The 71448-nt window shown below is 37.1% G+C and overlaps 5 protein-coding genes, 2 long non-coding RNA genes, 1 other non-coding gene and 1 pseudogene across 9 annotated transcripts; 6 read left to right on the top strand and 3 right to left on the bottom strand.

Moving 5' to 3' along the window:
* Window positions 1–6554: 6554 nt before the first annotated feature.
* Window positions 6555–12442, top strand: LOC113740224 (uncharacterized WD repeat-containing protein C17D11.16-like). Of its 2 annotated transcripts, none has more exons than XM_027267765.2 (17): window positions 6555–7040; window positions 7353–7487; window positions 7939–8135; window positions 8452–8531; window positions 8634–8729; window positions 8833–8956; window positions 9917–9975; window positions 10053–10121; window positions 10430–10500; window positions 10597–10693; window positions 10968–11042; window positions 11163–11261; window positions 11358–11501; window positions 11578–11607; window positions 11714–11776; window positions 11884–11961; window positions 12061–12442. In XM_027267765.2, the coding sequence occupies exons 2-17, from the start codon at window positions 7369–7371 to the stop codon at window positions 12139–12141; spliced, it is 1482 nt and encodes a 493-aa protein (XP_027123566.2). In that variant the 5' UTR covers window positions 6555–7040; window positions 7353–7368; the 3' UTR covers window positions 12142–12442. The 2 variants fall into 2 exon arrangements, with proteins under 2 accessions (XP_027123566.2, XP_027123567.2); XM_027267766.2 differs by having other exon boundaries at window positions 7939–8163.
* LOC113739230 (ylmG homolog protein 1-2, chloroplastic-like) lies at window positions 12269–13584 on the top strand (annotated as a pseudogene).
* An 8648-nt stretch (window positions 13585–22232) lies between these two features.
* On the bottom strand, window positions 22233–30391 carry LOC113739423 (flavin-containing monooxygenase FMO GS-OX-like 8). The gene is made up of 7 exons (XM_027266634.2): window positions 29805–30391; window positions 29510–29580; window positions 28415–28573; window positions 28004–28086; window positions 26703–26838; window positions 24960–25133; window positions 22233–22479 (listed from the first exon to the last, which is right to left on the bottom strand). The coding sequence occupies exons 1-7, from the start codon at window positions 30382–30384 to the stop codon at window positions 22279–22281; spliced, it is 1404 nt and encodes a 467-aa protein (XP_027122435.1). The 5' UTR covers window positions 30385–30391; the 3' UTR covers window positions 22233–22278.
* On the top strand, window positions 22246–23522 carry LOC140005364 (uncharacterized). Its single transcript, XR_011813196.1, has 2 exons — window positions 22246–22371; window positions 22632–23522. It is a non-coding gene; the product is annotated as an uncharacterized lncRNA (long non-coding RNA).
* Window positions 30392–37468: 7077 nt separating the features above from the next.
* On the bottom strand, window positions 37469–38191 carry LOC113739229 (germin-like protein 1-1). Its single transcript, XM_027266462.2, has one exon. It carries the CDS (start codon window positions 38189–38191, stop codon window positions 37469–37471), a length of 723 nt encoding a protein of 240 aa, XP_027122263.2.
* Window positions 38192–39224: 1033 nt separating this feature from the next.
* LOC140004995 (uncharacterized) lies at window positions 39225–40843 on the top strand. The gene is made up of 2 exons (XR_011812816.1): window positions 39225–39535; window positions 40470–40843. It is a non-coding gene; the product is annotated as an uncharacterized lncRNA (long non-coding RNA).
* A 1661-nt stretch (window positions 40844–42504) lies between these two features.
* On the bottom strand, window positions 42505–42611 carry LOC113740503 (small nucleolar RNA R71). Its single transcript, XR_003460498.1, has one exon. It is a non-coding gene; the product is annotated as a small nucleolar RNA R71 (small nucleolar RNA).
* A 756-nt stretch (window positions 42612–43367) lies between these two features.
* Window positions 43368–44594, top strand: LOC113739228 (uncharacterized). The gene has a single exon (XM_027266461.1). It carries the CDS (start codon window positions 43368–43370, stop codon window positions 44592–44594), a length of 1227 nt encoding a protein of 408 aa, XP_027122262.1.
* Window positions 44595–66131: 21537 nt separating this feature from the next.
* Window positions 66132–66572, top strand: LOC113739226 (uncharacterized). The gene has a single exon (XM_027266460.1). The coding sequence runs from the start codon at window positions 66132–66134 to the stop codon at window positions 66570–66572; it is 441 nt and encodes a 146-aa protein (XP_027122261.1).
* The last annotated feature ends 4876 nt before the right edge of the window (window positions 66573–71448 follow it).

Raw genomic sequence — 71448 nt, 5'->3', positions numbered from 1 at the left:
AAGAAAATCTGAATTTTAGAATTATTTGGGGGTCAAGTTGGCTGTGGTTTTTCTTCTTGTTTTGGATTGAAATCCTGGTTGAATTGTGATTGAAAGTAATTGTTTGATGTCAAGAGCTAATGATTGATGAAGCTCTTGGCCATTTGAGTAAATTTTTGCAAGAGTTTAATTTTGGTGAATTTGTTCAAATGGTTGGCTGAAATGTATTTGGAAGGTCCATGGTTTGTGATTTGGGATTGTTTCAATAACTTGAACTTCCTTTGTTGAATTTTGTCTGGAACTGAATCTATTGAGACCTAGGGCTAATGATTGATGAAGCCTAGTGAAATTTATATTCGAATTGTGTTTCAGCTATTATGGCAATTTGGAAGACAATGTGCCAATGAATTGGAATCGTGAAGTCTGTTTTAGTCTTTTGAATTCAAGTAACTTTAAATCAAGCCTTGTGGTAATATTTTGCCTTAATATCAAGTTGTATATATATTGAGTGTAGTACGTTAATATTAAAATTTAGATATCGGGACTTTTAAAATCTTGCCGACTAGTTAATGCTTTTTTTTGCTCAAATCAGTTTTATTACCTTTAGGGAATAATTGCATTAACTCCCAAACTTTAAGTTTTTCATAAAATTATCCTTGACTAGTTGTTTTAGAGGAAATTTGTTAAAAACACTAGATTTGAATAATTTCAAATAAAAGACATAGAAAACTTGTTCGGCAAGAAAACTTGTTTGAATTTATTTGGTCCTAGTTTGCCCCTCTAGAAGGGAAATACCTTTAAAGAAACCATACGAAATATTTTGTCACTTTTACTAGTTTTGGTTCTAAGAAACTTATTAATTTATTCAGAGAAAATAAACTAGTTTTATACTAGATAATCTTTTATATATATATATATATATATATATATATATAAGCCAAGAGTTTGTTTAGTAAAACTTATAGTTTTTAAAACTTGGATTTCTAGGGTTTAGCGAGGACGTGGACTTTGATTTCCAGATTGACTTTTGAGCTCCACTCTTGGTGAGTGTCCGTGCTTGTTCTATGACTAAAGTGTTAAAGTACTTTCTTGACTCGTTATGTGATAATTGGAAAGTGATTTTCCTGAACCATCGAAGTGGCAGTGTGTACTTTATCGTACTAGCCTTTCGAGTGGTGACTTGCTTGAAATGTTTTCTCGAATATTTTGCAATTGTTGACTGGAGCGTGGACTCGTCAACTAATTTACCAGGCAGGGGAATGTACCACACCTTAGGGTGGGAGGGCCTCTTATCCTGACTTGGTAAGAACGTGTTGTGACGTCGTTGGGTGAATCCCTCGACTAGTTTATAATGTGACGTCGTTGGGTGAATCCCTCGACTAGTTTACAAAAGGTATACTCGAGTAATACCAAACTCTCTCGTGCGGTGTGCGGGCCCGGTAGGGGGAGCAAGTTGGTTGGAGCGTGTTAAGGAAAAAAAAAAGGAATCTACATGGACTTTAGATAGTGAAAGTTGACGGAGGGTCAACTGCGGTTAATTTTGATCAAGCTCGTGGAAAATGGCTCCTGAGAGCCCTGTATCCTACCCAGTGCTGTTATACGCTTTCCTACTTGTTGTATTCTAGCTTGAAGTGATTATTTGCTATTTGTTTGATATGATTGCATGTTTGGGGCACCACTCATCTTTAGCTCACCCCACGATATTTGTTTTCCTTAACAGGTTTTGGCATTTGGAAGAGCTGAAGTCTGCTTTTAGCTTTTGTAAATGTTGTTTCGAATCGTCTATGTATCTTTTGTTTTGGGTTACCACTTGAAGCTGGAAAAGTGCAAACCCTAAAATTTGGCTTGTATGAATGAATTTGTATTTTTCGGATTTCACTTTGTGGTTTGTACTGTATAAGTGTAGTTATGTGTTAAGCTAGTTGGAGATGTATTAAGGGTGATCATGCAGATGTCCAATGGCAATGTTATCTCTGAAGTTAATGTGCGCCTAGTTTTCTGGACGTTCAAAGGTTTGGATTGTTCGGGTGACGAATTTTGTTTTGGTTTAAGTTATTCGTGGAAAGGGTTTAGTCGTTTTCCTTACGTGAGTCCTGGCGAGAGTTGGGCAGGCGACCCGCCAACCCTCTGGTTCGCCTTAGGGAGAAGTGGGGCCGTCACACTTTTGAATCGATCCTTGGCTCATCTGGCTCTTTCCTCCGTGCTTTCTTAGACCTACTAGGAAGTTTGAATTTCTTTGGTGCACTTAAAGGGGTTTTGTTAGACTTTTTCCAATTGTTAGATCCATTGATTGGACCAATATCTAGCTCATAGGCCATCAGATATGCAGCTCTTGTGTAACATGGATATATAAAGGAATGCAACATAAAGCATGTGAACATGGTATGCTAGTAAGTTCCCATCTCCTACAAGTGCATGTCTGTCTTTTTAAATTTACAACAAAGGTACCTCCATACATGTGTATAACCTCAAATTTATCATCATCAGACCATCTTGCAATATTTGTTCTTACATCATTTTTTGCTTTTTCAAGGTTTTTTAGCACAAGTCCAAAACATGCCCTTTAATGTGTCATCTAGATGCAGTTTCTTGAAGTTATTGTAGAGGTACCTAACACAGTGCCTATGCTCCACACCTGGCAGAATTTCTTGGATTGTTGAACCCAATCCCTGTCACACAATATAAATAAAACTATTGAAACACCTGTGATTTCTAATGAAAATTAAAGAAAGACATATGATGTACCTTTTGCCGGTCACTGATAAATGTCCAGTTTTTTTGTTCATAGATGCTGAGATTGTATTTCAAAAAGTCAATAAACCACTTCTAGGAGCTCTTGTTCTCCACCTCAACCACTGCATAGGCAATGAGATAAATGCAGTTATTTGCATCTATCCCTATAGCTGTCAGAAGTACTCTAGGATGTGGTCCTTTTAGGTGGCAACCATTAACACCAAGTACTGTTCTACACCCAATCTTGAAACCTTTTTTCAAGGCTGCAAAGCAAATATAAAACATTTGAAATCTTTCCTTCCCACTTATCTCATCATCCTCTACATCCATATGAACTGGATTTAATCTCAATAATTCATCATAACAGTCCCACAGTCTTGTATATTGCTGCTTGTAGTTGCCTTGAATAAAAAACTTGGCTTTCCCAAATGTCTTGTATGCTTGCTCCTTAGTAATATGCACATTTAGCTCCTGATGAACCTTTTCCTTAAATGCAGACCATGTAACGTTCCTACTCAATCTCAAAAACTCCATAAAACATCTATCTAAGAATCTTGAGTTAGCATTCTTGTGATAAAAAGCCCGACCACATGCATGTTTTGGGCCCATGGTCCTGATTACAAAAACTTCACAATCCGACTCCTTAGTTGCATAAGTAACCATGTACACTTTTCATTCTTATTTTATTCTTGTCATTTTGGGTCCACTTATGCTCCTTGCCTCACTTAACAGAATAATATTCCGCTGCTGTCTAGAATAGTTTCTTAGTATCAAAAAGTAGACCCACAAAAAATTTTGGATCTTTCATGTCCCTTTCTGGTCTAAAACTTACATACTGTGGTTTCTTTACTAAAGTATCTTCATAATAGTTGCCATTGAACTTTTTTGTGTTCACGGAATCTGACTTTTTGTTGATAGGCATTTGTTCTCTAGCATAAATGTTGAAATCAGTATAAACACTATCTTGAATACCAATCTTTTCACTTGCCCTTTTGCCTTCAATACCAACTGCATTCTTACCCTTCACATCAGCTACCATTTTACGCTTCTTATCAGCTGTATTTTTACTTGCCCCTTCAACTTCACTAGTAGCTTGTAGATTGCTAATTTGCTGCTCCAATGCCCTGTCAACAGTAGGAATACAGTTCTTGTATATTGTATCATCATCATCTTTGCTAAAATCATAGTCGTTGTTATGAAAACTTTCACAATCCTTAATTGTGTCTAACCGTGCATAATTTTTACCCTCCCCTTCCTCATCTTCTTCAAACGCAGTAGCTTTTCGCTTAACGTTTTCCATGTCTTTCATATCATATCTTCTTTTTTAGTTGCATGAATTGGCACTTCTACATTCCTACATAAGAAGTCATCAAATGTGATATCCACATACAACAAATCATCATTTCCTTTTGCAAATTCATTGTCAACCCCAGAGCACTATTCACTATCATCAACAAATCTAATATTGAAGTCATGAACCACGTATACTTCTACATACCCATTTTGTTTCCCTATACAACTATATCTATGACATCATCCTCAACCTCTAGTTGCGTAAATCTTAAATTGCTATCTCCAGTAGGAATTCTGTACATGTATTTTGCATTTTTATGGCACCCAAGAAATTCACAAAATGACATCACAGCGGCTATATTCACTCTCATGGCTAGAACCCCCTCAAAAATCTCCATACTGCCTCCCAAATATTTTTCTTCTGGTTCTTTGACATATGACCCACCATAGTAAATATGTAGATTGACTGCATCCAAGTCCTCACTTGTTTATTTTTTCATAAAATAACACCAGTCACTATTTAATTTATGCAACACATGGAATCTGAATTGTCATTGTCTACCTTTCAGAAGCATGAATGCAACAACCCCAATTTATTTTAGATCCAGCTTAAAAAAACAAACAACCAGAATAGTGGTCCAATGGTCCTTACCCTCACAAAAAAATTTGACTCCATCCTATTGCTTCATTGTAATACGTCCATTTAGAAGTAAGACATTTTCACAAACTCTCTACTAACCTGATTAAGTTTAAACTATTGATTCATACAAAAAATTTTCATATTTAAGCGATTTCACTTACCACACTTGCTAGATGCCCCTTCTTCAACATTGTGTTGCTTGTGCATTTTTTGGCCTATTTCTTTCATCATTTACGTCTCAACACCATCTACTGCTTTATTTTTCATCTCACTACAAATCATTTGCCCAAAATTTGATGCGTTTAAAAACCCTTGCTTTTTTCTTTTGTAGGTTTGATTTTTTTTTTTTTTACTTTGTTTTGTCTGAAGAATTCTGGTGTGTAATTTATCGAATTACACATTTAATTACCAACCCGTCAGTGATGTTCCAAAAATACCCCTCTTTTGTCGGTCAATAGGGGGTCAGGTTCGATTTTCTTGGTGGCACCGCCGCAGCGCTCCTTAATTGGAAGTGAAAAATAAATTTAGGTATTCAATTGGACAAAATTAAAAGATAGGGACCGAATTGACACTAGTAAAAAAGGTTAGGAACTAAATTGGCTATTTTTCCTTTTGAAAAGTTCTTATTCTTCTGACTTTGCTACTATGCTCCTGGCTCTTCTTCTTTGATCATTGGTGGATTGGTCAAGCACACTATAGTGCACACATATATGGTACGTTTTAAAGTAATAAATGAAGAAGAAAAAACGGAAATGAGTAAAAGAGATAGAAAGGAAAGAAATGCTAAACCATCAACGTGTGCTTTCCATGGCTAGCGATGGAGTTGCCATGGCCAAGGGTGTTTACATCCTAGTTGCAATAGACATCTCATTTAGTAATTTCAAAGTTAAAGTACGTAAGACCTTTAATCAAACATGAGATAGGTAGAAAGAAATATAGCCCTTTTTTTTTGTCAAATTATAACACCATCGAACCTAAATTATCCCCAATCAAAGTAATTCTGCCTCAATTACGTTTGTTACAACCAATTTGACAAAAAAATTAGCTAAAATCACAACAAAACATCCAAATTTCAAGTTTAATTTGTCCAAGCAAAAATGCTTGGAATGATTTGACGGTGAAGATGGCAACTTTGAATGATTTCTTCCTCCTCTCCTATAGAGGGCTAGCGGGAGTGGTGGCACCCATAATGGAAATATCCCCTAGAATCTCTAATGTAAGAGAGAAATACTAGTTTTTATCTTTTCTATGTCGTAGCCTCTAAAACTTTTTTAGAGGTAATTAATAAGAAAAAAATTGATGGAAAAAGATAGAATAGGCAGAGAGAGATGAAGTGACCAAATATGACAGCTGGTGAGTTTGAAGAGAGAAGGAGTGTGTCAGAGGGAAGCTCGTGGCTGTATAATATTGTTGAATGAGCAGTAACATAAAATTCATTAAAAAAAAGTATGAATGACGCAGTCAAATAATTGAAGAAAAAGAAATATTATTGAGACTATGATTGAAGAAAATTTTTGTTTGGGGTAATTTTCGAGTTGTGATATTGAATAAATAAACTAATTTTGAACACAGTAATAGAAAACCTCGTTGTAGAAGATGATAAAATTTTCAAAATTGCAACATTGTCCCTATTAATAGAAAAGCTTTTATTTTGCTTTAAGAATGACTTTGACTTGTAATTCCTATGTTGCCCCTAACTTAGTGGTCATCTTTGTGCCGAAATTAAACAAATTGGTGGCGTCATCGTCATCGTAAAAGGATGAAATTTAGCTACTAAATTTAAGTTAAGGGACTAAAAGCATCCAACTAAAAGATTGAGGATAAAATTGACTTAAGGAAAAAAGTTGAAAGGACTGAATTAGCCATTTTCCCTACTTCTTTTTCTTTTTCCTTTTTGTTTTAATTTTTTTTCCTAATTTTGGGTGACAGTGGTGAAACCGTGAAATCTCTTTGCTTTTGCAGTGTCCTAAAACCCTACCTGAATTTATTTGGCGCCTCCGGCTCAGTCTTTCCCCACCACCATCTACCGCCGAAATCGCTTCCGGCTCAGAGCAGGTTTCTGAAATTATCAGACCAGATTGGGAATATCCGCTCAAAGCAACCAAAGGACCGGGTAGCTTTGACAGTTTGACCACCGTAACCATCTCCTCCCTCGAGTCTGCCTTCCATTCTTCTTCCCTCCCTCTCCAATTTTGATGACCACCACCCACCCGTGCATATGATACTGAAAGCCTTCTCGTCTTCTTCGCGCTTTTATTTTTCCTTCTCCTTCTCTTGAATATCTGCCGCCCACTTGCTGCTGTTTAGTGAAGAGTCTTCAAAGAGAGAATTTCGGATTAAAGATTGATTTGTTTATTGCTGTCTTTCTGTGCAATTTCTCGTAAATTGGATAGGGGTAAGTGTTTTTTTTTTTGTTTAGTTTGTTTATACCTTAAAAGTCTCTTGAAAGTCATGGTGAAAGCCTCTGTGCATGGATATATGATGAGTCATTACGGGTTGACTCGGTAGACTCGGCCGCTCTTTTGAGTCCCGGAGTTCGTCTCCAGGACATGGCCGACAGGTCGCGGAATGGAAGCTGAAGCTCCGGTGACGACTCGAACTCAGACTCAAGACTCGGCCGAGTTTTTGAACCACGAATTTATGTGGCCTTTTATACACACTTATTTTTGGTAGGACTAATTTGGTTTTGGTCCTTATTTGTTGATAGGACACAAGTATAAAGAATGATATCAGCTATTTCATGGGTTCCGAAAGGTGCCTCAAAGCCAGTACCTGTTGCTGCTGAGCCGCCTTCAAAAGAAGAGATTGAGGAGATTTTGAAGAACGATCTTCTCGACAATCGGTGAGTTCTTTTCTTTCTTTTTTTTTTGGGTGCTAAATACCTTTTTGTTCGTCTCGCTACGGGATTCATTGCTTAAATAAGATTTTCCTTGGTGAGATTGTGGATAGAATAGTTGAAGTGGTAGCCAGTTATGGAAGTTTAGTGGCTATATATAACATTTCCACTGTCTGAGTTGCTAATTCCTTGATTCACCTAATAACAAAACACAACTCTGTTACCTTTTCCTTTTGCTCTAACAATGCGGGTTTCATCTGCATTTTCATTACTGATACAGCTATACAAGAAAGCTATGGTAAAATGTCAAACCTCATGCATTTGCGTTTAGATCCATACAGTCTATAGTTAGGTAATAGAGAGATTAAAATCACATTTTATAACCAAAATTTTTTTTCAACAGTATAGTTCGGTTGAGCTTTCCGTCCTCTTTGGTGTTTCATTCTTTTGTTTTCAGAGAAGAGGTTGGAGATGATAATGATTATGACGAGGGTATGGATCTTGATCAATCCAAGCAAGACGCTGAAGTTGCGCAAGCACTTGCTGCTGCCGATGCGTTAGGCAAAGGTTCAAAGGGCACACATCCAGAAACTGACAGCATAGCAGATGCCCTGAAGGAATTAGACATGGATAATTATGATGAAGAAGATGATGGTAACTCCATACTGGAGAATTGTCTCAAGTACTGTTTTCTGTTTGTCATCTTTTCATATTTTCCGCATCTCCAAATGAGTTTGATCTACATACATCTTACAATATTACTTTCATTTATCTGCTTCATATATAAGCTACTATAGGCATGGCGATATAACTTTTGGCCTTTATCTGCTGCCAAACTTGCTTATTTGTGGTGGCAAGTGGCAGCCTTATTTGCCATGCATAGAATATGTTATTGATAGACACAGTTCCCATTCAACATTTGTCTTCTTATTTGACCATCACGTGAATCTGTTTTATTTCTTTTAACTAGGGGTTGAGCTGTTTGGTGAGGGACTTCGGACTTTATATTACCCAAGTAATGAGATGGACCCTTATCTGAAAGACAAGGATGTATGTTTTCTTATGATAGTGTTCACTTTTTATTATTTCATTGCTGTTAATGGTAGGTGGCTGTTATATATCTTATTTGTTTGCTTATATGCTTGTTATAAGGATGAGGATTCTGTAGATCTTGACGATACGACCATTAGTCCAGAGGATTCTGTCATAATTTGTGCACGGAATGAGGATGATGTCAGCCATCTGGAGGCACGTAATAGTTAGCTTGATAAGGCTCCAAAAAAAAAAAATAAAGGAAAAGAGTAGGGTGGGAAAGCCTCTGAGTTGAGGTTAATATATTTTTTTTGGCCAGGTATGGATATTGGAGGGCTCAGAAGAAGGTGATTCAAACATGTATGTTCACCATGATATTGTTATTCCTGCATTTCCCCTCTGTTTGGCATGGCTTGATTGCCCTCTCAAGGAAGGAGAAAAAGGTATGATTTTATTAAGTGTAGAATGTGCATATCATTCTTATGGCTTCTTTTCTTTTTCTTTTTTAGGGGGTGGGAATCACAGAAGTGGTGAGGATGTTTATGCTCTTCAGTTCATTCTTTTGGGTCAGAGGTTACTGTGTCTCAATTAAAACTACTCATGGGAAAGATTATGCTACTGGTTCCATGAGGGTTGCAGATTTTGATCATTGTACTTGCTTATTGACTTCTTTAGCTTTTATATCTTAATGTCTGAGACCATTTGAATGCCATGAAATTTCCATCATTTTAAAATAATAAGGGAACATGTAGTTATGAATCTCAGAGCTTGGTCTTATTCTGATTTAAGCTTTTCTATTGCTGTTGTTCTGTGGTCTGATTTTTCCCTGATGCTACTGTTTGTAGTAATTCTTCTATGTTAGTGTTGCTGCTTTGTCTACTTTGTTGGGAGTTTCTGTAATTGTTTCTTTTAAGGATGCATCAGCTTTTTCAGTTTACTTGCTGATTGTCATTAAAATTGGGGTAACATGCTCTGTATTGCATTTGGATATCAAGTTTGCCTGTGTTGAGGATTTAGATCTTGCGTCTCCTATTCTGATCACTTGGGCTTTCTTTGAGTGCTTCTACTGAATGACAACAATCTTTGGTTTGGTAGCACCAGTAAGAGAAACAATGCCTTTAGCTTATTATTTGATGGAATCTTTTTTCTTTCGTTTGGGAGGGGAATTTTTTGGGTTTTTTTTTGGGGGGGGGGGGGGATAATGTGTTATTTGCGGCCACTGAAATCCTACTTGGTCAGTCTTTCATGATGAGATATGAGTTCTTATTTTGGAGGAAGAATATTGAAGTGATCCTTGTTTTTTGCTTGATTTTAATTTATTTTTTATTTTTACATTTAAGTTCTTTCTTTTCTTGAAGTTGGAACAAAGTTGATTTCTCTCTGATCACTACTCTTGTTGATAGGGAACTTCGTAGCTGTGGGCTCAATGGAGCCAGCCATCGAAATATGGGACCTTGATGTTGTATGTGCATTATAGTCTTCAATTTTAAGTTTTTACTCTTATTATGAAGATGTGTTCTGACCCTAGCTTATGGTCAGATGGATGAAGTCCAACCATCTGCAGTATTAGGGGGAGTTGTTGAAAAGAAAAAGAAGAAGGGAAAGAAGGTGAATTTGCGAACTTTTATCTTACCCTTTTGATGACAAGTAACACTCTCTAGCCAAAGTTCTAGTCCTAAAAAGGAAATGGAAAAGGAAAAAAGAGAATGGGAGGCAGGGGAAAGAATTTGATCTAACACTTACAAAATGTTTCTATCCAATTATTGTAGTATTTTTCCTGAAAAATGGTGGAAGTCTCTTTCAACAGCACTCCCCTGATATGTTGATAGTTCTGTAGTATTTATTCTTTACCAGTGATAATCTGACTAAACTGTGTTTATATTCATCTTACCTACTCTGTCTGTTTTTTCTTCTAGAAATCTGTGAAATACAAAGATGATAGTCATACTGATTCAGTACTAGGACTTGCTTGGAACAAGGAATACAGGTCTTAAAGTTCTTTACTAGTTGTACTTGTTTGTAGTTGTTGTGTATCCTTATATTTTAGTGTTGTCTAATCCTACTCCTGCAAATCAATATCCAGGAATGTACTTGCAAGTGCTAGCGCTGACAAGATGGTAAAGATTTGGGATGTTGCAACTGGAAAGTGCAGTGACACCATGGAGCACCACTCAGACAAGGCAAGAACTAAATTCTATTCCAGTAAATTCTTTCTGAAATCTGAGAAAATGATGCATTTAGATTTACCCTGTTTCTCCTTATAACACATTCTGTCTTTTAGTTTCTAGACAAAGGGCAGATTCCTTCTAACTTAGACCAATTTTTTTTCTTGACCATGTGTCTAATTTCTATTAATCTTGATAGTCGTCTGACTTTTTTTTCTTTTAAATTCTTATCCATGTAATTGTATACGGTTAGGAACTTTTATGTTTCTGAAATGTCATGTGTCATCAGGTTCAAGCAGTTGCATGGAATCATTTTGTGCCACAAGTTCTCCTCAGCGGTTCTTTTGATCATTCAGTAGTCATGGTACACGATTTATCTGTCTGTTATTTGGTCATCTTTTGAAAAGGTTATGAATCTATGATGTCTCTTTACTCCTTGGATATTTGCTAAAAGATCTAAACTCAAATTTATAATGTCCTGTAGAAGGATGCAAGGATATCCTCGCATACTGGTTTTAAATGGTCAGTTGCTGCTGATGTTGAAAGTTTGGCATGGGATCCACATGCTGAGCACTCGTTTGTGGTCTGTGCTTTTCTCAATTCCTGTTTGATTCAATCCAAAGAATTGTCCCCCATATTTGTTAGACTGTCTTATATCTCTGTTTGTCTTTATATTCAGGTCAGTCTTGAGAATGGAATGGTTTCTGGTTTTGATATTCGTGCTTCTAGTTCAAAGCTCTCTTCCGATCCAAAGCCAAGCTTCACCCTTCATGCACATGACAAGGCAGTGTGCTCTATTACGTACAATCGCTTGGTTCCAAATGTACTTATCATTCTTCCCTTGCTGGATTTCCAACTTCCACAATAACATACTGACTTTGCTCTGTCCAAATTTGTAGCTTCTTGCAACTGGTTCCATGGATAAAACGGTAAATTACTCAATACTTCTGCTCATCTTTTGCGTGCATACGATTGTTGACTTTTTATCTTCAGGCTCGAATGGATGCTCAAAATCCTTGTGATGTTTTCTGGCAGGTAAAACTCTGGGATTTGTCCAACAATCAACCTTCGTGTGTGGCCTCGAAAAATCCAAAAGCTGTATGTGGTTTTCTCACTTTAGTTTCTGTTGTATTGTTTGTACCGATGAGAATTTGCTCATCACATCTGGAATTTAGTATACTTAACTTCCTTTGGAATTGTGTCAGGGAGCTGTCTTTTCTGTTTCATTCTCCGATGAATGCCCCTTTCTGCTAGCCATTGGTGGATCTAAGGGAAAATTGGAAGTGAGTGGCAAAGTTCAGTGTTTTGTGCCTATTGTTATTTCCTTTTCTCGTCTTTAAATTAATTGAATGACTATAACATTATTTACTAAATATTTGCAGTTATGGGAGACTCTATCGGATGCTGCAGTTTCTACTAAATATGGAAAATACACCAATCAGAATAGATCAGCCCAGTCGTGACTCGAGGATTGTGGATTTGATATTTCGGGCACAAGAGTTGTGGCATATATTTGCTGATTACGGCAGTTCTATTTCATGATCCAATTGGAATACCACTGTAACTATCTCTTCTTGTCTAGGAGGAATGATGAGTGGAATTCATCACGTATGCAGATAGGTAGGGGTGTGCAAAGTCGAAAAATTCCGATTTCGAATTGAATTCGGAATTTCGGTAATTTGGAATTGAATTCAGTAATTTTGATTTCGACCAAAATATATTTTTTGAAATCGGAATTACCGATTTCAAAGTAGGAATTCGAAATCGGAACTGTAATTTCGATTTTGTTTAATAATATTTATATATATAATATAATATTTTTTAACAATAAAGTACTAATATTGGAATAAAACAAGAATAGATAAGGCTTGCAAAAGTTACTTCAAGCCCAATTGAAGGAAGATAGCTTGGGCAAATCTAGAATCAACTCCACAGTCCTCAGAATTCGGAGATTTTGTTCGAGCCAAAACCAGAGGGCTTCTTCCTTGATAGCCTCTCAGACCTTAATCCTCTGAAAACCTACCATTATTTCTCCAAACAACCTCGCTGCTGCAATTATCCTCTGTGGCTTTCCTTCTCCTTGGCAAAACCTAGAAGGCCGGCAATAATTACTGCTTCCTCGTCGACCCTCCTCAATAACTCAGCTGCCAAAATGTCTGGTTACTAGAACTCCGCTCTATCTTTGCTCATTGGTTCAACTAGGACGGTGACTACGATGTTGGCTCTCGCTCTTACGGCCTCCAAGGTTCTCAATTTGGGCTTGCAATTGAAAGGCTTTCATGGCTTGCCGGAGCCTTTAGTCCACTCCGCCACCCTGGCTTTTTTCGCTGCAATTCGGGATGCTTCCACTGGAACTTTGAACACGCCGTTCACCGTGGTTGCAGCTAGGATGGCAAAATGGTTGGATATATACAGTGGGGTTTTGATGGTTAGGGTTTTGTTGAGTTGGTTCCCCAATATATCTTGGGAAAACATGTTTTTGAATTCGGTATCGAATTCAAAATCGAAATTGGCCATTTTGAAATCGAATTCGGTCGAAAAAATTCAAGTCAAATTTTTGAAAACTTCCGATTTACCACTTTTGATTTCGATGCACAGCCCTACAGATAGGTAAACAAGAGAGTTATGGGTCTTTCATCTGGTGATTGCTGACACCTAGAAAACCGTAATCGTGTGATGAGGCATTAACAAAGCCTGTCCTGTCGTTGTTCTTAAAGGTGGTATACGGTTGGAGAAATTTTCGAGGCACTATCCTGTCCCCTATGTGTTTTAGGTTTAGAGAAGTTAGCAAATGTTGTACTTCTTGTTTCGGTTTTCCTTGCATGTAGATGATGGATGCAATTTTGTATGGATATGACCATTCAAGTAGAGGGAATGCCACTTGTGGGTGCGCTAAGAACCTTTAATTATCAAATAGCATATAGCATATTTCGAAAGTTAATGCAGAAATTGGCAGCTGAGTAAAGAGGAACACGAAAATGGGTATGAAGGACTGAAGGCATACGACTGGACAAGATAAGGTGGTTTTGCTTTGTTATTTAATTGTTTGTCAAGCGATATTGATTCAAGCAGTGTAAAATTGTGATCATCCGATATAATTGGCCTGTTTCCTTGTATCACATTTGTTGGGAAAAAGGTACCAGTAGAGGCACACAATATCAGAGTTAGTTCAGGATAAATTTCTCTTTCCCAAAGTACCAGTTAAAATAGGAATAAACCAAATCACCAAGTAATAATACCAATAGTGATAATAAAATGCAAGGGAAAATAAAGGCACAAGACACCAAGATAAAACCACGGGACCTAGTCCAGTCAAAAAATCTCCACTATCACAATAATGGGAATACACAGGTCTATCCGAAATATTCGGATAACAATAATAGCACCAATATCAACCAAGCAAGTCTGTTATAAAATCACCCCCCAAAACTACAACTGTCAAAGAAGTAGGTTTGGAAAGGTGTTACCAAACGAAGAGAAAATCTGAAATCTGAACTGGCAGATAAGTAGAACTTAACGAGAGGATCGCGTGTGTAAAATTTTATCTCAATCGGGTTTCGAATCACCCTCCAATCAAGACCTTAAAGTTTCTCTCTCTAGCTTTTTCTCTCTCTTCATTTTTCTCTCAAAGTGGCTGCTGTCACTTTTTCTCACACAAAGACCGAAATTTGAATTTTCTCGTGCGGCTGCTCACTTAGTATTTAAGCTTGAGGGTTTCTCAAGCATTTGCATAAGTGGGTTAGCCCACAAATGGGCTGGCCCACACCCAACAATCTCACCCTCCAACTCATTTGAGGGGCTCCACCAAACCTGCTTCTTGTCTGCAAAACAAGAGTTTCTCCTTAGGCAATGCTTTGGTAAATATGTCAGCACCATTATCATCTGTATGCACTTTCTCAAGTGTCAATAACTTGGAATCCAATACTTCCCGAATCCAATGATACCTCATATCAATGTGTTTGGATCGAGAGTGAAATGTAGAGTTTTTACACAAATGAATAGCACTCTGACTGCCACAATGAAGACTATACTTCTCTTGTTTCATACCCAACTCCTGAAGGAATTTCTGCAGCCAAAGAGTCTTCTTGCATGCTTCAGTGGTTACAATATACTCTGCCTCCGTACTAGAAAAGGCGATACACTTCTGTAACTTAATTTGCCATAACACTGTTCCCCCTACAAAAATCATCAAGTGCTCAGATGTGGACTTCCTATTATCAAGATCACCTGCCATATCTGCATCAGTGTAGCCATCTAGCATAGTTTTACCATTGCCGAAACAGATATACAATCTAGGAGTTCCTTTGAGATACCTGAGAATCCATTTGACAGCATTCCAATGTTCCTTACCAGGATTAGAGAGATACCGACTGACCACTCCAACTGCATGAGCAATATCTGACCTGGTGAAAACCATAGCGTACATCAAGCTACCAACGGCTGAAGCATAAGGAACCTTCTTCATGTCTTCTTTATCTTTCTCACTTGTAGGACACTACTTGATATTCAGTTTAAAGTGGCCTGCAAGTGGAGTTGAGACTTCCTTAGCCTTACTCATGTTAAACCTGTTGAGTACTTTCTCAATATATTTTTCTCGAGACAACCAAAGCTTCCCATTTTGCCTGTCACGTGAGATTTTCATCTCCAATATCTGTCTAGCCGGATCAAAATCCTTCATTGTAAAGGATTTACTTAACTTCTTTTTCAACCTGTCAATTTTCATAGTATCACGACCAACAATCAACATGTTATCAACATATAGTAAGAGAATAACAAAATCACCATCTGAAAAGTTTTTCACATAAACACAGTGATCAGATGTAGTCTTGTGGTACCCATGGTTTGTCATAAAGGAGTCAAACTTCTTATGCCATTGTCTCGGTACCTGTTTCAACCCATACAAGCTCTTCTTGAGACGGCATACAAGATTTTCCTTACCACTTTCTTTGAACCCCTCAGGTTGCTCCATGTAGATTTTCTCTTCCAAGTCGTCATGCAGGAAGGCTGTCTTCACATCAAGTTGTTCGATCTCCAAATTCAAACTGGCTGTAATACCAAGAACAATTCAAATTGATGACATTTTTACTACAGGAGAGAAGATTTCTTCAAAATTTATACCTTTCTTTTGACTGAATCCCTTCACAACCAATCTTGCTTTATACTTTGGTTGTGAGGTGTGCTTCTGGTTTTCAACCTGTAAACCCATTTGTTCTTCAGAACTCCCTTACCCTTAGGCAGTTTCACTAAGTCATAAGTATGATTCTCATGCAGGGACACCATCTCCTCTTGCATGGCTCGTAACCAGTCTTCTTTATTCTTATGCTCTAGAGCCTCACCGTAGGACTCGGGCTCTCCTCCATCTATCAACAACACATATTCATGAGGGTTATATCTGCTAGAAAGTCTCTTCTCTCTAGTAGATATTCTAAGCTCTTCTTGTAGTGACGGTGGTGGTATAGGTAGCGCCTCATGCTCAGGTTCATTAGCAGTAGGATTATCATCATCATTAACATCCTCTCTCTACTCCGTCTCAACTCCCCCTTGATTAAAATCAACAGGTATTGGAATTAGATCTGGATCTGAATTTGAGCTAGCAGGAATGTCATCTGAGGATTTTGAGTTATGACCTTTATCAATGTCTTCAATGGTTTGATCTTCAAAGAAGACACCATCTCTGCTTCTGATCACCTTTTTATCAATAGGATCATATAACCTATAACCAAAATCTTCATATCCATAACCCAAGAAAATGCATTATTTTGATTTTACCTCAAGTTTTGACCTCTCATCTTTGGGAATATGAACAAATGCTCGACAACCAAAAACTCTCAAGTGCTTAAAGGACACATCTTTTCCCGTCCATACCCTCTCTGGGATATCACCATCTAGAGGAACTGATGGAGAAAGATTTATCAAATCAACTGCAGTCCTCATTGCCTCACCATAAAAGGATTTTGGTAGTTTAGCATTAGAGAGCATACATCTGACCCTTTTAGTGATGGATCTGTTCATCCTCTCTGCTACTCCATTCTTTTGAGGAGTTTTTGGCACAATCTTCTCCAATCTGATCCCATGGAACTTGCAATAGATTTCAAATGGTCCTCTGTACTCACCACTATTATCAGCACGTACACACTTTAACTGCTTATCAGTTTCTCTTTCAACTTTGCTATGAAAGTCTTTAAACTCATCCAAAATCTGATCTTTGGATTTCGAAGCAAAACACCAAACCTTTCTAGCAAAGTCATCAATAAAAGTTACAAAATAAATAGCACCACCAAGAGACTTATCTTTCATATAGCAAACATCAATGTGTACCAATTCTAACGGATTCAATTTTCGAGATGGAGAAAAATTTTGAAATGCAACTCTGTGTTGTTTCCCATAAATGCAGTCAACACAAGATTTAAGTGCATTACCTTTAACTTCAGGTAGGAGTTGTTTACGAACAAGTGTCTGAATCCTTTTTTCACCCATATGCTCAAGTCGCCTATGCCAAAGGTCAATTGATGAATCAGGAACTGCATTAACTTCTCCCTTCCCCAACTTGGCTTGCATCAAATAGAGGGTACTCTGCTTCTTTCCTCTAGCTACAACGAGATTTCCTTTGCTGAGCTTCCATTTGCCTCCACCTTGCAAGCTATGGTAACCTTCATCATCAAGTTTTCCTGTAGAAATAAGATTAAGGCGAATATCAGAAACATGTCGAGCATTTCTTAATACCAGCTGGCACCCGGTATCTGTATCCAAATATATGTCTCCCATGCCAACAACTTTGCATGAGACCTCATTTCCCATCATAACATATCCAAAATCTCCTTTGGTGTAAGTTTAGAAGAAATGCCTGTGAGGAGTAACATGGTAGGATGCACCCAAATCAACTACCCAATCACTGTTATAATGAATAATATTCACTTGACCTTCATCACAAAACACAAACATGTCATTATGGGCTGTCACAATTGTTGTAGTGTCCTCATCATCTTTTTCCTTCGCCTTAGCCTTTTTCTCAGCCTGATCCCGTTTTAGGATTCTGCACTCCTTTATATAATGCCCATTCTTTTTACAATAATAGCATGCAATATTTTTTCGCGACTCAGACTTGCCTCTGGATTTGTCATTCCTGTTGTAGGGTTCTCTACTTTTGCTTCTCCCTCTTCTTTCTTTCTTTTCTGTCACTAGGGCCTGGGACTCATAGACAATTCCTTGTTTCTTTCTTCTGAACTCTTCATTCATCACGGCCTCTTTTGCAATAGCCATGGTCAACACACATTCGAACCTGAATTACTGATGGAGACCACCATGGTTTCCCAACTATCCGGTAGTGAACTGAATAATAATAAAACATGCACTTCATCATCCAGATTCAAATTTAATGTAGTTGCTTGGTTTATCAATTCCTGAAAATTACTCAAGTGTTCAGTCATATTTTCCCCATCCTTATATCTCATTCGAGTAATCTGCTTCAGACAACTAGCCTTGTTCAAACCTGTCTTTCTTTCATACATACTCTCAAGTTTTTTCCATAATATATCAGCTTTGGTGTCATTAGCAAAATGTTGAAAAATACTTTGATCAATCCATTTTCTAATATTACCAACAGTTTTTTAGTGCATATTAGCCCATTTTTTATCACTCATATCACTTGGTCTACATTTATCCCCTAGAACAGGTTCAAACAAATCTCTACAATACAGGTAGTCTTCCATTCTAGGCTTCCAAATCGAATAATTAGTAGCATTCAATTTTATCATGCAACCACTATCCGAATCATCCATTTTTAACAGGTACAATTGAGCAGCCCAACCTGACTGCTCTGATACCACTTGCTGGGAAAGGGGTACTAGTACAGGCACACAATATCAGAATTAGATCAGGATAAATTTCTCTTTTCCCAAGTACCAGTTAAAATAGGAATAAACAAATTATCAAGTAATAATACCAATAGTGATAATAAAATGCAAGGAAAAATAAAGACACAGGACATCAAGATTTTTACGTGGAAAACCCAAATTGGAAAAAATCACGGGACCTAGTCCAGTCAAAAAATCTCCACTATCACAATAATGGAAATACACAGGTCTATCCGAAATATTCGGATGACAATAATAGCACCAATATCAACCAAGCAAGTCTGCTATAAAATCACCTCCCAAAACTACAACTGTCAAAGAAGTAGGTTTGGAAAGGTGCTACCAAACGAAGAGAAAATCTGAAATCTGAACCGGCAGATGAGTAGAACTTGACGAGAGGATCGCGTGTGTAAAATTTCATTTCAATCGGGTTTCGAATCACCTTCCAATCAAGACCTTAAAGTTTCTCTCTCTCTAACTCTTTCTCTCTCTTCGTTTTTCTCTCAAAGTGGCGGCTGTCACTTTTTCTCACACAAAGACCGAAGCTTGAATTTTCTTGTGCAGCTGCTCACTTAGTATTTAAGCTTGAGGGTTTCTCAAGCATTTGCATAAGTGGGTTGGCCCACAAATGAGCTGGCCCACACCCAACAACATTTCATTGAAAATGTCGAGTGTCCGGAGATTATCATTTTTTACACAATATCTGTGTCCCCTTTTTGGCAATTTGAGAAATAAAATTCACAACCATATGAGGGCTAGGATGATTTGCACAACCCATTTTGGTGTTTTCTTGGTGAAGAATCCGGGGAAGATATCAATGTTCAGAGTAGCGGTAAAAGTATATGGATATACAACCCTTGTTTTCTAGCTGGAAAGTTTCCAAGCACTGTTGTTGCTGTCAATGAAACCTTTGACAATCTTTGCATTCGGAGGAGATCAAACCTTTTCAACAACTCTGAAGTTTCCTTACACTTTATTGTGACCATGTATTGAGGTCACAGCTTGTGTAAAGCTGTGTACAAAATTTATGAATTTAATTAAAACATACTCAGATATGGCAAGATGGTAAAAGGTTGGTTCAAGTAATGAAAACTGGCCTGCCTTGGACAATTTGATGGATTTTGACCCTTGTAGGTGGGCATTGTGGAAAACAATTTTTTCCTTATTAAGCCTCTTTAAACCTGAGGTTTTTAGAAACTAATAAATCCTTTTGGTACTATAGCGATACTTATTATAAGTTTCTGCAGGTGTAGCTTGTGTAAAGAGGAGTAAAACAGGGGAAACTCCTTTTCTGTCTGGATGTATGCAGGTATCTTTGTTGTTTGTGGACGTTTTGCTGCAGGAAATTTGCCAATTTGATTCTTAAATTTTTTTTTTTACTAAAATCAATTTCGTCCTTAATGATTTTTTTGTCCTATTTTGTCCTCGAATTATACTTTTCATTCCTATATACAATGGTGCCATCATATTTTATCTTTTTTTTTCATGATTAATCAAGGGTATTTTGGTTAAGAAAAAGTAAGATTCTGCAATATGAAATATACAAGTCAACTCCTGTATAAAAATGAAGAAAAGCAAAATCAACTGCATTGACAGAAATTCCTAGAAACTTGGTTTACTCAACCAGCATTAACATTTTCTTAACTGCATACCAAATGTAACAAAACAAATTGGAAATTTAGATATTTGTAAATCCTCAACTGAAAATCTAATCCGAAACCAGACTATATCATTGGTCGATATGTGCGAACAAGATCTAGAAGGGTCAAGCAGTGGGGATTGGAAAATGACTACTTGATAAGTAAGAAAACTCCACAATTAAAGTATAGATTAATCTTTCCTACATTAACAACGTGTATACTCTCTATATTAGATAAATGACAACTATACAAAATTTAAATTTTATTCTGATGGCGATATATGCAAGACAAGGTCTTGAGAACCAGGGACTAGTAAGTGGAAAATGACTAGTTGATAGCAAAGAAAACTTCACAAATTATTCTAATAGCTGTATGCGCAAACAGGACTTTCGAAGTAAAGGAAAAATAAAAAGACCTTTTATCTATGTTAAATTAACATGATTTCCTAAAAGAAAAAAAAACCTGATTTCCTGTGAGTGATAGGTTGCAATTTTATCATTTATTTTATTATTAATTTTCCCTATTATCTGACCTTATGTGGATTAATTGCTAGATTCTACTCACTTTTCGTAATTTATATTTATTTCAGGGAGTAGAACAAAAATATCACAATAAAAGCCAATTTGATAGTTATCGGGGAAGAGTTCACATAGCAGGCAATCGAGGACATTTTTGGAATAAGGAGATACAAGATCTTTTTGGTAATTCGCAGAGGGCAGCATTAAAAGGAGGAACGCAGGGCTGAAGTGGGGGGTCTTCTTCCTCCTGGGGGGAGCCGCCGCGCAGAGGCCAGAGGGGCTATCTGGCTTCCTTAGTTTTTCGTCCTTTAGCTTAGCTTGTTTTTCACTTTTTCTTCTTAGCTTTTGGGTAGTTATTCTCCACAGATGCCAGGAGGAATTGGAGCTTCTCCTTTGACTTTTCCGCATGGTCCTTGAATAGTTTCTCCCTTCTTCGTATGTCAGACGCATTGAAACAATCTATTGCCTCTTGTAATTTGCTTTTCGCCTTGAATAGAACGAATTGAGTTCTCCTAATTCTTGGGCACAATGGCCGCAGCTTTTGCTTTAATTTGGTGTGGATTTAGTTCATAAAATATGAACTAATTCCCTCACTCTAGTCAAGGGACAACGGATGCTTTGGGTCATCTAAAATTGTGAGATCGATTTAATTTTATCTTTTTCTCTTATTTATTGGTGTTTGCATATTCCCTGATTGCAGTGCTTATGGTTGTTTAATTAATTGATTGTTTTGGATCCGGATAATTAGTTAATTTAATAATCTATTGTCAATTGAGGTGTTAAATCCGTAATTGTTTAATTGTCTCAAAATAGTGATAACTGGCATGATTGGGTTTGTGTCAGGGGAATACGCGGGCTAATCTAAAATAACCCTGGTAGTGCGTTATTTGGTTAGAATAGGGCTCCTCTAATACATAAGGCAATTGTGGAATTAAATTCTATGGGCGTACCTAAGATTATTTCTCAATTAGAGCAGTGATTAACGGGCGTACCTTAATCATCGACACAGTAAGGAGGGGTTGACTGTCATCACTTGTTTGGCAGTTATAACCTATTTATTAGTAAATAATTAGAATTGCCTTTGCTTATCGATGATCAATTAGGTGAACCATTGCTGAAGTTATTCCTTGACTAGATCCTTAATTATTATTCATTTGATTTTAGTAACTTGTTATTTAATTTTAGTAGTTTCTTAGATTTTATTTGAATTTCTTTTATTGTCACCTTCTGCATAAAAACACCCCTTTGTTACTGTGAACTTGAAAAGAAACAATTACTCCCAGTCCCTGTGGATTCGACCCTGCTTACCACTATCTATAGAAATTATTTTTTGTTTGAGCAGGTATTTATTATTGCACAGGCTGACGACCTGTCAGTGAGTAAGCCTCCTTTGCTTCAATAGCATATTCAGAAATCATGGCATCAAACTTTTGCACCGTCGCATATTCATCATTTACTTTTTTAACTGTTTTCCAAGAAGAACAAATAGGGGAAAAATAAAGAGCAAAGAAAAGAATTGAATAATATTATAACAAATGGTCCAATTCTTAAGTGACAATAATGTTCTTAAAGTAAAAATATGTGTGTCTTTAGAGAGTTATGGCATGATCTCCAAGTTGGGTGAAGTGAGGGCTTTGATGAGCCACTTGAAGCATCTCATAATCATCAGAATATGAATCACGGTAAGTTTCCAAGTTGGCATATGAATTTTTCACAGCAGACAGGCATAACACTTTTCTCCACTCTTCTAGATGTGGAAATTCCATGTAATCTGCATACCGATCACAATACTGCAAAGAAAAATTCATATATGAATTCATGTATTCCAAAAGTTAGTGCCTTAAGGGTCTGTTTGTTTGGATGGAAAATGTTTTCCAGAAAACATTTTCCACATTTTCTGTTGTTTGGCTGTCAATTAATTTGGGAAAATAATTTCTGACAGAAAATAAGTTACACCAAGCGGAGGAAAATCCATCGTTGTGAAGTTATTTTCCTTCCGTAAAATCAGTCTTCTTTTCACAAGCTCCAGCGGTGAACCATCGACAAAAGACCAGTCCCTTCTTCGGCAGCGATAAAAGACCATCTCCGGCAACAGCTCATCGGCAAACCAATTCCTTCTTCGCCAGCGGCATCTCCAGCTCCGGCGAAGACCCACTTTCAGAGGTAAGCAACTCTTCCAATTAGGTGAGGGTCTAAGGCCAGAGTATATACAGTCCTGATGCACTATCTTTCGCTTATAAACTTGACAAGAGACTCAAGGAGATTAGTAAGAAATTAGAAGGTGGGGAAGGCAGTGAAAGAGGAGCAGGGTCTGCTGCTGCTGCTGCTGCTACAACTGGACAGGATGCTGCAGACGCGAGTTTAATAGAGAATTTGGATACATATCGGTGGAGCTCGCGAACGGTGGATCCAAGCAAGGTCCATGGATTCGAGGACAAAGAGAGATTCTTGGAGAGGCTGCTTCTCAGGAAAGAGGGTAAAAATGGATTCAAGGCATTTGCAATAGTTGGAATGACCGGGGTCGGGAAAACGACCCTGTGTCAGCTAATCTTCGACAATAAGAAGGTGAGGGATCATTTCCTCCCCAGGATTTGGGTGTGTCTGTCAAAGCAGGCTGACGATGATGAGGACAACAGAAAGGAGACCGTTAAGAGGATGCTAATATGCTTGGGAGTGGATCTTATCATCCAAGAAGCCGGTAAAGATCCAAATCTTGGTCTTCAGAAACTGATGTTTGCTCTTCGCTTACATGAAGAGACTCTCGGCCCTTAATGATTTTTTTTTTTTAGAAGGAAAGTAAAAAGCCAATTCATTAGTATCATTCATAATTCCATTCATGAGTTCATGGTGTAATATGAATAAATATTTTATAAAAATGAGAATATGATTATAATTAATAAAAACTAAAATTAACCTGTAATAAAATGAATGTTTTGAGAGTAGAAAAATATTTACAACATATTAATAAATATATCAGAAAATATTTTCATTGACAAATCAAACACCGGAAAATTATGAAAAAAGAAATTTGAAAAATATTTTCACTTAATAACCAAACATTGGAAAATTATGGGGAAGAAAGTGATTTTCCAGGAAAATGACTTCGATGGAAAATGTTTTCCCTAGGAAAATATTTTCAGTCCAACCAAACGGACCCTAAATGAAAAAATCAAAAGTGTTTCAAGAAAGTTAGTGCCTTAAATCTTGAAATTGCAAATGAACTCTGAGTTCGGGCCATAAAAACCTAGTGCTTGGCATGTTAGGTACTAGACGGAAGGATGTTAATAACTAGAAGGGAAAGGGAACACAAGGGAGAGAAGTGCAACTGGTATGCAATGAAAGTTTTGGACAAAAGTGCCAAGGACTAAGGAAAATTCTAGAACTCATACTTGTTTTTTTTTTTTTTTTGGGTAGGTGGGGGGGGGGGGGGGGATCTTCTTTGCTTTGTTAGTTTTTTTAATTTAAGCAATTTCGAGTTTAGAGATTTTGAGTTCAAAGTATTTGTGTGGATCACTGTCAGAAGCCGAATATTTGAACGGGTTCAAGTGATCTTCTTAATTAGGTAATTAGCGTTTAATATTGGCTCCAGTTCTAGAAGTCTCTGTTAGATTTGATTCCATGTGTATAGACTACTATAACTTGATGTATGTAGCGATTACTTTGATGTAAAGCTTTCTTGCATATCAATGAAATGGATTATTTTGCTACTAAAGAGAAAGACAATGTTTTCCTTTTCAATTTTGGTCATTGTACTCTATGAATATATAAATTGTCTACAATAAGACCCTTTTCCCCAAGAAGAGAAGAACTTCAATCACAGTGTGTTTGGATTGTAAAAAATTACACTTTATTTACATCTTATTTACATACACTGATTTGCTTGCATCATCAACACATCACCTTTTTATCTCACATATATCATATAAAAAAAGTGCTACAGTACTTTTTTCACATAATTATCTCAAATAATTTACAATCCAAACACACATGGTCCAATAAATAATGCAATAAAAGAGGAGAAAAGCATAAGGACTAAATTTCACCGAATTGGTGTTCACTTTTAAGGTCAAATTTGCTATGATTTATATTAATCATTTCACAGTGCAAATTAAGTTTTAGCCATCAGTACCTGTGCAAGATATTTACACAACAAATATATATATATATATATATATATATATATTCATATAACCCAAGATTTTGCCCTTTCCACATCAAATGTTTACTCACAGAAACAATAAGGATTGCATACAAAAATTAGTCAAATTACCTCAAACTCGCCTATTTCATGAGTATAGTGCTTGGGAATACCAGCAACATCCCTTGAATTGTAGAAGTCTTTAATGGATTTCGTCATCTCTTCCTCTGATGGCAATTTTCTTTTCCCTGAAAGAAGTTGAGCTACCCATTTTGCTTGTGACTCAAAGAAGGGGAACCCTATGATCTAATATAAAAAGTTGAGCCCAAAAATTAATAATAAATTTCTAAAACAATGAAAAATGAGATGATGATTATATATCTGTAGGACATGGTAATTCAAATTACACATGTTTACAGATGCAATCGAGAATATTTGAGCAATTGTTAACATATATGAAGCCGACCACATATGCTTTACTAGTCTACTCACTAATTCCAATTACTTTTGTCATATTCAGTTATTGTGCTTAAGAATTTGAACCTCGAAACGTTCACTTGAAAGATTGATTATTCACCTAAGAAATTGGATTATACCACATGTGCAAGAATTACAGTTTAAATTCAAATTAGGATTATATGAGATGTATGTATATTCGTTGTGTATACATTGATGGCATCTGCAAGATTAACCTTCAAAAGTAATTGCAAAAAAAAGGTCTGTAACTCTCAAAGACAGCATTATATTCATAATATTGAAGCTTCAATGATGTTAATTAAGGTATATACTTAATACGGATGGCTGTGCTAAAGGTAATCCAGGAGTGGGTGGAGGTGGTGGGGTTCTTCGGGATTCAACTGGCTTACCACTGATTGCCTTCTCGGCCTACTTGGGAGAAACTACAAGTCTCCGCGCAGAGGCTCGAGCTCTTCTAATTGGCCTTCAAACGTGTATACAAAAGGGCTTCGAAGACATATGTGTACAATCAGATTCATTAGTTTTGATTGGGATCATTCAGCGTCGTACTCAGTATCCGTGGCAAATTCGAAGAGAAGTTAACCAGATTTGGAAGCTAGTAGAAGATCCTGCTAGATTCTCACATTGCTATCGGGAAGCTAATACAGTTGCTGATGCTTTGTCTAATGTGGGAATATCTCATCCACAGCAACAAATCAAGGTTTACGATACCTTTAGTATGTTCCCAAAACTGGCTCGTGGAGCAATCTGTTTGGACAGATTAGGAATGCCTTCACTTCGAAAAATCACAAATATGTAAGAGGAATATTTTTTTTTGTATTCAATCCCATGAATAAATAAAAACATATTTCTAAAAAAAAAAGATGTTAATTAAGTAAATGAAGCAGCCAATGAAACTTTGGCTTACAGGCTAAAGTTGAGTCCCCAAAAATTAAAAGTCTTAAGTTCAAATCCTCCTTTCTCCCTACCCCCTCCCTCTCGCTTCCTAAATCCTGCCCCATCACATGCCAAAAAAAAATAGAAAAGAAAATGCAATATTAGGATAATTTAACTTGACCTTCCTAAATATTCTCTATGGCCTCACAAATATGTTTTCACTCTAAGTTGTCCAGAGTTTTTTTTAAAAAAAAAAAAAAAAAAAAGAGATTCGGCAATAACTTGTTATGCCTGAGTTCTCCACGTCAAAATTTTGCTATATCATTGTTAAAATTGCTAATTTTAACGCATATATGTCTCCAAGTTGTGAAAAGCACTAAAGAATAAAATCAAGTCAATGTCAATACAAAATTGATACTTTTTTTTTTTAATCACTAACTGGAATTCACACTATGCAAGATCAAGAATTACTACAAGAGAATAATCCTATGTATATTTAAAAGTAGTCCTAGAAATTTTTACCTTTCTTGGTATACCAACAAATGAGAGAGAGGGAGCCAGCTTGGGAGGAAATGTGTGCTCATAAAGAGGTCCAACTCTATTATCATCCACCGATACTATTCCTTTAGTGTCAAGAAACGGGAATGAGTACGAGTACCTGCTCCAACACATTAGTTAATTAGTTTCATCTCTCATGATTTAATTGTATTAATTATTACCCATTATTCAAATATTTAGATGGTGCCATGAAATAAATAGCTTTCATCTTGAAGAGAATACTACGCTAAGTCCAATGATTGAAAAAGAATCCGATTTTTGTTTATGTGAGATTTTGGAGATGCCACAAATCACAATCAGTGGTTTCTTCATATTTGCACCTTTTTAGGTAGGGATGGGATCAGAAAATTTAATTTGAGGGGACGAAATACATGCACATATAAACTTTCACATCAACATAAAATTTTTAAAAAAAATTTTGGGGGGAGGGACAAATATTATAAAATATATAAAAGTTTTTTAAATTTTCTAAAATTTAAAGGGGAGAAAACATAAATATGTAGAACTTAAGGGACGGGGGGGGGGGCGTCCTTGTTTTTAGGAGTCAGTCTTCTTGATGTAAAAATTACGTAATGTGGTTTTTTTTTTTTAACTTGTGGAAAATCAGTGTAAAAAATCAAAATGATACCACATGCAAGAAAATTTTGGGTTCATTTGTTTTCTAATTGGGAAAGGAATCCCTTCAATTGTTCTGACAATGATACCATACAATTAATGGTCTAGATGGCACAAATCTAAAAGAAAGGTCCTTATTGCGAATTCTTCAAGGGAAACGATTTTCAATTATAATTTACTACTATTATTTTGCATGCTAAAATGAAGTGATTATGGATAATTACAGTGGACCCTAAATTGTCATAATTCCGGACAAACTATGGTTGAAGTCTGCCATATGAAACAGAACTTTACTTGTTATAAGGACTTTGTAAAAAACTTTAAACATTTGAGGGGAAAAATTTTTAATTTAGACATTAGGAGGGGGACTATTTTAATTCACACTTTTCTGTATAAATAATTGTTGGACATCTGGGACGAGCACGTGAATCACGAGAGAGGTCTTTTAAGTATGTGTCGGTGACCATGTAAATTGAAGTAAATCTTACAACAGTTAAAAAAAAAAAACGGTAGTAATAAGATAGCAAAAATATGACTAGTTCATAAAAGAGATAATTCCATGCAATTATTCTCATGGCTCTGTTGATAATCTAATCGTAAAACTCGTCAATTGAGTTGCTAAAATTAATTTAATGAAGCGTAATCTTTACCCTGTGCAGTATATAATACTGTCAGCAAAAATCAAAGATCCATCTACGAATGCAACTCGTCCGTCTTTTTGTAGGGACTCTATCTGCATTAAACATAATTTTTATTAGACTAATTGAGATACGTTGACGATTGACTTTAAGTGTGGTTAGTCTGATTGCTATACATTTTTCATAATCCAGTGTATATTCACGTAACTTTATTATATTTCGTTTATACAAGCATATATCAAATTATGAAAAGAGTACAGTAACCGTACCAATTACAGTTAAGGTCAATTGTACTTATCTCATTCCCAATTGAGATTGAGCACCAATTGGATGGTTAATTTTGAGAGTTTATCTAAAAAAACATTATTGTAAAACTTTTTTTTTTTTAACTAAAGACATACAAGATATAAATAATTTGCTAACCTGTGGATGAAGATAAAAGTTACAGTGTTTGGATATAATTTTTGCTAAGCCCTCAGCAATTTCCAAATCTTTGACGCTCAAATGGACATCCTTGGCCACAGGTACAAGTTCGATCGATATATCTTGCCCACTATATGAATTTCCAACTACAACAACCACCTACTAAATATAATGAAACTACGTTATACATATTGATAACCATAAAAGAATACAAGTTCGTACACGCAAAATATTTACACATTATAATGAAACTAGACTTTTTCTTTCCTCCTCTTTTTCATCAAATCATTTAATTCAACTATCTAAATTTTCCTATCTATAGATATTAACCACTTCTAAGTGCAAAAGTTGGTAGACATTGTGATTGGCAAAGTTTCACAGCTTGCCAAGTAACTCTTTTAGTTTCATGAAGTAGATAAAATCAGCTTTTGTGCATTGCTTTTGCTTGCATATTAACCAAATCTAGAGGAAAACTCCCAATTCACCGTTAGTAAAAATAATGCCGAAATTAAGTAAAAGGATATAGATATTTTTGTTAGATAAAAGGATATATCTCACTTAATTAACTGAATTTCCTATACTTTTTGGACTTTTTCTTTTCTATCCACACAAATTAAACGCACTTACATCATTTCATATTGCAAACAATTCTCATTACACATTAGTTCTTTATTTCTATTTTAGATCATATTATGGTAACATGAATTCATAGTGGTTGAGTTGACGATAATGAATCCTACTAATTAGTCTATCAGTTCACTCCAATGGACTACATGCTCAAGATCTCGTGTGGTGATGTTCTCCAAGATCATTTTGCAAGGCTCACAACAAAAATTTCACACATTTCCATAAAAAATGATTGAAAAATATGTTTAATCAATTTTTACACTTAAAATTTAGGTATACATTTTAATCCGATCATACGTGATTTTTTTAATTATTTCTTTTATATTTTTTCAATTATAATGTAATTAAGCATTCAAGAATATTTCTGACCCTATATACCCTCTAATCCTCAAAATCCAAAAAAAAAAAGAAAAAAAAACTTAAAAACAAAATGGGAATAAGTGATCTAACATAACCTTCTTGCATTACCTCGTTGCGAAATGGTTCTGGAACCCTATAGACATGACTATGTATCTGCTTCCTTTTCCATGCTTCCATACCTTAACCATTGTAAGCACATAATGAATAGTTATGTACAGAAGCTAACTACCATTCAGTTTGTGTCCATTAGAGAATGTGTAGCTAAATTTATCACTATGCTATGCCATTTTTCACTAATGCCATGATATGACTAAAGTGTTTTTTCTTTCTATTAGTTTTTTATTTGTTATATTTTGTAGATTCAGCTTTGTCAGTTTTTCTTCTGGTCACAACACAGAAGTACCTTTGATGGTAGGCAGTCGAGGCTGAGAATAATGGCCGGTGGCAACAACCACCGCATCAAAGAGTTCTTCCACCACCACCTTCTGATCATCATCATCATAACCAGCCTTCTTCTTCTCAATGCTTTTCACTGTCCATTTCAAGCCATCATCATTGCATTCTTCATGATTTAACATTCCAACATAGTCGACCCTAGTGTTGAATCTGATCATATCTTTTAGTCCAAACCACTCGCAAAAATCTCTCAAGTACATGAGAACTTCTTTATTTCCAGGAAATCTCCTACTGTCTCTCCCTTCCTGTACTCTGAATGGAAAATCCATAAAACCCATTGTTTCCCAAGGAGAAATAACCCGCAAAGATGCATAAATGCTACTATGGACTTCTAGGATAGGACACTTTCCTAAAGGATCCTGATCTTCAACATTTGGATGGTAAAGCCATTGCCCTCCAATATCATGATTTTGTTCAAGAACTACCACACCATGCCCTTCTTTTCTTAGCTCCCTAGCTGCCACTAAGCCTGATGGACCTGCACCAATAACACACACATTTTTAGAAGTACGTCCCTCTGAAATCATTTCTTTTACTGCTTCTTGTATCTTGCACAAAGTTTTTGGTGCTTTGATGTAAGGGTTGAAGGGGGTTATATGGTTGATTGAGTAGCAGACACAAACGAAAGACTATATAATGTAGCGTAAATTATATGTAATTCTCCCGTAGATTTATATATTGTTATATGAGATCCTCTAAGGTTTTAAAATAGTTTTATAACTCCTCTACAGTTTTATGTACAGCAGAATGGATGAAAGGCACCACCAATCACGATGATTGAACCAAACGCACTCTAAAAATATATAAAATAAAATTATAATATCCACTTAATTCTTCTATTATTTGCATGAATATCCACCTTACTATTTATTATACATTCCATTTATCTAAGTAATCTTTCTATAATTTTACGTAAAATGATCATGTCTCTATTTGATACTACTTAAGATATTTCAACTAACAATAATATTATTAAGGCCTGTTTGGTAAGTTCCCTATAGTGCTTGAGTGCTGTTGATTGTAGTACTTGGGCCGGCAAGTTAGCTGTTTGCTGATACCTAGAGGTACGACAAAACGTGGGTGGGGTACAACCACTTTCAATAATGCCAGAACAATAATATCTGGGAAGCTGATTCTTTTGGATGCCCTTACCACAGAAGCATGAATGTATTGATTAATGGGAAAAATTTACTTTTCGTCCGTTTTCATCTCCAAACTTTTAGACTCGTTACATTTAGTATATAAATTAATTATTTTTTATCACATTTAGTCCAAAAGTGGTAAATTGCTTACTTTGGATAGAGAAAGTCATGTGTTTGGCACTTGACCATTAAGTAAAATTAATTTCTTAGCTAAAATTAATGGCTACGTTAGTCTTTTCTATCCAAATTAAATATTTTATCCTTTTTGGATGAAATGTAACTAAAAATAATTAATTTATGTATTAGATATGGTGCATCTAAATGTTTGGGGACGAAATGTGTCCCCAGTTCAAAGTTCAAGGACAAAAAGTGGATTTTTCCCATTGATTAATAGACAATCCTTGGTAAACATGTTCCGCCAACACAACCCTTTCTAGGCCTTGTTTCCCAAAATACGTCCCCTCTGTATCATGTTTTTTTGGCACAATGTTATAGATTCAGTCTTAAAAAGTTGATACAGACATGACAAATGCTGTTGGAGCATATAAAGGCGTTTTTATCTTTGCATAGCAATTTCAAATAGCAAGGCGATGAGATGATCTAAATTATTTGTTGCATTCAAACTATGTCAAGTCAGTACAACAATCGTAACTCAAATTTGTTAGGAATATGAGCTTAGAAATAGATCTAGTGAATCGAGTACGTAATTTTTTAAATTTTGAATGGTCTTCCTCGAGCTTCACCCTTTCTCACCTTTCCTGTTTTATATATTTGCAATTTCAAATACTGTGGTTATAAGGTTAATAAGGCTATCACAATATTACAAATCACACAATGCTGAGCACAAGCTTATAATTAAAATGAAAATGGAGAAAACTTGTTAATCCTGTAGTTCCTTTTGAGACCTTCTATGCAACTTTTCAAGTGAGAGATTTCATTTAAAAGGGGACAAGAATATGGTTAAGGTAAAAGCCAGCCACTTTTGCAGAAACTCAAAAACTATACAAGCTGGGAGATAAATTTAACACACTGGAACGTGCATGGGCAGGCTATATTATACACATAAAATATGTGTGCAAGAAGAAGAATAAAATCAGGTTGTTTTAATTAAACAGCAAAAGCAAGACTCAGTGCTTCTTTCTTCTCAACTAACTACATTAATAAAGTACTCTACAAACTTATTGAAGAAACAAATAACACAAGATTTTCCCAAATGCATTAATAATTAACACCAGATAATAAATTAAGAAAACCACAAAAAGCTTGTCCTGAACAAAACTTGATACAAAGAATTGTATTGGTTTAATATGCCAACATCTTTGACCTTCAAATTCACAAAGAATGTCAACTCTGACAAATTCTCGTAAAAATCCAATAAGTTGAGCGTGGTTTTACAGGAATTATAGGGTTTATTTTAGTGTCATAGATCATTAAAACTTGGCAAAAGCATGTTTGGCAATTTTGTTATCTCTCTAATTGCGTTGTTTACAAAAGCACTCATCTGAGTAATTTCCTGCTAATCTAGTGAACAAGTTTAATATTATCTCTAAAAGGCACTTATATATTTTCAAGGCTCAAATACAAAAAAAAAAAAAAAAAAAATCAAAGTTTGGAGTGGACCCTGCCCAAAAAAATAAAAAACAAAAGAAGTTTAGAATGGAATTCTAGCTCTTTGCCAATTTGCCTCCAGAAAATATCAACTGATTGTAAATCCAGCATATACAGTTAAGGATCAAGAAAGAGATGTCTTTTATTTATTCATTTTTATATGGATAAACGTCATTTCTGAGTAGCCTTTTCAACACGAGCTTCTCCTGGAAAGGAATCCCCAAAACTTGCTATAAAATCCGGGGGCCACACTTCAATAATTTAGGCTCAACTCAACTTGGACGTTTCTACAAAATCAGGATCTAGCAATCCAAAATCTGGGTTTGACTTGGACATTTATCTGAAAGAAAATAAAAAAGCTACTTTTGCAAAACTAGTTGAGTATTAATGCTCATTTTGAAGACAAGAAAAATATGTTGAAATGTAAAAATATGTCATGCTTCACACCTACAGTTCCTTTTATTGCCTTCCACAGCCGTTTTTTGAAGACAAGGGAAAATAATTATGTAGAAAGAACAATGATGGTGCTCTTTCCATTTTTTTTTTCTTTTATTCTTTTTGTGCTCATTCAACTTTATAGCCATGCAATATTATATACATAAGGTACTGCTGTCTATTCACTACAACAAAAATGGCCTTTAACGGCATTTGAAGGTATCAGTATAGATAATCTAATCTGACACTTTATCTATTCTCATACTGTTGTCTATTCTGTTTATTCAATCCTCTTGTTCATCATTAAACAAAGTGTGTAAATAAAACTAAAAATGATGAAATATTACATTTTTGTAAATATGAAAAAGAGATTTTTATTAAGTGTAAATCGCCTTTTTTTTTTCCCAAATTTTGCCTGATTTCACCAATCTAGGGTGGAAAAGACTTCTTTGGTAATCAAATTGACTTGCACATACCTGGATTTTCATCTCGGGTAAAGACACGATTTCCGTCTTTTTTATGGAATCAAGTTGATTACTTTATTTATAGTTTTTTCATTTTATTTCTTTATTCTTTTTGTGGGTAGGTAAGTTTCACCATTTTGTATTTTTGCGTCAGAAGGAAAATGCAAGGTGAGAAGGAGAGCTTTTTACGTTATGTTTCAATAGAATGAATTCGATAAGGGTAGAATATGCCCTGGGTAGAAATGCACTTGATACATATTTCCGGCAAGCCGGCAAGAACAATTAAGGAGCAAGAATGAAATGTACTTCTTATTTTACTTTTTATTTGGTTGGGGGGATGACATCTCAGAACAACATGAGTTGTTAACTTGAGTGTTTAATGGACTGACTGCCACGGACAGGACCCAGAAGTTCATCTTAAGGGGGCGAATTTGAATTTATCTAAACTTATATGTATGGCATAAAATATTTTTAAATTTTGTGGGGGCAAAAATTTAAATCTATAGAGAATGTTCTTAAAATTTCAAGGTTTTGCAAGGAATGAAAACTGAATTCTCTAAAACTTTTGGGGGTGGGGCCCCTTCCCTCCCCGCTGCTTAATACAGAATTCGGAAGTCACGATCCAATTATTTAGACTCAACTTGGCATTAGTACAAAGTCCGGAGATAGCAATGCAAAATTCTCGCAGTAACTTGGACGTTTTACGTCCCTGAACGATTCTAAAAGCCAATTATAAATATGTTTCCAACCGTCCAACTTGTGTGGTTAGAAATTGAATAGGGGTAATGGTGCTAATCTCTTTTTCCTCTTAGCCTGATTGTCTTGAGCAATCTTTGATTCATAGACATCATGCATGTTGACATCTAAGTTGAAAATTATCTTGCAAAGGCTTTGCATTTTTTGATGACTCAAATACGTTTGTTTTTATTGAGAAATTTGACCAATAATTTGAAATTCATCAAAATCGCTCCAATTATTTAAGAGTCATTTAGGTTTGTATTTTATCAATTATCTATATATATTTTAAAACTATAATAACTGGTGATTTACAAATCCAAATATCTCCTAAGTAATCTAAACAATTAGAGAAATTTGAGAGAATTTCCAGTATTTTGTCAAATCTCTTATGCCAAACGCAACCAAAGAGCATCTGAGGAAACATAGAAGGAACAAAGAATAAGAATTTGTTTAAAGTGTTTCATGGAAAGGAATTGCCAAAACTTAGTCCAAAGCCCGGGAGTCACAATCCAAAAGCTTTGGCTCAACTTAGACATATCTGCAAAGTCGTTTGGATTGAGACTTTTTTTCAAAAAAATTTTATGTTTTTCGTGAATACGTTTCCTAATCATTGTTTTACCTTATATATATTAAATCATTACAGTACATTTTTCTACAAAAATTCCAGAAAATAGCAATCAAATTAAAACTTATGACATTTTTGTTTGTAAAAGAAATTAAAAACTTATTATGTTGGCGAAAAGTTTTGTGAATTGCCACAAGCATATAGTATTTGAGTCGGATACTTGTAACCTTTTGTTTAGAGAAAATTCAGATACCTGCAATAATAAGTATTCTCTTGTTTCTCATTTCTAACTTCTTTATTTGGGTTTAAGCAACCTCAAATTACGAACAGCACGTGAGAATGGTTTACTTTACAAATTACCAAATAAGAAAAATGAAGAAATAAGAGTATGTTTTTTATACACTCTCAGTGAATATTTATTTTAATACTAGCAGAGTTAGATCATGTCACATAACATGAATTCAAATTTAACACTCCAATCATGCACACATGACATGCATCTGTAGCTACTTGTATATAAAAAAAATCACCACACTGTTAGTACATAAAAAATTAATCCAAGAAATAATAACTAGAATAATAGTCCCCTTGAGACCTCAAAAATTAGAGGTCTTTGATTTCAGATCCCTCTACCCCTTCAACTTCTTAAATCCTATCCCTCCCCTGCTTGGAAAAAGAAAAGCCTGAATATTAGTCCGTCTCTTTCTATAAGTACTTAAATTTGGGCTTTACAAAGTTCAAGGACAAAAAGATTCTAAGTTATGCATACATGAAATTTTTAAGAAATAAATTGTGACTAATATTACTGATAAAATTACACTCTCATAAATTGTGACAACAGGTAACCTCTAGAATAGTTTGTTGGGGGGTTCTGTTGAAATGGAAACATGTAATACTTCGTACCTCTAGTTTTCTTATTGTCTTTGATAGTCCCCTTTAGACAAGGGAAAATAATTATCATGAAATGGCGACAATGTTGCTATTTCTTTTTCCTTTTCTTTGTTCTTGTTATTGAAAAAACTGTAGATTAATGGTCATGTTGCTCATCTGAAATTACTATATCCATGTTTGTGTACATGTTAGTGTAGTCCACGTACGATTATATCCATATTTGTATGTTCATTCTTTATCAAACTGTAAATAAAGGTAAAAATGATGAAATATTATCATTTCTTTAAAGATGAAACAGACCATTATTAACTTTGTCGCTTTTGTCCCAATTTTGCTTGATTTTATATACCGAGGATGAAAAAGACTTCTTTGGCCCCACTTATGTGGTTTGTTTTTTGACTTTCACGTGTCTGAATATTCATTGACAATAAAGAAAACGCAACGGATCTTCTGTCCCACATCCTGTGCCACTCTCTGTCCCACTTTTTATTATATTACTATTTCTCATTCATAAACATCATGTTTTAATTCTTTTTTGCTTCCTTAAGATCCAATAACTATTAATTCAGTAAAAAATAAATATAACAGCTTCAAAAAAGCAATATATAATAGAAAATTAAAAAATACAGCAGAAAATTCATAAAAAATCTCATTTTTTATGCATTTTGATTTTTTGAGTATGTTAAATTTTGCCACTATTTTGCACTATTTTGACAATATGCCACTATTTTGCACGAAAGTTGAATTATATAGACATGTAAATTGCATCTTTTATGTTATAAAACAATGCTAATTAATATCTACCCATCCCCTTTTTGGTCAAAGTTTAACGGAGATTGCAAAGCTTTGGAGCGGTGCTTGTTGCATCAAGCCTCAACTCACCGCCAAAATTGTTCCTGTCCAAGAACAATACATGGAGAATGTTGAATTTTCAGCAACAACACTCCCACCCAATGCCAAAAGACCACAACACCCTTGAGATTCACAAAAAATCACAGTATAACAAGCCATTCTCTCTTTATATATGTAAGATATGTTCAAAAGCTTAGCATACTGAATTTTTATGTTATATTCTAAAAAAGGTTTGGGCAGGAGTAGGATTTGGTAATATGCATTACTATGCCTCATTTGTTAATAAAGCGATACCTATCTTTCAATTTTGACGTGATACGAAATGTGTTATGTGCTAAGTCCACAGCATTTTGCTGCCTTGTTCTGTTTAATGCTGTTGCTTTTGTGTTCTGTGAAATGTCATTGATGATTGGTTGAATAGATTGTTGATCACTTTATGGAGTCATAATGAACAGAATAAAATCTGATTATAGAAAGTGATTATAGAATATAATCAAAATCAGTGAAAACAGTTTTTTAATTGATAATGGATTTTAAATTAATTTTTTTTAACTATGAAAACGTTGTAATGTAATCAGAAATTCAGAATACATTACTTCATAAATTTAGTTATATGACTTGTAGTGTTAGAAGAGCTTTTAGTGAAGATTCAAATTTGGTGTTTTTAGAATAATTTTTATGTTCTATAAAATGAAATATAAATTATTAACTAAATAGAGCCCAAAAAAAAAAACACATTTCAAAAATTCAAAACCGTACATTATTCAATACAATAAGTGGATACTCAACTCAAGTATGTATCCAACCAACACACTTAAACACCTAATAAGTACTTTAATTGAAAGTTTCACTACATGAAAGTGCTTTCGATAAATCACTGCAACTTCAAACGAGCATTAAGTAAACCAAGATGTGCCTACTTTAGCCTGACGCTCCCCGAGGATGTGCTTGACATGATATCTGGATACAGTGGAACAGAAAGGCTGGACTTAAGGAGCTCAATAATGGAGTCATTTACTCGGAATGATCTCGACAACACATCATCGGGGACAGTAGGCGTGGAATTGAAGAGAGCATGAGACAGATAATGAGTTCCTGGTTGTTGACTGTTGTAGCTTGCATAAAGGAGAGCCGCTCCCTCCCCAACATTGTATACAAAGTGCACAAAAGCCTGAGGGATCACAACCAACATTTTAGGGGTCATAGTCTTATAGAACAAGACATTATCAGTGGTTATAAAGCCTGCAATGACTTTCCCCTCCATCAATAAAAGCATCTCACTCGCCCGGGGGTGTGTGTGCGGGCCTACAACTCCTCCTTTGAGGAGCTGTATTTGAATCATGGTTACACCAAGAGTGTTTACCGCCGGGAAAAAGTCAACATGTGCTGCGGCGGCTTTCCATCTATCGATATTGAACGCTGTGGTATCGGTGATGAACCCGTCGTAGAAGAAGTCGTCCACAGTTACATTATTAGGGTTTTTGCAAGGATAACCATTCAAATATATATCTGAACTTAAATCCGCGATACAGTAATCTTGTAATGGAGATGGATCAGCACCATAACAAGGCATTACTAGTGATAGAAGTACTATTATGAAGAACATGAGAAGGTGAAGGTAGGGAAAGGACTTGGCCATGTATACAGCTTATATGTGTCTGGTACTGTTACTCGGCTCTCTTAACTGATGCAAGTGCTTAGCCCGCACTCCATATTTATAAGATTGGAAGTTTGAAACTAAAGCCGCCAACCAAAATCGAACCATTGCTCGAACGTGCATGCACGCGCGCACCAATAAAGTTTGGTCAAAACTAACGGTCATTCTGGCCTAGGTAGGATTCCTGGTTATTGCCACAACGGTCTTCCAAGGCACATTTCAATTTTCAACTTAGGGGAGGTGAGTGAGACTGTCAGAAACTTCAGGGGAGGTTTCTGAAATTATCCCCAAAATCTAAACTTGTTCAAATGCTCCACATCAAGATTCTACCTTTGCTGAGGACATTTAGCATTGGCTTTAAAGTTGTGAGGAAGAGAGATAATTCAAAATGGTCCAAAATAATTCTTTGATTTGTTTTCATCGGATAATTTTCATCAGATAATGTTCATCATATGGTACTTTTTTTTTGTGTGATCGTGCTAGACAGTCTACTCGTTGTGGATTGTTAAAAATCAGGAATCAGACTTTTGACAAATATATATTCATTTAGTGATACTTGTTCCTGAGAAATTCACTCGTTGCTGCGCAAGGCTAAATATAAATTAGCCAGCATGATTTTCTCTTCCACAATCTAGATACTACTATTGTGAATTTTGCATGGTGGAATTTATCGTGCCACGCAAGAATAATCAATCTGTAATTTTTTTTATGGAATACTAAGGGTATGTTTGGTTTCCCATGAAATTGGGGTTTAGAATTGGAATTGGGTCCCCAATTCTAATTCTTGTGTTTGGGTACTACCTTTTCTATAAAATTAGAATCGAATTGCAATTCCATATCGATTGAATTCCATGGTTCCAATTCTTTGGCGTAGCCAAAGAATTCCAATTCCAATTCTACGGCCAGATTTCCATTCGGGTCAACACGTGGACTTTAAACGGGTAAAAACTCAAAAATGGGTCAACTATAAAGTTGGATTAAAAAAAAGAGAAAGCTGGCTTCTTTCTCTATCTTCATAAGCGAATCACCATCTGCTCTATCATTCTCTGCCGCCGCCACCGCCTCCTCCTTGTCCCAGCACCTCTGCCATAACCCCTCCAAGCCTTTCCTCCCTCTACCCAACATCAAGTGGGTGAAATTTACAAATTGAGTTATATTTTGGTCTCCTTTCTTTCGATTCCTATCTATCTTGAATTATGCTTCCCGCTTTTACCTTTGTTGCCGCTTCCATTGCCGTCACCACCATCGCCGTCGCATCCTCTCTCGTCCTCACTCTCCTTCCTCTCCCTCAATTCTCAATTCTTGACAAATTTAGGGTTTATGATGGTATATTCACGTTTAAATTTCTGCAAATCAAAGATTGTTTTTTTTTGGTTGTTCCTCTGATAATGTTTGGCATTAATGTTATAAATTTACTACTATTTTTTTTGCTTCTAATTCAACGTTGGGACGAGGATAGAAAAAAAAGGTAGCACTCTGTTGCCCTGTTCTTCTTTATTTCATTTTAATTAGTTAATGTGGTCCTAGTTTACAGAGATCATGAGCTGATAACAAAAATTCCAGCTAAAACCCATCTTCTGCTTAATGCTTACCACAACTACAGGGGATCATGTTTTATCATTTTGGTCTACCTCTTCAGCCTTCATTTCCCTAATGTATTATTCTTTTTGTGACTATTGGCCCTTTTCTTATTTACGAAGAGGCTTGTGATCAGTTTTACTTGTCAAGGTATTGAAGATGCTTCTCCGCATTAAAATGATATACCGGCAGTAAACGGTCCATGGTAAATGAGTGCTGCGATTTCCGTTATCAGCTCATGATCTCTTAAGGCTTATTTCTGTTCTGCTGCGATTTGTTTTATTCTTCTTTTGCTAAGTTATGAATTATGATAACCAGTTTATTTCTTATATCAGTTATTAAGCTAGCAGATCGATTTAGCTTAAAATGACGGTAATAAAGAAGCTAGCAAATCATTTGTTGGATACAAAAAAGAAAGCCCGAGAAGTATGAGTCTCGTCTTCATTTGCATTCCATATTCAATTTGTCTAAACATGCGATTGTCCCACAAAGTTATTTCTTCTTTTGCTGGCTAAGAATGTCCATTTTGCTTGTAAACATGTGATTGTTGACTTTTACATTTTTGCTGGTGATAGGGTATCATTTGTTAATAATTTTATTATTAATTTCCCCCTTTATCCCTACCAAATATTGTGTTAATTGTTGATATCTACTTATATTTGGTATCTGGACTTAATTTCAGGAATAAAACAGAAAACTACCAAAAAGGAGGGATTTTATGGGAAAATGGAGACTTCTAAGGGTTTCAATCCTTATGCCCTTGAATTGGTGGGGACCACAAAGCTATAGTCATTTTGGGCTCTCCAAAGAAAGGAACGTAGAGAGACTTGAAACAAGAAGTAATTTGGAGGCTTTGTCCACATGTATGGGGACCACCTAGATAGCTTTTAGTCATCTTTCTTTTGGTTCTTTAAAAGGGACAACGTACAGAAGCAAAAGACACTTTTTAGTTTAGCTTTTTAGTTTAGTTCTAGTTTTCTTTCTTTTGACTGGCCTCTGACACACGCCAGGTGTTTGACAATATTCCCCAATGGAAAAAACATCTTTTATTCCTTACTTTCTAGTAAAAAATGCAATGCCTTTGCAATCTATTAATTCGTGTGGTAATTTAATTATGCGGCGTGGTTAAGCCTTCCATCTAGTCAAGGGTCAACTCGACGGCGCAGTCCCGAAAATCTATGAGATCTAATTAGTTTTCACGCGTTTCTTAATTTATTAATATTTGCACATTGTCTGCTTGAACTTTCATGAGATTATTTTATTAATTGGATGTCAAGGGCCCGATATTCAATGTGATTTATTAATATCATGCCAATTTAGTCAATTAAATCCGTAATTGTTTGATTGATTAATAGTAGTGGCAACTGGTGTGTTTACACATTAGGAGAACGTGCAATCTAATTTGAATAACCCTCGTAGCGTGTTATTGATTAGGGTTAGGTTTTTCTAGTTATTAATACAATTGGAAAATTAATTCCTACGGTCGTACCTAGGAGTATTTTCTGATTAGGGGTGATCAATGGTCGTACATTGGTTATCAATAATTTAAGGAAAAATTGGTCGTTAGAGTGTTTCGGCGACTATAACTAGCCTATTAAGAAAGTAAGTGAACCTCTCTTGTATCAATGATCGGATAAATGGACTGTGTTTGAGTAGTTGTATCCTTGGTTAGAATTTATTTATTCTTGATTTAACTCCTGCTATATTCGTCCTGGCTAAATTATTTATTTATTTTTTTAGTTGAGTTGTTTAATTGTTTTTTCTTGAGTTTTATTTTGGTAAAATCCCCCCTTTCCCATTGGAATTTAAAAGAGACAAATATTTTCAGTCTCTGAGGAGACGACCCTACTTGCCACTGTCTACTAATTAGTACTTATTGTCAGCAAATTAATTCTGGTATATCGAATTAAACAAACTCTTCGGGAACAGGATGAATCAAGTAACCCATTGCACACCTAGAGTCCCTGCTCTAGTACTTAGAATTAATTACTGACTGTTTTTAGTGGTATTTAGGATTTTATTATTATTATTATTATTGCACAGGGTCGACGACCCGTCAATTTTTGGCGCCGTTGCAGGGGACTGGCGTCAATTATTTGTTTCTTTTCAATTTCAATTTTGTTCTAAATTTCTGGTATTTTTTCTAGTTTATGCCTCGTTCTTCTCGTATAAGCGAATTAATTTTCGATCCTGAAGTAGAGAAGACTGCGCGTAGAACAAGGAAAGAAACTAGATAGTTCAGAGAGGCGCACTCCAGTGCCGCATCTCAGAGACCTGAGCAAGAAGCTGAACTAGCAGATTCGTTTGGTGACACCTCGAGCGACTCGGATCAAGAGGATACCACCATGGCAAATGCACAAACACTAAGGGAGTTGGCTGCACCTAATTTAAATCAACAACCTTTGTGCATTACTTTTCCAAGTTTAAATGATAACACATCTTTTGAGTTGAAATTTGGTATAATTCACCTCTTACCATCTTTTCATGGTTTACCAGGTAAGGAGCCCTATAAGCACTTGCAGGAGTTCGACGTCGTATGCAATAGTATGAAACCCTCGGGAATCACCGAGGAGCAGATAAAAATGAGGGCCTTCCCCTTCTCTTTGAAGGACTCCGCGAAGAATTGGCTATACTACTTACCACCGGGTAGTATCACCACATGGGACCAACTGAAAAAGAAATTCCTGAACAAGTACTTTCCAGCGTCCCGAGCTGCAAGCCTGAAAAAGGAGATATGCGGCATCAAACAACACCCAGGCGAGTCCCTCTATGAATACTGGGAGAGGTTTAAGAAACTATGTATCAAATGCCCTCAACATCAGATAAGTGAGCAACTGCTCATCCAATATTTCTACGAGGGGCTACTTTTCAGAGACAGGAGTATAATCGATGCTGCAAGTGGAGAGGCGTTAGTGAACAAGACTCCTCGGGCAGCATGGGAATTGATAGAGGGGATGGCTGAAAATTCGCAGCATTTTGGCACTAGGGAGGATGCCCAACACGTAAGGTGAATGAGGTGGAAACATCCTCTATTTAACAACAAATTTCTGAATTGACATCCTTTGTGCGGCAGCTAGCTGTAGGTAATGCCTCACAAGCCAAGGTGTGTGGGGTATGTGCTGCCCTAGGCCATCCTATAGAAATGTGCCCACTAGTTCAAGAGAAAAATGCAGAGCAGGTGAACATGGCTGGCCACGCGCTCGCACCAAGAAGGCAGTACGACCCGTACTCAAGTACCTACAATCCTGGTTAGAGGGACCACCCCAACCTGAGTTATGGGGGGAACAAGCCGTCTAATTTCATACCAAATAGATAGCAAGGGCATCAACAGCAATACCAGCCTCGCCCACCACCACCTCCTTCGAACTCAAGTCCGTCCTTAGAAGAGATGATGAAACAACTACTTGCGAATCAATAGAAGACGGATTCAGACCTACAAGCTATGAAAAATCAGTGGGGACAAGTACAATCATTGCAGACTCGGGTAAATCAAATGGCCATCACGCTCAATCGGTTGGAGTCCCAAATGCAAGGAAAGCTGCCATCTCAACCTGAGTTAAACCCGAAGAATGTGAGTGCCATGACCTTGAGAAGTGACAAGGAGGTCCAAGGACCCGACCCGTTGATTCCTAAGGACAAGGACGAAGATCAAATTGAGAAAGAGCTAGAAGAGGAAGGCGGAGACAACAAAAATTCAAAGGTAATCCCGGACTCACTCGTTTCAGCAAGTACCAACCCACCCCCCTTCCCAAGCAGATTGGAGAAACCAAGGAAGCAGGACAAGGAAAAAGAGGTCCTGGAGATTTTTCGCAAGGTGGAGATCAATATTCCCCTTCTAGAGGCGATTAAGCAGGTACCCAAATACGCAAAATTTTTGAGGGATCTGTGTGTCAATCGAAGGCGGTTGAAGGGAGATGAGAGAGTGATAGTAGGGGAAAATGTGTCAGCAATTCTACAACGAAAGCTTCCACCAAAATGCGGAGACCCAGGTATGTTCACTATTCCTTGTAGAATAGGCAATACCTTGATTGGAAAGGCTATGTTAGATTTAGGAGTCTCAATTAATGTCATGCCGAAATCTATATATGCTTCTCTGAAATTAGGACCTCTGAAAGACACTGGAATAATAATCCAACTGGTTGACCGAACCAATGCATACCCTGACGGGTTGATTGAGGATGTTTTAGTGAAAATTAATGAATTGGTTTTTCCTGCTGATTTTTACGTACTTGATATGGATGATGAACATTCTCACGACCCATTACCTTTACTGTTAGGAAGACCCTTCTTAAGCACAACTCGAACAAAAATAGATGTAAATAAGGGCACCCTATCTATGGAATTTGATGGTTCGATTGTTCATTTTAACATTTTCGAATCCATGAAATATCCTTCAGAATCACATGCTGGCTCTGTTTTCTCTATAAATGTTATTGACCCTGTTGTACGAGAAGTTTTTGAAATTGAAGGCAGGGATGGGTTGGAAGTTGCCTTGACCAGGCACCTCGAGTCAAAGATGACCGCTGGGGTAGAGTTGAGTGAAGAGCTCAAATGTGTGCTTGGAGCATTGCAGACATTGCTAACCACAAGAATAAGGTATAATCTCGCACCCATTTTTATACTTGAACCTCACCAAAGGCTACTCCCATCTGTGGTGCAGGCGCCTGTTGTGGAGTTGAAATCGTTGCCGAAACACCTAAAGTATGCGTACTTGGATGAGGGGGAGACACTCCCAGTGATTATCTCCGCCAGTTTATCAAAAGTCCAAGAAGACAAATTGTTTCGGATTTTAAGAAACCATAAGTAGGCGATAGGATGGACCATTGCCGATATCAAAGGAATTAGGCCAACAGTATGTATGCATCGGATTCGACTCGAGGAGGGTGCTAAATCTATCCGGCAGGCTCAAAGGAGACTGAATCCCCTCATGATGGAGGTAGTGAAGAAAGAAATCTTAAAACTGCTGGAAGTGGGGATAATCTTTGCAATATCAGATAGCCTCTTGGTGAGTCCGGTACAGGTGGTCCCGAAGAAGGCAGGGTGACGGTGGAGTCAAATCAAGAGGGCGAGCTCGTACCAGTTCGAAAGCCCACCGAGTGGCGGCAGTGTATAGATTATAGGAAATTGAACACCGTCACGAAAAAGGATCATTTCCCCCTTCCTTTCATTGATCAAATGGTAGAGCGATTAGCAGGTCGAGCTTACTATTATTTTTTGGATGGATTTTCAGCTTATTTTCAGATTGCTATCGTACCCGATGACCAGGAGAAGACTACCTTCACGTGCCTGTTCGGAACATTTGCATACCGGAGGATACCATTTGGGCTATGCAATGCACCTGCTACCTTCCAACGTTGTATGGTAAGTATCTTTTCAGAGTATGTTGAGAAGATTATTGAGGTTTTTATGGATGATTTTAGTGTGTATGGAAAAAGTTTCGATAATTGTCTAGATAACCGGAAATTAATTTTGGTTAGGTGTATAGAAACTAATCTTGTACTCAATTGGGAAAAATGCCATTTTATGGTCGAGCACGGGATAGTTTTGGGTCATATATTGTTGTCTTAGGGTATTGAGATTGATAAAGTGAAAATAGATGTTATATTTACTTTACCTTACCCTGCGAGTGTGCGGGAAGTGCGTTCTTTCTTGGGTCATGCAGGTTTCTACAGAAAATTTATCAAAGATTTCTCGAAAATTGAAGCACATCTGTTCCAACTTTTACAGAAAGAAGTGCCCTTCGAGTTCAATGAAGCATGTAAGAAGGCATTTGATAGGTTGAAGGAGCTATTGATCTCCTCATCTATTATCCAACCGCCCGACTGGAACCTGCCATTCGAGATCATGTGCGACGCCAGCGATTACGCAGTGGGCGTGATGCTAGGTCAAAGAGTGGAGAAGGCAGACCATGCTATCTACTACACATCTCGAGCCTTGACCGGAGCTCAATTGAACTATTCGACCACCGAAAAGAAGCTTTTAGCTGTAATTTTTGCTTTGGAGAAATTTCGGTCCTATTTACTTGGAGCTAAAGTTATTATTTTCTCTGATCATGCAGTCTTGCGGTATCTGTTTACCAAGAAAGAGGCAAAACCGCTACTGATAAGGTGGATACTGTTGCTACGGGAGTTTGACCTGGAGATCAGAGATAAGAAAGGGGCAGAAAATTTGGTAGCAGATCACCTGAGTCAGGTATAAGTCACCAAGGATGACATCCCGTTGAGAGAAACTTTCGCCAACGAGCACTTATTTTCTGCTAATTTATCTTTGTTTTGGTATGCAAATATTGTTAATTTTCTAGTTACTGACAAGTTTCCTGCAGGATGGCCTAAGGCAAAAAGGGACAAGTTAAGGAGTGACGCAAACTCTTCCATCTGGGATGACCCTTACCTATGGAAGCGTGGTGCCGACCAAATCATTCGTAGATGTGTAAGAGAAAATGAATTCCAGTCTATTTTAGCTTATTGTCACTCTTTTGCATGTGGAGGTCACTTTGGACCAAAGAGGACTGCTCGTAAGGTTCTAGAGAGTGGATTCTATTGGCCAACCCTCTTTAAGGATGCCTACTCATTTTGTAAGTCATGTGATAAGTGCCAACGAGTAGGTAATATTTCTCGTACGGAGCAAACGACCCAAACTCCAATGATTTTTGTTGAGATTTTTGACGTTTGGGGTATTGACTTTATGGGCCCTTTTCCTTTGTCTTATGATTTTCTATATATATTGCTTGCTGTAGACTATGTTTCGAAATGGGTGGAAGCAAGCCCACCCCGTACTAATAATTCCAAAGTGGTTGCAGAATTTGTCAAATCTAATATTTTTGTCCGCTTTGGGATGCCGCGAGCAATTGTAAGTGATCGGGGTACCCATTTCTGCAACAAGACTGTCGCGCCCCACTTTTTGAAAGGTTGTGAATGTAGTTTGTGAGATATGTATGTGAACGTGTGTGAAAGTGAAAATAAAATGCCGTGGGATTGTGAAATGCGACGGTTTGGCCAAAAATATAGTTCAAAAAGGGTTTTTTGAATGGAAAATGGAGTCGCCACTTGGTATAGAGTTAGGGTGTACCAAGTCACCCAAAAATGATTTTTGTTTTTGAAAGAAAAAAGTAAACAAACCCTTTTAAAGAACTTTTTAGGTCTACGCAACCAAAGAAAGGGATCGGTGGTCACATTTGATAAGGGAGAAGGCAAAGGCAAAGCCTAAGGCACTCCCTTACCCTAGCCAAAGCTAGTTGCGTGACTTAGCCCCACTTTTCCTAATTCTTCTACCCAAAATATGCGTTGCATGTTGGATGTGACTAATGGACATGAAAACAAATGCAATCCTAAATCTAAAATGTTTCTTATGAGGCTTTTTGGTCCCAACCATATGAATTGTAATGGCCAGTAAGGAAAGCCCTCATAGAAGTCATGAATAATGCAAATGAAGACTTAAGTATGAATGTAAGTGTGCAAATGTAAGAAAAGTGCAAGTGTGCAAATGTAAAGAAAGTGCATGTGTGCAAGTGTATGAAAATAAGGTATAATGGTAGTAAATATATAGATGCAATTGGGTGCAATTTGTGAGGTAGAAAAATAAACAAGTGATAAAAAAAGAAATAAAATGTGCAAACATGACATTTGGAGTGAGAAAAATATAAGTAGTGAGAGAATGTGGATAAAAAAAGTGAGGAGGTGATATGATAGAAATGAAAGTGTATGAACCTAAAGGAATGCATCAAGTCGAGTACGGGAATGACTCCTAACTACACTACTTTAATTTTCCCTTTGATCAGAAGGAAGGACTAGCGTGCTAAGGTTATTTTGTAGCCACACTCGCTCGTTTCTCTTATCGAAAGGGGACTCTCAAGCAAATGTACCCTATAACTAGCATGAAGATGGAAAAACCTAGAATGAAAGGAAAAGGTTTGGAGGAGCATGCCAATTGCTAGAAAACTAAGAAAAATGCATGGAATGTAGTAAGGCATACAAAAAATGCACTAGCGAGAGGGACGGGCCTAATGGGTCTAACATTGGACTAGCCCCTTTCTAGCACTCTTTCACAAGCATTGGACTTGTAAGAGCTCGAGGGGACAACCATGACTAGCATTGGACTAGCCACGGTTACGTGCATTTGCATCCATCATACACATATATAAGTAATGTGCATAATTAAAGCAAGTAGGCATGTGAGCACGTAATTCACATAACACATAAGCATGCATATCTAGATGCCAAAACCTAAGAAAAGCAATTAAAACATAGCACCTAAGCATGCAAAAACACATAAGGCAATTAAGCCCCTAACTATTACATTTTTGGTGGGGGAGGCCTACTACAATCTAAAAGGGGGAAATGGAATGAAATAAATAGTTAAAATAAATCTAACTATTACAATTGTGGCATTCAAGTGCCTCTCAAATGATCAAAAATTGAACTAAAGTAAAAAAAAAATACTAATTTAAAACAAACTAAAGCGAATAAATAAGTAAATAAAATGAAAGCATTCAAATGGCATGCAATTGAGCACACAAATCACATAATGCACATAGGGTCAAACAAAGTGGAAATAGGGGATAGAATGTATCTCCCTTGAATTGGAGCCCTGAATGGAGTGAAATCACTTATTTATCCTCTAAAATAAAAGAAAAAGTCAAGGTACCAATTTATTTGGGAAAATTAAAGAAAATAGGCAAACACAAGCTCACTTGGACACAAAGTTCTTTAGTTCATGCATTAAGTGCAATCTAAACAAAGCATGGTAATTAATTGAAACAAACCAGCGATAAAATTGCAAAAATCAAAGCTGTCAAGAACCAAATTGATAAAATTATTCAATTGATTGGATCCTAGTAGCATTGAGGAGGCTTGAGGGGTTAAAATGCAACTTTTAGAATACATTTCATGCATGCTACGTAAAAAGCTTTCTTTTACAACATACATTCGAAGCTTTCTGCAACCAAGAAAAACATCACCGCAACCTCCATTTTCACGCGCAAAACATCAATCTTGAACACAAATTTGGCCAGAACTTTTTCGACCAGAACATCAAAGCTTTAATCTAAATGACCAAACACATTAAAAAGAAACAATCACAGGAACGCAATCCTCTTAGCCATTACTGAACCAGCAAAAAAACAAAACAGGCGAGCTGAATGAAAGCAACACAGCAAACATGTTCTTCATGCACTTGGGAAAATGGAAGTTTATAATGAAGCAATCACAACAAATGATAAGCTTCAATGCAACAAATGCAAATGAGTGTGGAGCATAAGAGTTGCTGTGTAACAGCTTTACAAGCTGCGGTTTTCATGAGCTGCAAAACCGTAGTGCAGCAAATTAACAAAAGATTGTTCCATGGAATTCACAGTTTCAGGCAAGAAGAGAGCAATGACCTGCTCATGCTGCTGCAACAAGCTGAGGACTTCAAAGCTTGTTGCAGCAGATTTCTATGTCCAAATCTAAGTGCAACGTAAACTGACCCTAGGTGACAAAGTCATTAAACATTTTCCCTATTTCTACCAAGTGCAGCAATGAAACTGAACTATGAAAAATGCAACAGGTGCCAAAAGAAACCTACAGTAAACACGTTCCTGATATGCCGAATCAAAGACACTGACTTCAGATGGACCAACAGTTTTAGTAAATGGAGAAAACAACCATTGCTGAAACTTTGTTATGCTTTGAAGTCTCAGCCAATTTTTAATAACTATCTCTAATCAAAAACCAATCAAGCATATTGATCAGGATTCATTAGACACTCTCAATATACTTTGATGAACACCATAGCCATTAAAATTCATGCGGAAAGTGCGTGCAAGGAAAAGGAATGCACTTGGCTCCTGATAACACTAATGACGGTATCATTAGGAGCAAAGAAAGCTTTCAACCACAAACTCAAACAATCCATCACCAAACCATTTCCAATCCTTGTGGGTGAGCTTAAGCCATCGAAAACCAGTTTTCAAAACATTAAAAAAAAACAATAAACTAAGACAGACCGAGAAGAAAGGAATAGGCTCGTAAGCTCCAGATCCATTCACATGTTCCTGGGCTTCTTCATCAAATGTTTAGATCATGCAAGTCACACTCTAAGCTAGTGAAATATGCCATCTAAACTTTTTAATACTAAAACCCAACATGAGAGTTACACAAACAACAACAGCAAGAACAGCAGTTAGGCAAACGTCAAGAAACAGACATGACATCATGGAGCTATGAAGTTCGTTCACCGAGCCTCGACAAGATTCCAATCATTTTTGGTCAAGTCTGATGAGGTATGAGCGGAAGAAGGAAAAGAAAAGGTTACCTTTGATGCTGGGAAGCACGTGAGGAGTCCAAAGATAGCAGAGTTCAGATCTGAGGTTGCAAGTCAAAGTTTTTATTTGAGGGTAGGTGGTTGGGTCGGAATTTGACCGGAAGATGGCTGCCCCGCCAACTTGATCCCAGAAAATTTTCTCTTTTCGGTTTCCTCTCTTCTCCTTTGCTCTGTTTGCTTGCTCCGTTGCCCTCTTACTCTTTCTCAGACTCTCCCCAGATCCTCCTTTCCCTTTCTTTTTCGTAGCTCCTTTATCTTGCAACCCTTCCCCGCTCTATCTCCCTTCTCGGCTGTCCCTACACTCCCTCGATCTCTCTCTTTCTCTTTTCCAAACTCTCTGTTTCCTTGCCCGATAGTTTCCTCTCCTTTTCCAACCACTCAGTTCTCTCTAGTTTGCTTAGGTCCCTCAGCCGCTGTTCATTCTCCTCTGATTTCTCTCCGCCGTCTCACCTCTATCTTGCTTCCCCTCTTGTTCTCTGCTATTTTTCTCCTTTTTTTCTCAAACCCCCCTGTTTGGTTTCTGTTCCGCCGTCACTAAAAAATGCTCTCCTCTTTCTTTTTAGCCGACCTCCCCTTTTTAATGCCTTCCCCAAAAACTCACCCTAAAATGAAAGGTCAAGATCTCCTCCCCAAAATAGGTTCATGTGTCTTGTTTTTGTCCTTTGATTGATTTTTTGAATTTTCTTTTTCTTTCTTTTTTTTTTGTTAATGCTAAAATGTCTAAAAATGCGATTAGTAAAACCAAACTAAAATAAATATCAATAAAACTAATAATGAAAAATAAAGTCAAAAATTTGGTGTCTCCAGTTTGCCCCTCTTTGTCTGAGTTTTGGAAAAACTTGAGACAAAGAAATAAACACCAAATACTTACCTGCATTATTCGGCTGCGAATAATTCCAACGATTGCCGCCCTTGAAACGAGGACTGATCTCTTTATCAAAATGTTGAAATGAGATTGACCCAAACAGGAATTTAAAACGGGACTGACCCGAACAAGAAATTAAAACGGGACTGACCCGAACAGGAAATTTAAAACGGGACTGACCCGAACAAGAAATTTAAAACGGGACTGACTCGAACATGAATTTAAAACGGGACTGACCCGAACAAGAATTTAAGACGGGATTGACCCGAACAGGAATTTAAACGGGACTCGCCCGAACAGAAATATAAATGGGATAGACCCAAGAGATAGACCCGGACAGAAATGTAAATGGGATAGACCCACGGGATAGACTCGGACGGAAATGTAAATGGGATAGAGCCGGACGGAAATGTAAATGGGATAGACCCGGACGGAAATGTAAATGGGATAGACCCACGGGATAGACCCGTACAGAAATGTAAATGGGATAGACCCACGGGATAGACCCGGACAGAAATGTAAATGGGATAGACCCGGACGGAAATGTAAATGGAATAGACCCACAGGATAGACCCGGACAGAAATGTAAATGGGATAGACCCACGTTTAGTGAAAATAAAAATGAAATGCACACTAGTGGGACTGACCCAACGGCTAGTGGCGGTACAAAATGAAATGCTCACTAGTGGGACTGACCCAACGGCTAGCGGCAGAATAAAAGAAATGCGCACTAGTGGGACTGACCCAATGGCTAGTGGCAGAGTAAAAGAAATGCTGGTATGTATGAAGAGACTGTGTAAGACTTGCTCGAAAAATTATCCAAAGATTTGCCCCAGTGTAATGAATTGGTCAGTGGGATTAAACCCGAGCCTGCCTTGGTTGCACAAAATTCAAGTCCAATGGAATGTTGGCGGCACAAAATCCAGGTCCAACGTAGTATAAGCGTTCAGCGGGATAGAATCCAGTTCTGCCGAGGTTGGCCGGATAAAACCCAGTTCCAACATGATATAAGCGGTCAGCGGGATAGAACCCAATTCTGCCGAGGTTGGCGGGATAAAATCCAGTTCCAACGTGATATAAACGGTCAACGGGATAGAATCCAGTTCTGCCGAGGTTGGCGGGATAAAACCCAGTTCCAACGTGATTTTTGTGAAGTTTGTGAATGGTCAGTGGGATAAGACCCTGTCCTGCCATCCAATTGGTCAAGAAATTGAATTTGATTTGTCAAGAAACAAGCAATTAAATTTGATTTTCCAAGAAACAAGAATTTGAATTTGATTTTCGATTTTTGACTTTTGAATTTTTCTGATTTTTCGAGAGAATTTTTTTCAAAAATAATTTGCCCCCAGTGTAGGGCCCTTTTCCCTTCTTTCTTCTCTTTCTTCGGCATCGGCCTTCCACATCACCAGATGCTCTTTCGTCGATTTCAACTATGAATACCTGCACAGGGGCTTACCAAAATATGGCATGCACTCAAATTTTTGTGAAAAGAAACAGCGTGATTGATTTGAAAAATGCATTATTTTGATTCTTGGACGAAATCCTCAATTGGACTACAAAAATATTTGCCCCTGTGTGGGCTTATTCTCACGAATTCTCGTAACAAAAATTTGCCCTAGTATGGGCCATTTAATTGCAAAAACTTGTTTGGATGACTTTCCATTTATTTGAACATTATAAGAACTATGTTTCCTAAAAGAAAATTTCATGATGAATTTCTTGAAATAATACCAAATTACAGAAGATTTTTTCCTCACTTTTAACATCTGTGTTTTGGGTAATGGGTTACCATTTCCAGTTGGCTTATCTTCAGGACCAATCAAGTGACTTTATTTCTGATTTTGAGGTGGCTAAGGAAAATGAGAGGTCAAGATTTGTCTTATTTTTGTGCCCAAATTGTATGTAATCCCTTCAATATCACATCTTAGTGAAAACAAAGAGTTTGTCACCCTTATTTCTTAAGAAAACTTAGTAAACGTATAAGCTTTATAGGCTTGCAACAAAATGGGTAGAAGCGATAGCTAAACCTGTGAAAACTGGTTATACCCCCATGATCACAAATGATTGATGGATTTCTTACGAGTATAATCCTCACTTTGGATTGTCATGAAGGAATAAGTCAACGATGGATTTTATTAGTTTGTAATGTGGCTTGAAACGATAGTTGAAGGATAAGTCTTTCAAGGACATTGCACCGAAGATCGCATTTTTCCAAAATTGCCCCTATTCTGAATTCAAAGATCTCAGAATTTGTTTGTATTCTTCTCATCATTCACCAGGGACTTCAGCGTCGAATTTTTCTGCATTTTCGTGCATTTACTTTTCTTGCTTTGCTTTTTGCCTCTTTTTCCTTTCCCTCAACTTGGTGGGTTTTCACATGGTGAGTAGCGTCAACCCTATACCCAAGCAATTCAGAAATACAGCTAAAATTTTCCGGCATCAGAAATTTTCTTGACAGGGCTGTTGCAAAGAACAGAAGTCAGAACTTTCGACTTTTGTAATGGGGTCTGGTGGGGTGTTTAGAAAAGTTAAGGCTTGAAGGCAGATTTTAAGAGTGGTTTAAGTAATCTGAGATCGCATTATTGTGCAAACCCTATTTTAGGGTTAAATCAAGACTTGCCCCAGAGTTTATGCTCAATTGAGGCTTTTTCTCTTTCATTTTCTTTCTTCTTTTGATTTTTCGGCCTTCTGCCATTCTTTGAAATTTTCAAAATTTTGCCCCAGTTTATTTGTGAACTGAGGTTCTCTTTTCTTCTTTTGTCTTTTGATTTTGTGGCTTTTCACTTTTTCACTTCTTGAAATTTTCCTTTTCAACTCAAACTTGCCCCAGTGTGGGATTTGCGATTTTCAGGGGTTGCCAAATGAAATATTTTATTCTGAAGGCTCACAAGGGATAACTAGGGATAGAATGCTTGATCGGAAAAGAAGAGAGCCTGACTTTTATTCTGTTCCTTACAATAACTCTGAAAGGAAACTTTCATTAATGGGAAATTTCTGGCATGTATCTGAATTAATTGATTGAGGAAGACTCTCCATAAGTGGTTCGTCGGACAAAACCCTTCTTTTTTCCCTTTTTCCAAAATTGAAGCCCAAATAGATTCAAATTTCTCCAATTTGTGATTCCCTCTTTTCTTTTCTTTTAGCATTCTTGCTTTTCTCTTTTTCTTTTTTAAAAAATTTTTCAATCTCCCTCCCCAATGTGGGGTGCGATCATAGATGCTTTGAAAAGAACCTCCAATTTTGGCTCAAATGAGGATGCAAGGGATAAATAGTGTTTAGGTTGTAAAAACGATGGCCAAAGTATCATTCTTACACCTCATGACAACCAAAGTAACGAAATGGTCATTGAAAATCCATTCCCTTTTTTATATTTGACAATTTTCCAATATAGGGTAGTGATCATTAGGGTTCTTATTTGAAACGAAATTACTCTTTCAAAGGCTCAAATGGGAGAGCAAATGATAAAATGTGTATAGGTAGAGAAAAGAATGCTCGAAATATCATTCCAAATTTTCAAAACAAACAAGAATAATGCACATTTTTGCTTTCACTTAGATGTGATTGAACCGGATTAGACACCTTGAACATTTTCAAGCAAAAGTTGCCCCAATTTATCAATCATTGTGACTGATTTTATTTTGGGGTTAAGTGAAGTGGGCAAAAATATGAATTGTACAGTGAAAGAGAAAAGGTATCTCATGGGGCCTTTTGAGCGACCTCTTTCAATCTTGAGCACTCTTATTGTGTAGCTCAGATCACCAATCTAGTGTACACAAGGATTTTAGAAAGCATACACTTGCGAATCTTCAGGCTGGAGGTTGAAAACAAATCCCAATTTAGTCTTATTTCTTAAAATTCATCATGAAATCTCCAATGAGCCAAAATAAACAATGAAATGTACATGAATATACATACAAAACAATAATTGTCTGAGTAAAAGCTTCATCAATGCCAATGTTTGAAAAATTTAAAAGCAATACATATGAGAAAAATTCTACAAAATTTCTTTGCACATGTATACACATTTTCTCTCTTGATATCCCCTTTTTCTTTGAGCAATGAAATCCCTTAGATGTTTTGCACGAGCGTTTTCAGATGAATTTTCGAATTCACATTGTAGGGCCTGCCTAAGAATCAAGTAATATTTGTAATTTTCAAACCTTATCAGATTAAAATTGTCATCAAATATGGAAAGATATTTTTCACCTTATTGAACTATTTTTATGAATGCAGGGGGAAGGGGAAAAAACAAAAGAAAAATACCCTGAGTTAGTAATCAAGATTATAAAATCGGCATGCATGTTCTATGGGGGAGCCCTTTTATGCCAAGGGTAGGCCTAGTATGAAAATGCAATCCTCTAGGGTAGGCACTATACAATACCTGACGAATCCGATCAATTGATTGAGTGAAAATGATTTGAAAAATTTGGCCAATTTGGAGTGAGAAGAGACATTTGTCCTAAAAATGAGGGCAAAGTCGGAATGGATTGCTTGCTTTGTTCGACGCATGATGTGTCAAAAGGGGTAAAATGGTCAAATTCATTGAATGAAATTTGATTATTTATTGAAAATTGAATGGATAACCCTAAAAATGAATTAAACTAATCAAATGAATTGAATGAAATCCATTGATCAAACCGATCGAGTGAAAGGATGAATTATTAAAAAACGACCGAGTTGCCCTAAAAATAGGTAAATTGGTCAAATGAATTGAAATTGATGGTTTATTCAAAATCGACTAGATTGCCCTAAAATGGATAAACTAGTCAAATGAATTCAAAATCGACTAGGTTGCCCTAAAAATAAACAAATTGATAAAATGGACTGGATGAAATTGACGAATAAAATGATCCAATGGACTGAATGGAATTGACGGCTTATTGCGATGCATTAGTCTATGAGCCTTCTAAAATCAAATTTTGGCCTCAGTTTATTTATCGTCTCAATAGCGAGGAATGATTTGTGAATTTCTTCAAATTAATGTCCTTTTTGCAAGGGATTTTTACCAATTTGATAAAATGGCCAAAAAGTGATTATTAAACGCTCATATTCCAAAGATTGCTCTATGAAAATAATCGGATCCTACCTTACCTTGTGCACTACCCCTTTGGATGGTACAATATGTAAACGTGCAAGTTTCCTTGGATTAAGTATCCGAGACACAAGGTGGCTTATTCCTAGCACGGGATCGCCTAAATGGCATTCCCTTTCTAGGGTTTATGCGTGATGCCAGTTTATTAAAGCAGTAAAATATGCAATTTGAAATGAAACATGACCTAAGGGACCCTTTATTTGCCAGGGTAAGCCTAAAATGATATGACATTATTAATTTATGAACGAAATATACCACAACTTCTTAAACGTGCAATATCCTATCTACATGGGTAGGCTTCTAAAAGAAGGTCATGCCAGACCTCTTATTTGCTAGGGGTTTGTAAATGCAATGGGGACACAAAACCAAGAAAAGTTAGTTCAGGCAGATAAATACACATAACACATTGTAGCAACGAGATAAAGCAATTAATACAAAGCAATAAAAGGGAAAAAAGGGTTGGATCCCTCCCCTCGTGAATAGTGTCCCTAGTTCAGGATAAGGCCGACTTTACCCTAGGCAAGCTATCATGGATGCATGAGGTATTGGCTCACTAATGCATCTAGACTCGATAGGTTTTAGGTCCCCGAGCCTTCAGACTTGGAAACCAATGGTCATCAATCCCAAGGTTCTTTGTCGGTGGCTCGAGCGATTCCCCAGACATTGCTACGCACACGTTGTGTTACGGCTACATGTCTGAGTGAATCTATCGAAAATCCTCAACCTTCGACTAAAAGCTAAAGGCTATTGACCCAAAGTTTAAAGCGGAAGATTGAGTGACCCCTCGGATCGTGCTACGCACACGTCGTGTCACGATCACACGTCCAAGTGGGTCGCCTAAAATCCTAATAACGTGGAGTGGCGTGACAAGCCACTGAAAGGAAAAAAATGAGGGGTACAAATTAAAGCGTATGCACGTATGCTTGTGCTCGTTTGGAGGGGAGGGATCAAGAACCAACACGAGGCTCTAGGGTATATCCCCCACCCAAATGCAATGCAAAGCGCGAGATAAAACAAGTACAACATACATCCAATCAACCAATCATACATACGCAAGTGAGGGAATAGTTTGATACGTGCGCGAGGCAAAAGGCCCTAAAATGGAAAATGCAACCCTAATATCCAAATGCTATACATAAAAAGGGTAGAAAAAGGAAAAGAATAGCTAAATCGAATGCTTGGACCCACTTAGGAATTCCCAAGTGGAGTCGCCAAGCTATCGCGCCCCACTTTTTGAAAGGTTGTGAAAGTAGTTTGTGAGATATGTATGTGAACGTGTGTGAAAGTGAAAATAAAAGGCCGTGGGATTGTGAAATGCGACGGTTTGGCCAAAAATATAGTTCAAAAAGGGTTTTTTGAATGGAAAATGGAGTCGCCACTTGGTATAGAGTTAGGGTGTACCAAGTCACCCAAAAATGATTTTTGTTTTTGAAAGAAAAAAGTAAACAAACCCTTTTAAAGAACTTCTTAGGTCTATGTAACCAAAGAAAGGGATCGGGGGTCACATTTGATAAGGGAGAAGGCAAAGGCAAAGCCTAAGGCACTCCCTTACCCTAGCCAAAGCTAGTTGCGAGATTTAGCCCCACTTTTCCTAATTCTTCTATCCAAAATATGCGTTGCATGTTGGATGTGACTAATGGACATGAAAACAAATGCAATCCTAAATCTAAAATGCAATCCCAACCACATGAATTGTGATGGCCAGTAACGAAAGCCCTCATAGAAGTCATGAATAATGCAAATGAAGACTCAAGTATGAGTGTAAGTGTGCAAATGTAAGAAAAGTGCAAGTGTGCAAATGTAAAGAAAGTGCATGTGTGCAAGTGTATGAAAATAAGGTATAATGGTAGTAAATATATAGATGCAATTGGGTGCAATTTGTGAGGTAGAAAAGTAAACAAGTGATAAAAAAAGAAATAAAATGTGCAAACATGGCATGTGGAGTGAGAAAAATATAAGTAGTGAGAGAATGTGGATAAAAAAAGTGAGGAGGTGATATGATAAAAATGAAAGTGTATGAACCTAGAGGAATGCATCAAGTCGGGTACGGGAATGACTCCTAACTATACGACTTTAATTTTCCCTTTTATCAGAAGGAAGGACTAGCGTGCTAAGGCTATTTTGTAGCCACACTCGCTCGTTTCCCTTATCGAAAGGGGACTCTCAAACAAATGTACCCTATAACTAGCATGAAGATGCAAAAACCTAGAATGAAAGGAAAAGGTTTGGAGGAGCATGCCAAATGCTAGAAAACTAAGAAAAATGCATGGAATGTAGTGAGGCATACAAAAAATGTACTAGCGAGAGGGATGGGCCTAATGGGTCTAACATTGGACTAGCCCCTTTCTAGCACTCTTTCACAAGCATTGGACTTGTAAGAGCTCGAGGGGACAACCATGACTAGCATTGGACTAGCCACGGTTACGTGCATTTGCATCCATCATACACATATATAAGTAATGTGCATAATTAAAGCAAGTAGGCATGTGAGCACGTAATTCACATAACACATAAGCATGCATATCTAGATGCCAAAACCTAAGAAAAGCAATTAACACATAGCACCTAAGCATGCAAAAACACATAAGGCAATTAAGCCCCTAACTATTACATTTTTGGTGGGGGAGGCCTACTACAATCTAAAAGGGGGAAAATGGAATGAAATAAATAGTTAAAATAAATCTAACTATTACAATTGTGGCATTCAAGTGCCTCTCAAATGATCAAAAATTGAACTAAAGTAAAATAAAAATACTAATTTAAAACAAACTAAAGCGAATAAATAAGTAAATAAAATGAAAGCATTCAAATGGCATGCAATTGAGCACACAAATCACATAATGCACATAGGGTCAAACAAAGTGGAAATAGGGGATAGGATGTACCTCGCTTGAATTGGAGCCCTGAATGGAGTGAAATCACTTATTTATCCTCCAAAATAAAAAAAAGTCAAGGTACCAATTTATTTGGGAAAATTAAAGAAAATAGGCAAACACAAGCTCACTTGGACACAAAGTTCTTTAGTTCATGCATTAAGTGCAATCTAAACAAAGCATGATAATTAATTGAAGCAAACCAGCGATAAAATTGCCAAAATCAAAGCTGTCAAGAACCAAATTGATAAAATTATTCAATTGATTGGGTCCTAGTAGCATTGAGGAGGCTTGAGGGGTTAAAATGCAACTTTTAGAATACATTTCATGCATGCTACGTAAAAAGTTTTCTTCTACAACATACATTCGAAGCTTTCTGCAACCAAGAAAAACATCACCGCAACCTCCATTTTCACGCGCAAAACATCAATCTTGAACACAAATTTGGCCAGAACTTTTTCGACCAGAACATCAAAGCTTTAATCTAAATGACCAAACACATTAAAAAGAAACAATCACAGGAACGCAATCCTCTTAGCCATTACTGAACCAGCAAAAAAACAAAACAGGCGAGCTGAATGAAAGCAACACAGCAAACATGTTCTTCATGCACTTGGGAAAATGGAAGTTTATAATGAAGCAATCACAACAAATGATAAACTTCAATGCAACAAATGCAATGAGTGTGGAGCATAAGAGTTGCTGTGTAACAGCTTTACAAGCTGTGGTTTTCATGAGCTGCAAAACCGTAGTGCAGCAAATTAACAAAAGATTGTTCCATGGAATTCACAGTTTCAGGCAAGAAGAGAGCAATGACCTGCTCATGCTGCTGCAACAAGCTGAGGACTTCAAAGCTTGTTGCAGCAGATTTCCATGTCCAAATCTAAGTGCAACGTAAACTGACCCTAGGTGACAAAGTTATTAAACATTTTTCCTATTTCTACCAAGTGCAGCAATGAAACTGAACTATGAAAAATGCAACAAAGGTGCCAAAAGAAACCTACAGTAAACACGTTCCTGATATGCCGAATCAAAGACACTGACTTCAGATGAACCAACAGTTTTAGTAAATGGAGAAAACAACCATTGCTGCAACTTTGTTATGCTTTGAAGTCTCGGCCAATTTTTAATAACTATCTCTAATCAAAAACCAATCAAGCATATTGATCAGGATTCATTAGACACTCTCAACATACTTTGATGAACACCATAGCCATTAAAATTCATGCGGAAAGTGCGTGCAAGGAAAAGGAATGCACTTGGCTCCTGATAACACTAATGACGGTATCATTAGGAGCAAAGAAAGCTTTCAACCACACACTCAAACAATCCACCACCAAACCATTTCCAATCCTTGTGGGTGAGCTTAAGCCATCGAAAACCAGTTTTCAAAACATTAAAAAAAAACAATAAACTAAGACAGACCAAGAAGAAAGGAATAGGCTCGTAAGCTCCAGATCCATTCACATGTTCCTGGGTTTCTTCATCAAATGTTTAGATCATGCAAGTCACACTCTAAGCTAGTGAAATATGCCATCTAAACTTTTTAATACTAAAACCCAACATGAGAGTTACACAAACAACAACAGCAAGAACAGCAGTCAGGCAAACGTCAAGAAACAGACATGACATGATGGAGCTATGAAGTTCGTTCACCGAACCCCGACAAGATTCCAATCATTTTTGTTCAAGTCTGATGAGGTATGAGCGGAAGAAGGAAAAGAAAAGGTTACCTTTGATGCTGGGAAGCATGTGAGGAGTCCAAAGATAGCAGAGTTCAGATCTGAGGTTGCAAGTCAAAGTTTTTATTTGAGGGTAGGTGGTTGGGTCGGAATTTGACCAGAAGATGGCTGCCCCGCCAACTTGATCCCAGAAAATTTTTTCTTTTCGGTTTCCTCTCTTCTCCTTTGCTCTGTTTGCTTGCTCCGCTGCCCTCTTACTCTTTCTCAGACTCTCCCCAGATCCTCCTTTCCCTTTCTTTTTCGTAGCTCCTTTATCTTGCAACCCTTCCCCGCTCTATCTCCCTTCTCGGCTGTCCCTACACTCCCTCGATCTCTCTCTTTCTCTTTTCCAAACTCTCTGTTTCCTTGCCCGATAGTTTCCTCTCCTTTTCCAACCACTCAGTTCTCTCTAGTTTTCTTAGTTCCCTCAGCCGCTGTTCATTCTGTGAGGACTCGCAAAATTTACTTATTTAATCTCCTATTTCTAGCTTATTTAATTATTTATTTGGTCTTTTACTCCGAATATTATTTTCTAAGCTCTTGAGACCTAATTACATGGAAATATAGTTTCATTATATTTTTAAAATGACTTGTTTCAAAAATTAATTTTTCGGAAGCTCGTTTTATAAAAATAGTGAACACGTCTTTGGAAATCTTGATCGATTGAGAGTACAATAGGTTTGAAATATTGGAGACATGTACAATGGATCTAAATTAGGCATTTTAATGTTTAAATACTCAAGTGATAGTTATTAGTACTATCGTTATAAGAATTTCTCGAAAGTTTCGCGTTATTGCGCTTAAATTGGAGATACGCGTTTTCACACGCGCAATTTAAATTGAGGAACTTTAGACCCTTATTTGAGGACAATTAAGAGTGAATAATATTTATATGAATATAAATGCATTAGAAGTTTAGTACACTAGTGAAACAAACGCAAGAGGAATTGAGCCGAATCGCGCCAAACGCACCCTAATGTGAGTTGACTAATGGGTGATTTGTGGCCACAAGTTATTGTCTTCTCTTGGAAGCTTAGAAATCTGACCACACTCTCTCTCTTGCTCCCTCATTTGGCCGGCTAACAAAGGAGAAAAACAACTCAAATTCCATCCAAATTTCTTCACCAAATCTTCTCCATTTCACTTCAAATTTCAACCACTCTTAGCTAATTACTTGGAGATTACATCAAGCTAAGAAAGAGGGCTGCTATCCACGGTTTTCTTGAGCATCTAAGGGGCCGAAATTCTGTCCTAGTTCATCAAGAGAGGTAATGGACGATCAACTCCTTGAATCTTAGTTTACGGAAGCTCTATTACACGTATAAACTCTTGCATGCATGTGGGTGGTCTTGTTTATGGTGGATTTGTGTGTGTGGGCTCTATGAACTCCCACTCTTGGGTTGTTGCTGATTTGATGTTGGATGATGAAATTAATGGTGGTTTAGTGCTTATATTAGTAGATTAATGTTGTATTGTTGGTAGAAAATCAAAGGAGGTGCTTGGAGCAAAAGTGACCGTTTTACCCCTGCCTTGTCCGACCGTTTTCGTGCCAGATTTTGAGATTCTAATGAATTGATTATGTTGTTTATCTATTATTGTAAGTGTGTACAAAATTTCATTGAAAAATAACATGATTTGGTTGGTCAAATGAGTTGATTTCCAAAGTTAGCAAAACTGGAAAATGAATCCCGTATTGCCCAGGCAGTCATTTTGTAACGGCCATAACTCTTTGTTCCGATGTCGAAATCAAGTGCCGTTTGCGGCATTGGAAACTAGACATTCCTAGCTTTCCATCGGTACCAATTTCACATTCTGGTTCCACTTGAGTGAGCCACACCATTCGATTGAATATCACTGTCCTGTTTCGTTGCTCTCCAGGAGACAGGACAGAAATTGCTTCTTGATGCTCAAAAACGAGCTATTTGTGAATGGAATTTGAAAATGGTTTCTTCTGAGAAAATTCAGCTTTAGAAGAGAGATTTCCAACGCCATCAACCACGCCCAATTCCAAGTTGAATGGAGTGAGTTGTGGCCAAAGTTTGAAACTGCTACAGTGATAGAATTTTCCACTTGGGCAGATTTGTAACTAACAATGATTTGGGACTTGTTGTTTTGGAAACTTTGATGTCCGACATCTACCAAACTTTAAATTAGATGTTCCTTGGACTTTGTTTCACAAATAAACCAGATTTGGGTTGGTTGCTTTGGACAAAATGTTTAAAAAGGAAAGAAGAGCTAGAAGACAGTTTTACCTTGGGAAATTTCCTGAACTTTGATGGTTTAGTTAACTACCTTCCCGTGTGAATTTTCAAATGAAATTTGATAGAAGAGTAATCCTCATATGGAGGTTTAATTGTACAAAATTTGGTAATATTCTAAGACCATTTTGATATGCAAATGATGTCACAAAATTCGCTCATCGAATCTGGAAAACTTTTCGTTTTCTCTTAGCCAAATGGTCAAATCTGATTTGGAGAGTTTTATTTCTAGAATTTGGATGTCAATGGTCTTTAAATTGCTCAGTGGATGTTTATGAACTCTTGGTTTCAATAATGGAGAGATTTGGAACTGATTTCATGGTACAAAAAGTTTGTAAACGAAAGAAAAGTGAGAAGGTAGTTTAGCCTTGAAACTCTTCATAAACTTTGGTTGTTTTAATGACTACCTTACCGTGAGAGTTTTTGTACGAAACTTAGTAGAAATGTTGTTCACACATGGAAGATTTAGTGTACCAAGTTTGATGTATTTCTAATGCCAACTTGATGACCAAATGATATTTCGAATCTAGTTTTAAACCTGGAAAATAGCCCAACAGTCTTAACTTTTTCAGCAACTTGGAGGTACTATATCTTGGTGCTCGAAACTCCGTTTCTCGTTCCGCTTGTTTTGTTATACTCTTGGATTGCAACACTAATTGATTTCCAAATTTCAAAGGTTAGTTCAAAACAAGTGAATTTTGCCGAATTTCTAAAGTTGGCCAAAAACCAACTTAAATCTGTCTTGGTAATTCAAGTTACCAACTTTGAGCCAAAATTTGAGTGCCTTTCACTTACATTCGTGGAAAAGTGTCTTCTAAGAACTTTTAGTACTTTGAAAGAGGATTCCAACAGTACCAAGTTTTCCAATTTTGGACTTGTGGAGAGTGAAATATGATTTTTTCAAATATTGCTTGTTAAATCTGGAATTTTCTAACTTAAAGGAAACTAAGGGTTTCAAACCCTCCATTTTCCTTCAATATCATTTGATCGTTTTACATTTCATTTCAAAGATGGAAATCAGATTTGTCTTGTATTTTAAAATCCACTTTTGAACCTCGAGTTACACGAACTCTTAGACTCGTCTCTGCGTTAATTTCTTAGATTGTACTAGTGTACAATTTTCCTCGATAATTAGAATGATTTTGAGTGGTAGTTGATTATTGTTTGCTCAGGCACTCGAGGGAATCTCCCAGAGGAACTCGGAGCGGACACCTAAGACGCTTGTTTAAGAACTACTCGCTTGTTTTGACTAGGTGAGTGTTCCATATAGGAATACGTAATTGGAATAATGTATACTTGAATTACTCGACATGAAACACCTGAAGTAGGTATATTTGAACTATTCGATATGAAATGCTTAAAGAGCATACTTATGTGATTACTTGAAATACTAGATATGAAATGTTTGGAGAGCATATTTACATGATGTGTTTAAATGATTAATTATGCTATGGAAGCATAAGTCGGTTGGAGTAAATCTCCTCGACTCTTACGTGGTGAAAGTGAAAAACGGCCAATGGCGGCCTATTGAAATGACATATGTCTACCAATTAACCGTAATTACTACCGTTAACCGTTTACCGTTTACCGTTAACCGTGTTTACTTACCGTTTTCTAATCTATTTGGTTACTTGCTTACTTGGTTATCTGCTTACGTGATCACCAACTTACTTGGTTACTTGACCACCTGATTACTTGATTATCATGAATCACATGTTATATGAAGCTGTCCATCATTATTAGGTGAGTGTGTACTTTACCTCACTCGACCTACTCAAATGATGAATTTTACCTTTTGTCGAATTACTTGGTTACCTGTGCATGTTGTAAGCTCTAAGCTGAACTTGGGCCCTACCCTTGGTTACTGACCTACTCGAGCCAGGACTGGGCTCGGTCGGGTAGGTTGGAACCCTGGGCCACCGTTTCGGTATACTCGAGTATTACCACTGGAGGGATAAGGCGATGGCCAGACCGTACCGTGGGGATCAGAAGTCATAAGGTGCAGATGACCGACAGAGTTCCACTGGAACACCGTATCCTACCGTATATGTTTACCTTGTATCATGATAATTGTTTCATGCTAAAATGTCAACATGAAATCCTGAACTATGCCTGTGATATGCTCCATACCTGTTACCTGACCAATGTACTTATATCATGATACCTGTCTCATGATAAATGTCTCAAATTACTCGTACAATGATTATCACCTCATGATAACACGCCATTGTGTAACATTGAACCATGCATATGATATGCCCAACTTACTTGATTTATTTGAACTGTTAGAGTGTATTGGAACCTCACTGGGCTGTGTAGCTCATCCCACGTTGTGGTTTTCTTTTACAGGGTTCGAGACCAAGGGTGCTCGTGAGTAGTACTAGATTGTTTTCTTTTGAAAACTTTAAGTTATATTATAACGGATGGCTATTGTACCCTTTTCCGTTGGGTTGTATTTAAGCTTGGAAGCTGCATAATTGTAAGTGTGAGATATTTGGAGTACTTTAATTATGTATTGAAGTTATTTAAAGTATTTCGAGCTTTTGAATGATGGATTGTAGTGAGTCCTGGCGAGAGCTGGGCAGGCGTCCCGCGGATACCCTTTGGTTCGCCTTAGGGAGAAGTGGGGGCGTTACACATTCTCCTCTGATTTCTCTCCGCCGTCTCACCTCTATCTTGCTTCCCCTCTTGTTCTCTGCTGTTTTTCTCCTTTTTTTTTCAAACCCCCCTTTTTGGTTTCTGTTCCGCCGTCACTAAAAAAATGCTCTCCTCTTTCTTTTTAGCCGACCTCCCCTTTTTAATGCCTTCCCCAAAAACTCATCCTAAAATGAAAGGTCAAGATCTCCTCCCCAAAATAGGTTCATGTGTCTTGTTTTTGTCCTTTGATTGATTTTTTGAATTTTCATTTTCTTTCTTTTTTTTTTGTTAATGCTAAAATGTCTAAAAATGAGATTAGTAAAACCAAACTAAAATAAATATCAATAAAACTAATAATGAAAAATAAAGTAAAAAATTTGGTATCTACAAAGACGATTGCTGCACTTTTCAGGAGGTACGGTGTCTTGCACAAAGTCTCCACTTCTTACCATTCTCAGACGAACGGTCAGGCGGAAGCATCAAATCGGGAGATCAAGTTGATTTTGGAGAAAATGGTTCGCCCCGATAGGAAGGATTGGAGTATGAGACTTGAAAATGCCTTATAGGCATATCGAACGGCGTACAAGACGCCAATCGGCATGTCCCCTTATTGTTTGGTATTTGGGAAGCCATGCCACCTCTCCGTCGAGTTCGAACATAGAGCATTTTGGGTGGTCAAGCAATGCAATATGGATATCGAAGAGGGCGGAATTCAAAGGAAGTTACAGTTACAAGAATTGGAGGAGATTCGCAATGAAGCCTACGAGAATGCTGTGATTTATAAGGAGAATAATAAGATATTTCATGACCAGCAGGTTTCTAGGAAGACGTTTGAATGTGGTCAAAAAGTTCTACTGTACCACTCGAAATTGAAATTATTTCCAGATAAGTTACGTTCTCGTTGGATCGGTCTCTTCGTTGTAACTAATGTCTTTGATTATGGTGCAGTGGAGATCCAGAATATAAGGACGGAGAAGAAATTTGTGGTGAATGGTCATCGTCTCAAGCCGTATTATGATGGGCTCCAGTTGAACGGGTAGAGACGATGCATTTAGAGGACCCAATTTGCTTGGTTTAAGCGAATTATGGGCTATGTCTAGCCAAAAACACTAAAGAAAGGCCCTCTTTTGAGAGGCAACCCGAATATTGATTTTATTGTTTTTAGTTGTTCATTTCTTTTTATTTTGTCATTTCCTCGTTGGGTAGTAGAAATATTAATACTTTCCTTCATTGTGACTAGGAAGTGCAATCCTGGTCTCCTGAGGTCAGAGGACGAAGACCAATCTTGGCGTGCCCACGCGGTGTTTGTGTCTTCTGAGGTCAGAGGACGATGACCAATCTTGGCGTGCCCACGCGGTGTTTGTGCCTCTTGAGATCAGAGGATGTTTTGTAATATTGGCATGCCCACGCGGTGTTTGATGACCCAAACCATAAATTTAAAAAAATTATTATTATTATTATTACTTTCATTAAAAGAAAAAGAAAAGATTATTTTCTTTCTAAAAAAAAAAATAATAATAAATAAATAAATAAAATAAAAAATATATATTTTCTAGAAAATTTTTTTTTAAAAGCAATTTCCAATTTGGACGATTTACGGTGGAAGAATTTTTGAAAAAAAAAAATTTTCCTTTTCTCTTTTTCTTCTTTTCTTTCTTTCTTTCTTTCTTTCTTTTCTTTCTTCCTTCTTCCCCGCTGCTCTCCCTCTTTCCCCTTTTCTATTCTTCTTCACCCGCCACTGACCAGCACGCCGCAGTCGTCCACCACTGCCTCGCGAGCCACAGCCACTCCATAGCCTCCTCTGTGACGCCCCACATCTCCCTAAGGCGGACCAAAGGGTATCCGCGGACGCCTGCCCAGCTCACGCCAGGACTCAAGCAATTCCATTCAATTTCAAACCGAACTAATCTCTTCGATGAGAACAATATGAATACAATAATGCGGAAGCGTTCAAGCTTGAGAAGTCACTTAATGTATAACCAGTACATCGGTAAATCATGCAACGACTTAAATTCAAAGTACACATCAGGGCCCAAATCTTTCAAGTTTACAATTTCCAAAAGTACAACCCAAACCAGGGCCTAGTCAAAATATATAACAGGAGTCTTAACAAAATTACAACGGATGGTTTCTCCATATTTCTCCAAGAGTCGGTCCTGTTAAGGAAAACAAAACTATAGGGTGAGCTAACGCTCGTGAGGCCAAGAACACACATGCAAGCACTTAGTCAAATAACAAACCCAAATTTAATAAATAAAACCATGTCTTTTCAATAATCAATTATTCAAACAGGAAAAGTAATCAGAAACAATTCAAGGATATAGTAGCTCTCAGGAGCTAAGTTCCACTCGATCTGCCGTTGTCATTCGTATACCTTCCCGCATTGACCCTCCTGTCAACCGGGTCGGTATTTCCATTTCCGTAGATCACCACTTACTTCCCTCCGTCCACCGTACACCTCAAGGGCCCACAAGTCTATTATTGGGCGATACTCTACAAGTATGCCAAGCAAGACCTCTTATTAGGTCGAGCTTATAATCTCATGGCTCGTTCGAATCCCCGACCAAGCCCATTGCTGGCTCGAGTCTAAGGACGGCCTATGAGTTTGGGCGTCCCCCATTCATTTGAAAGTCGAGGAGGTTCACTCCAACGACACAAGCATTCATGACATAACATTGCATTTCATTCATTCATTCAAGACATTCCATTCATTCATTTGAAATTAGAACGAGTGCGATAAAGTACACACCCGCCCTTATTTTTAAAACTTTCAACAAATATCACAATAAGCAAGTATCAAATTCATACACTTGACACTCACCGAGCAATTCAACAAGAATTATTTTCCGGAAGTTCAAGTGTCCACGGTGAGATCCTCTTGAGGTCTCCTTGTGTGCCTGGCAAATTAGTAGTGGATAATCACACAATTAACCCACTTATCAAGAAAGATTGTACACTAGTACAATCTAAGAATTATTTTGCAAAAAGGAACCTCAATTACACGTAAATCGAGGTTCAACTTGCCTTTTATTAGGTATAATATTATTTGAGTTTTTATCATGAAAATCGTAAGCAAAACATTTAAGAATATAAAAGAATAAAGAGTTTTTTTTGAAAAACTCTATTTTCTTGGAATTGAAAAATTTTCCAGTTTTATGATAAATCTTTGAAAAATTGTAACTCGCTCGGTATAAGTCGAAAATTGGAAAACTTTATACCGTTGGAAACCTCTTAGAGAGTACTATAAGTTTCTAGAAGACACTTTTCCATGAATCAAAGTGAAAAGTGGTCGAAAATGAGCTTGAAGATGCAGGGTCGGTTTTCATGGCAGAACGAAGTTGGTTTTTGGCCAACTTTGAAAATTCGGCACGATTCGTACGTTGCAAACCGGCCTCTGAAATTTTCAGCTCAATTAGTGTTGCAAGTGAAGTGTATGAAAAAAACAAGCGGATCAAGAATCGGAGTTTCGAGCACCGAGATACGGTAGCCCGAAGTTGAGCAAATTCAAGACTGGAGAAGAATTTCCAGATTTGAACCCCCAACTTTGGAATTTTAATTAGGTATCGAAACGAACTTGAATTGGCACCAAAATTGGCAGTGTTTCAATACTATATGGAAGGTATCTCTCTATCGAATTTCGGGGAAAAATACCTTCGGTAAGGTAGTTAATGAGCCAACCGAAGTTCAAGAAAATCCTAAGGCAAACTGCCTTTGACTTGCATTTCCCAATTTGCAATCGTCTAACCAAGAAAGTTATCCAACCATGGTTCATTTTGTGAAATAAGGGTCTAAGATACACCCATAATATCTTTGGTAAGTGTTTAATACTAAAACATCAACTAACAAGTTCATTCCAAGATTTGGTTCCAAACCAGTCCCAACATTAGGGTTTTCCAAAACAGAGCAGTTCACTTGATTCAGTCACAACTCAGTCATTATAGCTCGAAATCGAGCATGGCTTACGCCGTTGGAAAATACATTCATAGAGTTAAAATATCACAGAAGAAATCATTTCCAAATTCGGCACCCATCTGGTTCAAATTTGGGCATCAAGTTGCTGCCTGAACACTTCATTCCAGATGAACAGAGCAACAGGACAGCGAACTTAAAACATTTGGTTCGGCTTGCTCACAAGGAATCAGAACGTGCATTATATACCAAATTAAAGCTAGGAATGTCTAGTTTCAAACGCCACCGACGGCACATGATTTCGACATCCGAGGACAGAGTTATGGCCAAATTACTACTGCTGGTCAGAGGCATACGCGAGACAGTTTCCAGATTTGCTGGTTTCGAACAAAAATTCATTTGCTCCATCAAACCCCAATATTTTCCAATGAAATTTTTCACACATCAAATACATCCTATAAACATCCAATCCAAGCCATTAAACCATTAAAATTTGGCCTGGAAATGGCCGAACATAGCAGGGGCAAAATCGGAAAGTTTAGCTTCTTACACCCAATGAAGTTTCCACTAATTACCCATCACTAATGCATCATTATAATCACTAAACCAACAATATAATCACCATTAATCATCACATCAGCAACAACAACCCAAGTGTGGGAATTCCAAGAGCCCACTCATTTCATTTTCACCATAAACAAGCTAGCTAAGTGCATGCATGAGCTAAATCTTGCTATATAATCTCCAAAAGACAAGAATTCATGGGTTGATCATTACCTCTTCCTTAGGTGTGCAAGACCAGAAAATTTCGGCCCTCTTGAAGCTCCAAGAAACCGTGAAGATGCAGCCTTTTGTTAGCTAAATGTAGTCTCCAAGTGGTTTGCTAAGAGATCTCCAAGTTTGGTGTGATTTGGAGGTGATTTGGGGTGGTTTTGAGTGAGGTTAGTGTGCAGAATTTTTGTTGCAAATGAGTTAGAGAGAGGGAGGAGCTTGGCCGGCTGTGAGGAGAGAGAAGAGAGAGTGTAATTCTGATCTAAGTTAGCTTCTCCAAGAAGATTAAATGTGTGGTGAAAAATTGCTCCAAAGTCAACTCTTGTGAGGCTCGTTTGGCACGTTTTTAGGCTCGATTTTCTCGCGCGTTTGGTTCACTAGTGCACTAAACCTCTAATGCACTCATGTTAATATAGATATTATTCACTCTTAATTGTCTCGAAACAAGGGTCTAAAGTTCCTCAAATAAAGTCGCGCGTGTGAAAACGCGTACCGCCCATTTTACCGCTATAACGCGAAACTTTCGAAAAATTCTTATAACGATTGCACTACTAACTATCACTGGAATATTTATACTTAAATTACCTATTTTAGGACCATGGTACAAGTCTCCAATATTCCAAGCTTATTGTGCTAATACGCGGATAAAATCTCCAAGTACTATTCACTATTTTTACTAAACGCGCTCTAGGAAATTAATTTTCGAAACGAATCATTTTAAAAATATAACGAAGTTATATTACCATGTATTTAGGTCTAATAAGACTAGAAAATATTCCTTGGAAATAAAATCCAATTAAATAATTTATTAAGCCATAAATTAGGCATAAAATAATAGTTTTTGCGAGTCCTCACATCCTCTCCCCCTTAAGAAAATTTCGTCCTCGAAATTTACCTTGGTCGATGAACAAGTCTGGATACTTCTCCTTGATTGTCTCTTCAACTTCCCATGTTGCTCCTTCTACTCCATGGTTCTTCCATAAAACTTTCACTAGTGGTATCTGCTTGTTCCTCAATTCCTTTACCTTTCGATCCAGAAGTTTTACCGGTCTCTCCTCATAGGTCAGGGTTTCATCAATCTCAATATTCCCCGGTTGTAAAACATGAGAGGGGTCTGGATGATACTTCTTAAGCATGGACACATGAAACACGTTATGAATACGAGATAAACTCGGTGGTAATTCCAGCTTATAGGCTACATTCCCAACTCGCTGAATAATCTTATAAGGCCCTACA

The sequence above is a fragment of the Coffea arabica genome, chromosome 4c (assembly GCF_036785885.1).
Source record: "Coffea arabica cultivar ET-39 chromosome 4c, Coffea Arabica ET-39 HiFi, whole genome shotgun sequence".
Classification (NCBI taxonomy): domain Eukaryota; kingdom Viridiplantae; phylum Streptophyta; class Magnoliopsida; order Gentianales; family Rubiaceae; genus Coffea; species Coffea arabica.
Note: the sequence above shows the minus strand (reverse complement) of the source record. Positions and strands in the feature narration are given on the sequence as shown.

What these genes read in the sequence shown, in the direction of transcription:
- LOC113739226 (XM_027266460.1), top strand. Translation starts at nt 66,132, where the DNA reads ATGTCCCCTTATTGTTTGGTATTTGGGAAGCCATGCCACCTCTCCGTC.
- LOC113739229 (XM_027266462.2), bottom strand. Translation starts at nt 38,191, where the DNA reads ATGGCCAAGTCCTTTCCCTACCTTCACCTTCTCATGTTCTTCATAATA.
- LOC113739423 (XM_027266634.2), bottom strand. Translation starts at nt 30,384, where the DNA reads ATGATTTCAGAGGGACGTACTTCTAAAAATGTGTGTGTTATTGGTGCA. An exon ending in ACTTTTATCTTCATCCACAG is followed by an intron (nt 28,087 to 28,414) that starts GTTAGCAAATTA and finishes TGTTTAATGCAG; the next exon opens with ATAGAGTCCCTACAAAAAGA. An exon ending in TTGTTGGTATACCAAGAAAG is followed by an intron (nt 25,134 to 26,702) that starts GTAAAAATTTCT and finishes TTTTTATATTAG; the next exon opens with ATCATAGGGTTCCCCTTCTT.
- LOC113740224 (XM_027267765.2), top strand. Translation starts at nt 7,369, where the DNA reads ATGATATCAGCTATTTCATGGGTTCCGAAAGGTGCCTCAAAGCCAGTA. An exon ending in TCTCAAGGAAGGAGAAAAAG is followed by an intron (nt 8,957 to 9,916) that starts GTATGATTTTAT and finishes TCTTGTTGATAG; the next exon opens with GGAACTTCGTAGCTGTGGGC. An exon ending in AAAAGAAGAAGGGAAAGAAG is followed by an intron (nt 10,122 to 10,429) that starts GTGAATTTGCGA and finishes TTTTTCTTCTAG; the next exon opens with AAATCTGTGAAATACAAAGA.
- LOC113739228 (XM_027266461.1), top strand. Translation starts at nt 43,368, where the DNA reads ATGACCTTGAGAAGTGACAAGGAGGTCCAAGGACCCGACCCGTTGATT.